A 72,089-nucleotide genomic window follows, 5' to 3' on the forward strand; every position below is an offset into this window, starting at 1 on the left:
ATCCTTTATTTGCTTGGCCCCACATCTAACGCTCTTCTACTGATTTCTATCTCAGAAGAATGTCCATGTCTGTCCTTCGAGACTCTCCCTCAATTCTTTCTTTGGGGACCCTGTATACTAGGACCTAACTGTCAATTCCACTGTCTCTAAGACCCAAATGCTAATCAGAGACATCTTTCTTGTCCCCGCTGTCATGAAGGCTCCACACCACCTGAAGCTGGGCTACCTCCCTGCTGAATGGTCTTGAGCAACTCTGTGAGTGTCTCTGAACCTCAGTTTCATCATCACTAACATCAAGGTGATAATGCCTACATAGCATCATCTATGCAAATGTATGCAAAAAACCCTTGTATATTGCCTGGGACGTTTCTAAATCCCCTTGCTCCTTTCTATTGTTTTTACCCTCTCCTCAAATTCTTCTTCCAAAAGTAGTAGCTGTCAATGTTTTGCAGACTGATAGTCCCAAGTCCCTCCTTCCTGCTTTGTGTTCTTTCTCTGTATATTGTCTTAAAAAAATTTTTTTTATTGAAGTATAATTGACACATAATATTATAATATTTTCATGTGTGCATATTGTCTTAATATAATGATTCCCAGACCTCTTGATTTAGTGGACTTGTAAAATTTAAAGAACGTTTTGAGGGCTGATCTAAATTTGCAAACATTTTATTTAGCCAAGTACATAGAAAAAAATCTACCATCTACTGTCATCATCGTTTCATAAAAAATATGATATTTTAACACCCAAAAGGTGGGGAGGATGTAGTTTTGAAATAAAGGACAGTCTTTAAATGTAATAAATCTAGTATGACAGAATGAAAGCAAAGGTGCCGACCCAGTTCTGTGAGGAAGGAGCCTGTTGTCGTGGGACAGTAAAAGACCGGGGCTCTGTGTCCCGTGCAGTCGGCGTGGGGTGGTGGGCAGTGCCCGTAAGGCGGCTCTCTCTCAAAATACCTACACACGCCCACAGACTGGAGAAGCTTGAGAGGGTGTGGGGAGGCATATGGAGAAGGTAGCCAACCACTGGCAAGAAACAAAAAGACACAGAGAGGGTGAAGGAGCAGGAGAGATAAGGAAGCAGGCTGAGTTTAAGAGGCAGAAACTTGAGGAGAGAAGCTGTGGGGTAGAAGAATGAGAGATGGGGAAAGTGGACTTTCAAAAGTTTTACTATTTTTTACCCCAGAAGCAGAAGTAAAAAAAGTAAATTATTTTTCAACTATTTAGGGTAAGGGACTGATTCTTTTTTTTTTTTAATGAATCTTTGAGTAGAAGCAAGCTTCTTCGGCTTTGTGCAGTTCACATTCTCTTTGTGTAAGTATCACTATGTTGCCACCATGCTTCTCATTTGCCATGGATGGAGCTGGGCACGGGCGTGCAGGAAAACTGCTTTAGGGTGGCTGCCTGTGGGTGGACACAGATGTCGGCCACATTCCCTCAAGCCTTAGTCCTCACCTGCTCTCTCCAGTTTCCCTGGTGGACCCCTGCGTGGCTCTCTTGCTCTTGGTGTCTGTAAAGAAACTTTCTTCTTGCCACCAGGGTCACCCTTGACTACAGAGTTGTACCTCCAACCAGGGCCAGGTGGGGGCAGACTTTCTCTTTCACTGTACAGATTTTTTTTAACATTAGTTTCAGGTGTACAACATTGGAATTCAATATTTGTATATACTGTGAAATCATCACCACCATAAATCATAACATCCATCACTACACACAGTTACAATATGTATTTTTTATGTGATAAGAACTTTTAAGATTTATTGTCTTAGCAACTTTCAAATATGCAATACAGTATTATTAAGTGTAGTCCCCATGGAAGTTTGCACCTTTTGAGCCCCTTCACCCTTACAAATTTTGTATTAGGTTCTGCAAAGGGCTGCTGGGATTTTCAGGTTTTAAGTCTCCGGAGAGTGGTCCAGGTCACACTTGAAAAATACCACTTAGGAGTTCTTGTGGCTCCTAAGTGTTTGGAACCTTGCAGAATCGAACTCACTCCTAACTCCTGTCTGCCTGCATTTTCTTCTCATCCGCCATAAACTTTTCAAATGCTGGTAACTGAGTTGGGCTTTGCTAGGAAACAGGCTCTGGGTGGAATCTGGGTGCAGGAGGTTTCCCTGGGTGGACACTCAGGATCAGTCCCTGTGGGGGACGTGTGTGTTTCAGTCCTAAAGAGGGCATCTAGGCAGCATGCACCACAGTTTCCACTACAGTGTCTGCCCCCACTTCCTTTCAGAGGGCTAGGGCATTTGCAAGGCAGAATCAGAGCTTCTAGAACTGACCACAGACCCCAAAGTCCTTGTTACTGTTTTGTTTTTAAAGAAGTCTAGTCAGACTTATGCAAAAAGGACTTTAGGAAGTCTCAGGGAATACCTGAGAGGTCCTTGGGTGGGTTTACCATCCCCCTCTGTCCATCTTGATACTTATCAAGACCTCTGTAAAAGGTGTGGCGTGCCTGTGGCTTCCAGTTAGAGACCATCTTTTGTGTTGCTATAGATAAGGAGACTGAGCCCCAGTAAGGTTGAACAACTTGCCTAAAGTTGCAAAAGTAGTGTGAGAATCAGAATAGTAACTTTGAAATCATGTTGTTTTCACTTCTCCATCCGTTTCTTCCTCATCTCTCTTCTTCACTTCAATCCCGATAAAGTGAACACTGATGATATGTCTCTGAAACTGCTTTTGCTCAAGTGACTGGTGGTCTTACTTTGGCAAATCCAAAGGAGAGTTTTCAGTCCTGTTCTTGCTTGATTTCTCTACAGTAGTTAGCTGTCGACCAGTTCCTTCAAAAGCATTTTCTTCCTTTGGCTTCTGTGATGCTACACTCTCCTGGTTTTCTCCTTCCTTTCAGACTCACTGTCTCATCTCCTTTCTAGCTCATCTTTCTCTGTCTGTCCTTAAGTAGTTCTGTTCCCTGAAGTTTCGTTTTATCTTTTCATGCTCTGTCTTGTCTCCAGATGATCTTATTTGCTCTCATGAAGTTAGTTACCTTTTATAGGCTAATGACTCCTAAACTGATATTTCGATCCAAGATTCTGTTTTTGAACCTTGTATCCAGCCAGCTGCCTGCTCAGTATCTCTACTTCCGTGTCCTACTGGGTCCACTAGTCAACAGTTATGTTGTTCAGCAATCTTTGGTTGCAAATTCGTGTTGAACAGACATTACGTTTGAACTTGCTTAGGCCCAAATGGAGAATTCATTGGATTGTGCGACTAAGTCCTGGGTGCCTGGAATCAGGGACTCTAGTGCATTGGATCAATCACTTGTCCTGGCTTCTCTTGGTATATTGGCTTTATTCTAGTCAGGTGTCCTGGCCTTTTCAGTGTGACTGCTGGCAGCTTTTAGGCTCCTATCTTAGAGCATCATACCAGGAGAGGAAAAGAGCTCTTCTCTTCAGTTCCATTTCAAAAATATCTGGGAGGAATGTTTTCGGCAACACTAATCTCCTTTGTGTGTCTATGGATTTTGCTTATTATGAATATTTCATGTAAATGAAATCACACCTATTTGTGACCTTTTGTGCCTGGCTTATTTCACTTAGCATAATACTTGCAAGATTCATCCTTGTTGTGGCATGTATCCGTATTTCATATCTTTTCACGGCTCAATAATATTACATTTTGTGGATATACCACATTTTGCTTATCCATTCATCAACTGAAGGGCACTTGGGTTGTTTTCCCTTTTTGGCTACTATGAGTAATGCTACTATGAACATTTGTGTATGCCAGACACAAAAGGTCACATACATATGTGATTTCATTTATACGAAATATTCAGAATAGGCAAAATCCATAGACACAGAAAGCAGATTGGTGTTGCCAGGGGCTAGGGGGAAAGGGGAATGGGGAACAGCTGTTTAATGCATATGGGGTTTCCTCTGGGGGTAATGAAATGTTCTGGACTTAGACAGTGGTGATGGTTGCACAACATTGTGAATATACTGAAAGCCCTTGACTTGTATGGTTTAAAATGGTTAAAGTGGTGAATTAAAGAGAAAAAGAGGAGAGGGGACAGGGAAAATGAACTGAGAAATCTTCCCTGTCCATCTCAAGCTGAAACTGTCTCCGCTTAAATTCAGCTTCTCTTGTGACCCTCAAATTTGTTTCTCTTCCTGTATCCCCGGCATAGAGACTACTACAGCCATGCATCTAGTTGCCCAGGTCAGAAAACCATGCTGTCCTTGATTTCTCCTGCTTTCTCATCTCCTACAGCTAAACAATCATGAAGTGGTATATATTCTCCTCTCCTCAACCTAAATATATTCTCCTCATCCTAAATATATCTCAACCCATCCTTTCCTGCATCACATTATTGTTAGCATTACCAGTAATTTATTGAAAGTTTCCTATGTACCAGTCACTGGGCAAAGTGCTTTAATTCAGGCCACTCTTGTTTTCCACACAGATTTCACACTTGTCTCCTAACTGCAAATAGGTCCTCATTTTCAGCTTATTCTATTCTATTCTATTCTATTCTGTTCTGTTCTGTTCTATTCTATTCTATTCTATTCTATCCTTTTCTATTTTTCTTACCTATAGAATGATATTTCCAAATTGTTAGTCTGCTTATGTGACTCCCATTCTTAAAATCTTTTGTTAGTTTACCAAGAGTGAAACTCCTTAATAAAGTTTCCAAGGCCTTCTTTTTTTTTTTTTGGTGAAGAAGATTGGCTCTGAGCTAACATCTGTGCCAATCTTCCTCTATTGTATGTGGGATCCCATCACAGCATGGCTTGATGGGCAGTGTGTAGGTCCTTGCCTGGGATCTGAACCCATGAACCCGGGGCTGCCAAAGTGGAGCACATGCACTTAACCACTATGCCACGAGGCCGGCCCCTTAAGGCCTTATTTTTTTTATTTGCCATCTTTTTAGCTCTCAGGTTTCACTTCTCCCCATTCTCTCCGGCTCCTCTCTTCAGGCATCCTGAATCACTCACCATTTGTCAAAGGCTCGCGCTTTTGTGCATGATGCTCCTTCTGCCTGAGACATTCCTCCTGTCGACTCCCTCTTCACCTGGGTCTTTCCTGTTGAAACTCACGTCTCAGTTGAGCTGGCACATCCTTGACCCTCTAAGACCAGGTTAGAAAGCCCTCTTATGGGCTCCCACAGAACCTCATACTTAATCCTATTGTTGCACTTACTGCACTCTGTTGCAGAGGCCAGCTCAATCAACTGCAAGCTCCTTGGGACTTGTATCCTTTCCCAGCGCAACATGGGTTCACATAAATTCTGATTGAATGTGTCATCAAGCTGTAAATTAACCTCTAGGAAGCTGACCCTGACACTGTGTGTGAGAGGAGGATATTATCAGAGTAAGGGATCAGCGCAGAGCTTTATCACCCTGGTGTGCATCCACGTTTTAGAGGGAACAAAGATGAGTGTTTATGGATAGGTCTCCCAATGCCTATCGTGACTCATGCCACTAATAAGAATCCTACAGAAAGTGGATGAAGATTAATGATAATGCTGAAAGTTTTATTTAAAAGAATGGCTTGAGAATCCTTGCCCACTGATTATAGTCTAGGCCTTTTTATAGCCTACCTTTAGTTTTTCAAAAGAAGCCATTTCAAAAATACTGCTTCCTCCTCCTCTTCATCACTAATAGCTCCACATCACACATCTCTATTATTTCCCCTTCACTGAAAGTTAGTCAGTCTAAAGGCATCCATTTCATGGACAATTATTACATATTATACTGATGCAGAGCACATTTAATGACAAGAAATAAAAAGGATTGACTGTTACTGCAGACTTGTCACATTTGATAGTCTAGAGAATTTTATTTCCCTGTTGTGTAAAGCAGACAGTGTAATGTCTGAAATGTGAGCCACCACACTCATTATATACCCAATTCTTCCAACCATTAGCTTCCTCTGTTGACTTTTGAGGGCACATCAAGGTATAGAAGAGGTTTCTTGAGAAAAAAAAAAAACCCTCCAGCTATTTATTTTTACTTTGGTAATAGAAACAACAAACCCTCTAACTGTAATAGATAATGAGGAAAATTCTCTGGCAGGAAAAAAGAAACTTATGTTGAATGTTCATGCCTGCTTATCTTAACCCCTTCCATACACCATCCATTGAAGGGAGATGAGGCATTGACACTTCTGCTCCTGGCTTCCTGTAGCCCAAGGAGGCTGAGGAAGAGAGAGAGTAGAAGAGCTTCTATTTCAGTAGAAAGCAGCAGCTTCCGCCTTGTCCTAGGAAGGTGCACTTGCTAATATTATCACTGGTATTCCGCTTGTCCTGGTGACCTTCGGTCAGTACAGTCAGAAGTGCTGGCCCAGCTTCTAGTAATGAAAGAGAGGCAGCTCTAGCTGATGGTGCTGGCCAATGGCCAGGCAGGTGTATCTTCAGCTACAGAGAATAAGAATTCTTGGGCTCCTTCCTGAGGAAGAGTGTGGTAGAGTGGAAAGATGACAGGCTTCAGAGACTGCCAGACCTGGCCTTGCTTTGCATCTCTCAGTTCCTTCCTGTGTAACGGTTACCAGAAATTCCTGAGTCTCAATTTCATCACCCTTAAAATGGGCTCAATAATTTCTGCCATGAAGTTTTATTGAGAGGAACAAATAATAATAAAAATAACTAGCTAAAATATATTGAGATCTTGCCCTAGGACATTTCTGTGCTGGGTCTTTTATGAACGCATGTGATATAAACAAATGCAATAGCCTTTCATCCTTCTGACCAGTTTTGACGTTGTCTGTTGTTATCTCCATGTTACAAGTGAAGAGACAGGTTTAGAGGGGTTCCGTAACTTACTTTACATCAAACAGCTAGTAAGAGCCAGAACCTGGGGGAACCCAGGTCTATATGTCCCAAAGTTGTGGCCGTAACATTGACACTTCTTCTCAAGCTTAAGGTCTGTACTAACACCTTTAATGGGTCAGAGGTGGGGGGAGAGGATTCTCAGATCCCTATTATGCATACAAATTATTTTTGTTAGATGTTGCTAAATTTCTGTAAGCTGAAAATGAAGTATATGTTTGATAGTATCTGAGAGAGATTGTTGCTTTAGTCTTTCCCACGTGAATATGGTGCCGATTACTAGAGGTCTGAGAGCTTTGAGATCAGCATGACCCTTCTACCACGTGCTCTGTGATATTCAATTCTCCCTCCACTTTTCTCCACGTGAGCTGCCACAAAGCTTTTTGCCTGGCAGCTCTTGATGTCATTTGGCTAAAAAGCAGGATTTCTATATTAAGTTCACTTCTGTTGATTTTACGTTAGCCCTTGATACAGAGCAATTTGGTACTTACACGTTCATGAAAACAAGTGCTAAGGCAGGTGCTTTACAAATGGTCTCAGATTTTAGTGAGGGACAGACCTCTTAAAGAAAAAACAGTGTTTCTTGGCCCTATTAGGTTAAAAGGTTGTTATCCCTATCATTGAAAATATGCTTTTATTACTATTAGTTTAATGGAGGCACAAAATTTAAATATTCTGCTAGGAATTCTGATGCTGTCAAGAATACAATTGATCAAGGATGTGGATAAAAGTGAACCCTTGTACACTGATGGTGGGAATGTAAACTGGTTCAGCCACTATGGAAAACAGTATGGAGGTTCCTCAAAAAATTAAAAAAGAACTACCATACCATCTAGCAATTCAACATCTGGGTATATCTCCAAAGGAAATGAAATCACTATCTTGAAGAGGTATCTGCACCCACGTGTTCACTGAGGCATTATTCACAATAGCCAAGACATGGAAACAACCTAAGTGTCTGCCAATGGATGAATTTATAAAGAAAATGTGGTATATACGTACAATAGAATATAATTCAGCCTTAAAAAAGAAGAGAATCCTGCCATTTGTGACAACATGGATGAACTTTGAGGGCATTATGCTAAGTGAAATACATCAGACAGAGAATGACAAATACTGTATGATCTCACCTATATGTGAAATCTAAAAAATCCTAACCCACAGAAACAGAGTAGGTGGGTGGTTGCCAGAGGCTCAGGGGTGGGGGAAATGGGAGATGTTAGTCAAAGGGTTACAAAGTTCCAGTTATGAGATGAAGAAATTCTGGATGTCTAATGTACAACATGATGACTATAGTTAACAATATTGTACTGTGTACTTGAAAGTTGCTAGGAGAGTAGAACTTAAATCTTCTCACCTCACACAAAAAATGGTAACTGTGTGAGGTGATGGATGTGTTAACTAACTTTATTGTGGTAACCATTTCACAACATATATGTATTTCAAATCATCACATTGTATACCTTAAACTTACAGAATATTACTTGCCACTTATGTCTCAGTAAAGCCGGGAGAAGAAAAAAGAATCCAGCTGAGGACTCCCAGTGGTCCGTGGACTCTATATTGGGAAGCATTGATGTCTACAACATTGCCTCGGCAGTGAAAGTGCATAGTGAGTGTTGGCTCCGGCAAGTGTTGTGAAATAATTAAATGTTTATCGCATTATGTTTTAAAGTAAATCTTTTGAAAAGGAAATGTATGGTTCAAAATTTTTAAAATATAAAAAGGCATTTGATATTTAAATAAACAGATGTATACATTATGTAAAACTTGGTTAATATTTTTACTATTTTTTTATCTCTCTGCCAATCAAAACTGAATGATCTTAGAATGGTATGTAGAATATATGGATAACAATCATCTTGTATTTCTTGTGACAGTTGACTTCAAACGCCAGTGAGGCAAATTTTTAGAAGCACGGATAAATAAAACCAGCGTAATATACACCTCTGTATACCTACATGGATTCTCCCTTGATAACAGAGACTGAGTTTTGGATAGAAGACCCTCAATATTGATGAGAAAACATATGACGTGTTGGAAGGAATGGATCTTGAGCAAGTCACTGGCATGTCGCTTGCTGCATAGCATAACATTTCAAGATATTGAATCCAGGAATTAGATGTGTGTGACTGAGAAGGCTTCTGAGAGAACAGATGTGAAATGCTAAGCCAAATGAGTGTGTGAGTTTTTCACATCTGTCCCTTTAATTTTCTGTATTTTTGCTTCATTATCTGCATCGTTGGAATGTTGTATCTGTCATATGCCAACAGATGGCAATATTATAAGATCATTTTTTTAAGATGGTTAAAATGAACGACATTCTCTGCTGTTCCCAGATTAGTCAGATGGAAGAAACAAGACCTTTATCGGTTGTCTCTTTGGTCTGACAAAATCTTGCTTTTCTCAGTTTTTCATAAAATATTAGCAATGTTTTTTCACTTAATTGCTGCCTCTTCTTGACTAGTTTTCTTTTTTCCTTTGCTTAACTTTTAACTTCTTATCTAAATCTACCTCTGCTCTATTCCATGTACAAATCTTCATATATCTGCTAATAATCAAAGCAAAGTACATCACTATTGGTATAACAATTATTAACTAAGTAGCACTAGGCATATAAGATATTTAATTCAAATGGAATTTCTTTGTTTTTTTTGAGAACAAAATGTAAACAAACCACACTTATATTGTCTCCTTTTTTTAAGCCAATTTTTAAATTAGCAGAAGTGTTTTTATTTTGGAAACATGTGTTTGTTTAAAATTTGTAAACACCTCAAAAAAGTAAACATATTTTGGATACTAAGCTTCTCTTCTTACTAGGTTAAGAACCCAGTAAAATCTGGCCCCTGAGATAGAGCCTTTAAAGATGCTTAAGGAGCTTTGAGTTCTGGTTGTTTGGGCGCACTTTGAGCAAAGGGCTTAAAATGGGAAGGAAACGGGGTTGAAGGCGTTGAAACTGTGTTGTTGGCGGGAGGAGCATTCTCCTCCTGCATCAGCTTTAACCAGACTCAAGCCCTATGATCCCATAACTCCTCTTTATTTGTCACTTTCAAGGTCCCTTTCCTTCTGCCCAGCTACCCCCTGGGCCCTGGGAGTATCTCATCTGACATCTCTCTCTAGGGGATGTAATCCATGTCTATCTACAGATTTCAGACACCAACCAAACATCAGAGTTCAAAATATATCCCCGGGCCTGATGCCTCTTGGAAGGCCATTCCTACATTTCAGCTGCCTCCTGAACTCCTGGTGCCTGACAGATTCACCCTCTGACACCTAAAATGCAATAAGCCCAAGAGAGTTATTTCCCTCAGGAACCAGTTCTCATTTCACGTAATCCATTTCCCACAGTGTGCGGGCTAACAAACTTTTCCAAAGTGAGATCCTTAATATCTGAGTCGTGGGAAATACTCCACAAGAAAAGGTTTGAGAAATTCTGGATATTTGTTATCCCTTTGGAGATTCACAGTACTTATTAATGTAGTAAAAACTCAGAAGAGACTTGCAGAACAGAATAGTTTTAACTCAATTTAACCCAGCATTTACTTGCTTATTTGAACATGGAATCCCTTTTCTTAATGTAACCCCTATTGACATCCTGTAAAACTAGTGTCTGGTGGAAATCTTGAGAAACACAGCGTAGGAGCCATCTTTGATTTTTCCTTTCCTCCTTCTCTGCCGCTTTAAAGATTGAGGTATAATATGCATAGAGTATAGCACACAAATATTAAACATACAGGTTGATGTTACATGTAAGCATACCTGTGTAACTACCACCCAGATCAAAATATAGACCATACTCTGATTCTACTTATATGAAATTTAAAAATAGGCAAAACTAATCTATGGTGATGAAAGTTAGAATAATGTTTACCTTTGGGTGTGGGCATTAGAGAGCGGATGGGGACTCAAGATACAGCCTGAGAAAGGGTCTTCAAGAAAGTTATGGGGTCCTGGAAATATTCTTTGCCCTCCTCATGTGTGCTCTCACTCGCAGAATCTTTATGATCCTGTGGTCTGAGTGGCCCTCATTGCCTTCTTGCTTTTTGTTCCCACTGAGCACCCTTCTTCCCCTCTGGGGCAGCAGCCAAGCTGTTCCTGGGCCACCTTCCTGCACTGCTGATGCTGCTCATCTCTCTGCCATCAGGGATAATGTCACTTGCCACTAAAGTTGAGCTCAGAACCTCTTCTTTTGCATCCACCACATTCTGTGTTTTCTCCGTTTACTAACTTATTATGCTGTGCTGCAGCAACCTGATTCCACATCTGCCTCCCCACTGCTCTGTCATTTCCCTGAGGGCAGATGTTTTGATCACTGCTGTAGCTCAAGTACATGATGAAATATTTTTAAAAATCAATCCAAAGCATTCTAATAAATCTTCCTGCTTCCTGTCTCATCTCAACTTCTTGTCCACGCTGAGATCCAAGTCCTTTCTAAAACTCAGATCTTCTTATGTTTATTACTCTTCCTATCAGTAATCTTTGGTGGTTCCCCTGAGCTTTCAGAACGGAGGCTGGCACTCTTCAGCTGGCATTCAAGGCTTATGAGAGCTGGCTCCACTCTACCCCACCACTGTGTTCCCACCGCTCTCTCTCCACCACCCTCTGTTCAGGGACCAGGGCCCCTCACCGTCTTCAAACACATCAGGAACCTTTATGCTTCCAGACTTGTGTCTATGCTTTTTCTTCTGCTTTACATGCCTCCACTTAGGTTCTTCAAGGCCCAGTTCAAACATTCCTTCGTCCTACAAATATATTTTACTTTCTACTAGTTTCCAACAACTGTTACATGCACTGAGATACAGAGGTGAGCAAGATATAGAAGATCCCCACTCTCATGGAGCCAACACTTTAGAACAATGGAAGCAAGAGTAATAGTTAAATGCGCAAGAAAACTAATGATTTCTGAAAAATGTTATGATGCAAGTGATTTTATTCATTAAAGACTGATTTTTGTAGAGCATTCTTTAAAATAGTATGATCATTGGCGGTTGTTTTAACTGAAAGCATCTTCTTGGCTTTATTGAGCTTTTCAATGAAATTCTAGGAGCTTCCATATCAGTATCCTCTGTCTTTTACATGTTGATTCTTTCAATGGTTTAAAAAATATCCCACAGAAATTTTCTTAACAAAATTTTTATGAACTCTTAAGTATGGGAAAGCACAAATAAATCAGACTTCAGGTAAAAGAGGTTAGCTACACTTAATACTGCTATACAGAATTTTAGGATTGTCAATCATCCACCTTGAAGTAGGAAATCAAAGAAGTAGTGTGATATAGCAGACAGAGCAGTAGGTCAAGAATCTTTGGTCTTATTTTTATTCTGAACTCTTCTATTAGCTGACTGTGTGACCTTGGATAATTCACTTACTTCATTGTGCTCATCTGCAAAAGAAATATTTCAAGTTGAAAATGGCTAAGTTCTTTTCCAGTGTTCAAATTTTGTGATCAACTGCAGCAAGCAGGAATACATAGAACTATATCTTGCTTAAAGGAAACCTTATTTATGAAATTTTGGCTGTATTTATAAAAAAAGTTAAGGTTCCCAATTTCTTTGACCTACTGTTTTTCTAGTGTTATTGTACGAATATTCTCAACACTGCTGACTCCAACAACAAATTCTTAGACCTCATCTTATGTGACTCATCAGTGGCATTTGATCAGATGATCATTCCCCCTCCTTGTGGAATCCTTTGTCATATGATCTCTTTGTTCCCCTTCTACAGCACTGACTACTTTCTGTCTCCTTGCCTCTTCCTCTTTATCTTCTTTGCTTCTAAACAGTGGTGTGTCCAGGGCCAAACTCCAGTTTTCTTGCATCTACATTCATTCTAATGATCTTGTATTAGTTATCTAGTGCTGTGTAACAAATTATCCCCATATTAACAGCTTAAAACAATACACATCTATTACCTTACAGTTTCTGTGGGTCATGAATCTGGGCACAGCATAGCTGGGACCTCTAACTTAGGATTTCTCACAAGCTGCAATAAAGGTGTCAGTGGAGATTAGGGTCTCATCTGAAGGCCAGACTGGGGAAGGATGTGTATCCAAGCTCACATGGTTGTCGGCAGGATTCCTTCCTTCAGACTGTTAGAATCAGGGCCTCAATTCCTACCTGGCTGTTGGCTGGAGGTCACCCTGAGCTTTTTGCCATGTGACCCTCTCTAACATAGAAGATTACTTTATCCTCCTTTAAATAAGATATACTTCTACCTATTCTTGTTTGCTATAAGTTAATCATAAAACTAAGGATGTTTAATAGGCATCTCAAATTTAACCTAAAACTGAATTCCTAATTTTCAACCCACTCCCCTGACCCCATATATGCTCTTCCTGCAGTTTTTGCCCTCTCAGTAAATAATAACTGCATTTTTATAGTTTCACATGCCAAAAAAGTTGCAGCCGTCTATGACTTCTCTCTCTCTCTTTCAAACACCACATTAATCCATCGGCAAATTCTATTGACTCTACCTTCAAAAGACTTTATATCCAGAACTCAACCATCCTTTGCTATCTCCCCTACTGCCATCCTGGTCCAGGCCACCAATATCTCTTGCCTAGATTATTGTAATAAATCCCCAAGTTATTTCCCTATTTCTGCCATTGCTACTCTTCAGTCTATAATATCAACATAGCAGCCGGATTGATCCTGTTGAAATATAAGTCAAATCATGTCATCCTTCTGTTCTGAATTTCTCAGTGGTTCTTTATTTAACTCAGCAGAAGAGCTAGCATTCTTATAACTGTCTGTAAGGCTCTACATGAGCTGGCCCTCTGTTTCCATCTCTCCCTCCTATGCCTCTCACCATTTTTGCTCCAGCCATATTGGCCTTATTGCTGCTCCTTGAACACACTAGGCACGCATTTTAAAATGTACTCTGGATTTGTTTTAATTAGGTACGGTAAGACATGCAGACATGGAAAAGACTGTCACGAAGACAGAAGTTTTTACTCACAGTGCCCTAGAAGCAGGAGGCATGTCATGCCATGCAGGACTAAATGAGGAAGTGCCAGGGCCAGTCAAGAGGCAGAAGGAGTGAGGGAAAAGAATGGGCAAAAGCCTTTATTGTGGTTTCTGCAGGGAAAGACAAGACAAGGAAGGGTAAGTAGGTTTAGGATTGGCTAGTGTGAAAATGTCAGTGGCCCCTGATGTTTAGGGATTCTCTCTAGTCGTCTGATACCTGTTACTGGGTGATTGGAACAGGGAACTATTGGCCCTGAGTGTAAAAGCCCATTAAAGGAGGTGGCTGGGGCCATGAGTTTGGATTGGCTGGTTTGCATCTGGAAGACATGCCTCTGGGCTGAGTTGTTTGCTACCTCTAGGAATTAGCTAATCCTGTGAGGGTCAGTCTTTCCAGGATCAGCAAAGCCCTAGATGCCAGAGCATCAAGAATACAGAAAATAAGAAAATATGGTTAATACAGCATGCTCCTGATATACATACAATTGCATTTCTTGTTCTCTCTGGGGAGATGGTCATTTCCACAGGTATTGGCATAGATTGCTCCCTCATAGAGTCTTTACTCAATATTACCCTATTGTACAGGCCTTCCCTGACCTCCACCCCGTGTAATCTGGCTCTCCCTCACCATGGCTCCATCTTCTCCTTTCTCCTCTCTTGCTTTTTGCTTTTCTGTTCTCTTTAGCTCTTGTCACTTTTGACATATGTTTACTTATTTATTGTCTGTCTCCCCCAATTAGAATGTAAACTTTGTAAATATATAGACTTTATCTGATATATATATATGTAAACTTCATGAGTATAGAGACTTTAGCTGATATCAGACTTTATCTGATATATATATATCTATCTAGATGGAAAGAGACAGAGATTTAGTCTTCTATATTTATTATACGCACACACACATATATCCACCCTCAGTACCTGAAAAAATGAATAAATGAAATACTTAATTTAAGATACTAATTGCTTTTTCTTTTGAACAAATGGGTCAGTAATAATGTTACACTAGGCAGCATGACATGGCCGTTAAAATGTTTTAATTCACATGGCATATCCAGCAAGACAAAGCAGCTGACACTTTCCCCCACATATCACACTCCCATAAACACATGTATGTAAGAGAGGTAAGCCCAGCTTCCGAGAGAACGACATTTGGGGAGATAAACCAGTGGGGAGCTTCCACTGCTCTGAAGGTAAGCAGCGAGAGGGGACATCTGTAGAAGGAACAAGGCTCCATCAGAGTTGAAGACTTGGTTGTCCCATGCTTTCTGTTTGGATAATGCCCTGAAGCCCCTTCTGTGTTCCCTAGAGAGAACCCTTAGCAGAAATTTAGCTCAATCAATCACATTATGGTCAGAAAGGGACCAATAACATTATGTCTATCATCACACATATATGTCCCCAGAGGATGACTATGTGTGACCTGAGAGTATCCTGCTCTCCAATCAGAAATGGGAGACTAGAAGAGGTGAATGGTCATCCCTTTTCCTTTTTGTTTATTGGACATGAAGGAAGGAACCCTCTTTTTCTTTAATAAGAAGTGGAGTTAAGAATGCTCAGTTTGGTTAGTACAAGGAGTTGGGTGATAGATGATTAAAGTAGTGTATTTTTAATTACTCTGGCTCATCCAGATGTCATTGCATAATAAAATGTGTGCAGCTTTAGGCCATAAATCTGTCCCTTGGAAATTGTGTGTAGAAATCAGATTCCAAGTACATTAAGAATTATATAGAAAAAACACCTAACACTTTAATAGTATTTTACATCCTGGAAAATTTCCAAGCATTCTTACATGTGTGACTTCATTCATTTATCCAACATATATTTATTGATTACCGACTGTATGTTAGGCTCTGTGCCAGGCACCATGAATAAAATGATGAACGAGAAAGACAAGTATGAGGCTTATCATCTAGGAAGGGAGATGATAAAAGATACCACCAATAGACAAGAGTGATGACCTAGTAATACAACGGTTGACGAGAAGTGGAGTTTGAATCTCAGTATAAGAGCAATGAAAGGAAGTCATTGAAATGTTTTCAGTAAGAAAGTGACATGATCTAATTTGTGACTCTTCATCCTCTTTCCAGACAAGTGTTCTCTCATACAATACGTTTGTTTTTATGTTTAGTTTTTTATTTCCTTTCTTTTCATAATTATTTAGTTAGATTATGGCCACCACAGCAAAAACAGTTGCTAGATTTAACAAAAATCAATATTCACCAATTTACACTTTCTACTCTCCCCATAGCAGCAAAAGAATCTTTGTGTAAGAGCTACATCTGAGTTTGAATCCCAACTCCAGCGCTAATAATTTGTAAAAATTTGAAAAATTTATGCATCTTTTCTATCTCTCTGTTTCCTCATCTGTAAAATAAAAAGAGTTGTATCAGAACACCTACAAACTATCTTTCAGTTTGTGAGTTTTGCAGTCTTTCTCCAGGAGGCACTGGGACACTCCACACATATTTATATTCTTTATAAATATGTAGATATCTGCTTAAGACGGCATCCATTTTTACCTGATAGTCTCTATTATCGGGTCATGCCACTCATATGAATTTATCTGCTGACAGACACACCTGCATATGCTTACCTCCAAAGGACAACATATTCCTGTGCTCATCTATGTGATTAGAGGCATAAATACTGAGAAGATGTAAAAAAGCTGTTCCATTCTGTAACATGATCAAGTTTTATGACATCAGCAGAATTGGCTGTTGGCCAAGTCTTATAATTAATTTGCTTGTTGGTAATCCAGAGGCATACAACAACTTGTATTATTAAATGGTGTCACGTTAGGTTTAACGGCTGTGAGAGTGGGGTTACCTCTAAGATCAAGCCTTGAATCTTTGACACCCACAGTCACCACCAGGGTCTGACTTGAGGTGAACCTAATCTCCTGCCACTTTGGCTTCGTGTTGGCTAGACCATAAGGTATAGCACCTATTACTTTCCCCTTGGCGTGTGGTCCTTCAGATAGTTCAGGTTTTGATATGCTGTCTGCTTCCTTCCTGTCTCTCCCCCAATAGATGTGGACCAATTCGGCTTGATCATAAATCCATTTTCCTTTTAAAAACATTTTTGCAAAAGGTTCTTATGCATGGTTAAAGCTGAAAATTGGCACTTGGGCACAGCAGGGGACACATTTGCTGCTTTGAATTTAGGTTTTCATTTTATCCGGTAACACACTCCCCCTCTCTCCTCCAAAGCAGCTTGGAGGATGTTCCCTAGAGTCTGTGTTTATTGCAAAAATATAGCGCCCTGGGCCAGATTTTAATTCTATTAACTCTGCTATGCAATGGATGTTCAAAAAAGAAATGTTGATTAAGTTTATATATAAAAGCTAGAAATGTGGAGTCAAATATTTTCTAAGATATAACTGCTTCTCTAGATGTCATTTCTCTAGGGCTTTAACTATTAATTTAGATCCAAGGCCTACTTCTTATTTTCCATTTGCCCATGTGGTTTGTTTATAAACAGTTTGTTTATGGAAGCTAAATGTCCTGTTTTTAAATAAGATCGTGGTATTATTACCGCTTATGGCAATCTGCAGCCTAATTTAATAATTCGCCTGGTACAGTTTCTCTAATTGAATTGTGTGAGTTATAGACAGTGAAGAGGGATTCAAAGCTACCTGTTGTCCCAGAGCCCTGCTCCTTCCCTCTGAGCAGGAGGCTGAAGTTTACAGAGGGATTGCTTGGTAAACAAGAATTTAAAGAAACACACGCTGAGACCAATGGAGACTGTTGAAAGCTTGGATAATGTAATAATGTCACCCATAGCTTTGGGTGTACAAACTGCAGATTTATGCAAGTAATTAATAGTGTCTTGCCAAGAGAGTTGGTAGGCTTTTCAAAAGGAATCTTTCTTTGTGTCTTTTGATATTTAAAGAGCTGTAATTACAATGGCAGAGCTTTGAATTCTCTTTTTTCCCCCGTCCTCTTATACACATTAATTTATGGACCAATCCAGTATTACAGACAAGCTAATGAAAGAACCACATACTCCCTTTATAATTTTTTTTACAGTTTCACTTGTGTGGATGAATGTAAAGTAGTTAATGCTATAAATAAGTATAATGATGTATCTCTTCTCTCAATTGCCAGTTGTTGATGCTGTAGTCTCACACAATAGAAGAAAAGATTAAATTTGAATCTCTACCCATCTCGTTTTCTTCTTCTCTCTTGTGTACCAGTTAAGAAATTCAAATGTTTCTGCCATTATGAGGTGTTTAAAAAAAAAGACTCAAACTGGATTTTTTCCTCTTTTCTTTATTTTTAGTGTTAGGGAAGACTCAGAAAAAAAATTACATAACTTCTGCAGTCAGCTAAGGCTTTGCCAGTTTCAAGATTTAGCTCCTCAGTAATAATTTGGTCCTTTTATTTAGGATAACTTTATTGAGGTATAATTGACAAAATAAAACTTGTGTATCTTTAAGGTGTACAAGGTGATGGTTTGATATCCGTATACATTGTGAAATGATTACCACATCAAGTTAATTAACACATCCATCACCTCACATAGTTACCCTTCTTTTGATGTGTATGTGGTGAGAACACCCATCCCCCAGCCCCTGGTATTTACCATTCTACTCTCTGGTTCTGTGAGTTCAACTTTTTTAGATTCCACATATAAGAGAGATCATGCAGCAATTATCTTTCTCTGTCTGCCTTATTTCACTTAGCATAATAATCTCTTTCACTCCAGTCTACCTTGGGAAGAAGCCGCCTGTAATGGGAGCATGCAGATCCCTGGTCTTCAGTATGCCGTACCATGTGGGGTACATTGACAGCAAACCTTCAGATGTTCATAAAAAGAGTTGAGCTTCTTATGGGCGTAACTTGACCAGAAAACACAAATGTATTCTCTGAGGTTTTTGAATGCCCCTTTTAAGAGTTTGAAACAATGTTTACTTTTCCTACCATTGAGCCATTTTTGTATGTTACTTAATTAAAGGTATAAAGCTCATTAGGACATTTTACCTAAACAGCCTTTGGAGTACAAGGTTAAGGTCAGAACTCATGGCATTCAAATAACTGGGGACCAAAATATGAGCCACAGTCATATTATATTTATAGAAACACTAAAGCCATGACACTTCAAATCCTGTCTCCATGAAGCAATTCATATGAATTTTCCAAACGAAATACACATTGTGCTGTACTCAGTTCTTGGGACTTAATTACATGTTTCGTAAAGCCAGCATCACGCATGCTAATTCTCTTCATCTATCTATTGTATGCATTTCCTCCATGAACTTAGACATTGAAGGGGTCTCTGCATCATCTAATCCAAATTTTGTTTATTTCTCTGATGATAAGACTGAGTTCCAGAAAAAGGAAGCCGCATGCTAGGGTCCAACAGATAGCTAATGGCAGAGCCAGGATTTAGGTCTCTATTGTTCAGACAGCACGTCCTTCTGTCGTCTAATCATTCGTTTTAATGACGTCTGTCAGTTCAGCATGGTCAGAGTGGAAACAGTCACTTTGCTGATTTCTCAGTTTGTTGATCCTTTTAAAGTGTAATTTCCTTGAGGGCAAAGGTCTTGTATAAGCAAATTAAGCAAATTTAATTTGCTTCTTATGGTACCTGAGGAACTTCATAAAAAATAATGAGAGTGTATAATGTACACTGCACTCCAGCAGCAACACAGCATGATTTTTTAAAACCAACTTTGAGTACCATAATCTTGACACTGCAAATGTTTTGGCGAATCATCTGGTTCAGCTTAACAATTCCAGAAGGGAGTCATTAAATCTGAACCATATTAACGACAACGAGAAGACTTTTTGAGAAAAATAGAACCACACAATAGATAAAATTTAATAAATATTTGATTTAAGCATAATTTTGTAGACAATAAATTACAAATAATACATAGCAGATAGGCTAAGGGCATTAGCTCTGTCTTGGTTCTATCAAGACCATGTGTTTCGCTGTCTTTTGGGATGTTGTTTACTGATCAGTTATGGTACTTCAAATTTATGTTAATTGGCTTTGGAAAGTTCCTCCTCTATATGAAAACTTTTCTACTGATTGTAAACACTTGCCAGATACTTTATCTACATTTGTTTAAGGTTCAAACTCTAAGTACTGCGTGATTATTAACTACATTTCTGTACTAATAGTCACTGTTATTTCTAATCTGCTGCTCCACAGATCAACATGGGAGGAAGAAGATGGACTGTGATCCAGTTCTCCCCCTTTGTGGGGAGGTGGGGGTGCATGCTCTTAAAGAAAAAAAATTACTCGTGACACTTGGTAAAGGCAGTAAGGAAGACTATTCAAAGGGGACTACTACAGTGGGATTTTGCAATAGGGGAGAGCGATCAGGCTCAACTCCAAATACAGGAAGGAAAAGTGGGAATTGATAGCCAAGAAGCAGGGTGGGGGTCAGTGGATGGAAAATTACCAAGAGGAAACATCAGGAGTAAGGGGGGATTCTGGCTAAACTCACCTAATAGGATTCTTGCTGAAAGCAGGTCAACGTCATCAGATATTACCTAGGGGATGGTGGAGAATGAGGAATCTGATTAGATATCAAGGATGATCAGATATGGAGGATGGGAGATGGTGGTGGTTCTGCTGAAACTGACTTAGCAGAATTCTTGCTAAAATCAGACAATTCAGAGACAAAAACAAGAGGTCCCAAAATTGTGACCTAGTTGAAGGAGAGCTCAGAAGAGGCTGACTAGAGTTTGGCCAAGGAGAGAATCTTTGTCAATGCCCAAGAAGAGAGAAGACAGGTGATGACATATAATATCCTGGTAAGAATGCTAATAAACAACGTAATTAATGGTGTTTTATAGGAGGGGGGTCTTTATCTATGGAGCATTTTAGTGAGATGTCTCTGATTTAGAATGCTGATGGCAAAGAAACCTAGGATCCATGGATTTACGGAACATGGCTTCTTAGGAAATGTCACAGATCTACCTTTCTGGATATTATTCAGAGATAATATCCTGGAATGCTCCCTTCCAGGAGAGAAAACCATACTTTACCTGGAGAACTCACTCATGGCTCTGAGCCAGAAGGTGAAAATGATGTAAAAAGTAAGGACCTGGAGAGCTGTACTTGAGATATCGGACCTCACCTTGCTGTGTCTGTGCGTCTTAGCTGCTTGTATCCCTGAAATTATTAGTAAAGCTTGATACTGGATAAGTTCCTTGATTCATGTGAGTGACTTGGCCACCTGATCCTTCGGGTTAACTCATCTATGATACAGGAAAACAAGGTTTGCTTTCCCTCAGTGTTCTTTCTCAGTCAAGCCCACTTGTAGTAGAGACACCAGGGTTTTTTCCCTGGATCATTACTCCCTAGGCCCTGTGGTGGAGAAGACCGGTCTATGTGACTCTCTTCTTTTTTAAGTGGTAGAAGAGACCAGCTTCTAGATTGAACATTACCTGGAAAGTTCTCTTCAGTTCTGAAGAAAACAGCAATTCTTTGGGATTCCCACTTCTGAATTCTCCAAAAACGCTCCTCTTACTGCAGGCACCCAGATTTTTAATAGCTTACAACTTTATGATTACTATGTTTGTGAGCCATAGGTAGATGGCAAATAGTAGTAGCAGTGTTGGGTTCTCCTTGGCATAACTGACATTGTCTATTCTTTCTATTGTTCTTGAAAGAACAATGCTTTCTCTAGTCCTGGACTGAGCAATAGACAAAGTCAGATAAAAGTCTCATTCTACTTCTAATTGCCTTTCTGAACTTGAATGTGTAATTTATTTCCTAGTCTTCACTCTTAAGAAATGGACTTAAATATTTTTATTTTGTGATAAAAGTTCTCAAACTATTTGTGTTTTTGCCCGTGTGTATGTGCATGTGTGTATGTGAGAGAGACAGACAGTGAATTCTGTTGCCCTTGGTTCCATAATATCAGGCAGTAAATGTAACAAGCAAATACTTTGTAACTGATTTTTAGATAATAGCACAGCATACTTTATGAGTTTTTAAACTCCAATATTCAATATACACTCAATAAAATAACAATAATTCTATTAGATTGATTGGCAGACAGATTCTTGGAACAGGGTCTCTAAGTAAACCAAATCCATATTAACTGTATCAATCTTCATGACTGCCCTTTATTACATTATAGTTTTAGAGCAAGTGGCCTTATATTTCCATATCTTTTTGTTCAATGGAAAATAAACTTTTTAAAGCTGGAAAAGGCTTGTACCTGTTATATGAAATTCTGTCCAAGGTCAGAAAAAATCAATTCACTGACCTCTATAGATGTAGAAAATTAAACTGAAGTAAGTTAAAAAAAATATATATTCACCATTTTTATCTCTTGTCTTTATCTTATATCTATCTTTTTTCCCTAACGTGTAGCTGAAAGAAGAGTCTTTGGAATATGTATAAGTGACAAGAATCAAGGATTAAAACTTTGAAAGCATCTGGTTTTAAGAAAATAAAATTGCCCCTAAAGTTGTTTAACGCATACCATGTTAGCTGTTTAAAGACTATATTTGATCAATAATTATTTATTGAGCACCACTGGGTACTGTCATTGGTACTAGGGATATACCAGTAAGCAAGACAGATAATCCCTGTCCTCATGAAGCTTGCATTCTAGTGGGCAAGAAAGAAAATAAACTCAGTACATAACTTATAAAATATATTGGAAACTGATAAGCGTTAAGGAGAAAAAAGAAAGTGAAGAAGACTAGGGAGTTGTGGGAGTTGGATGCTGTTGCAATTTTAAATGGACTGATCAGGACTCTCACGGTGAAATCTGAGCAGAGCAGGCGAGGGAGCGCATCCTGTCAATATCCAGGGGAAGAGCAGAAGGAGCAGATTGTGAAAAGCTTCCTGCTTCAGGAGCTTGTCTTGAGTGTTGGAGACTCAGCCCAGGGGCCAGTACAGGTAAGAGAAGAATAAGAAGGAAAGAGAGTAGTAGAAGATAACATGAGAGAAGTAACGTAGTGTGTGTGTGTGTTTGCCCGTGCACGTGTGTGCGTGTGCACGTACATGCAGATCATGTGAGGCCTTACAGATCATTGTAGGGTGTGGCTTACTCTGAGTAAACTGGGAAGTCATTGGAGGGTTTTAAGCCAAAGTGTAATATAATCCAACGAGTGAAGTTGGAGTATTCAGTCCTGGAGTAGGATAGGAACTTCACAGGTAGATACTTGAGACACAGATTAGCAAGACTAGACAAGATGGAAAGGATCATTTTGGCTGCAGTGTTGAGAATAGGTAGAAGCAGAGGGACCAGAAGATATTGCAATAATTCAGGCAGAGTCGATTGGTGGCTTGGACCAGGATGGGCATGATTGACATGGTGAGATATGGTTAAATTTTGTGTTGACTGAGAAGGTAAATAGAATTTGCTTACAGATTGAATATGGAATGTTAGAAAAAGAAAGGAATGAGAGATAATTTTAAGGTCTTTACTTTTTATCTGGAACGATAGAATTGCCAATAACTAAGACGGGGATGATTCTAGAAGAAGGAGGTTTTGAGGCTCAGTTCTGTGTGTGTTAGATTTCAGATATCTATTTCGTTATTCATATGAAGATAGCAAGTAGGTAGTTAGATATATGAGTCGGAAGTTTAAGGGAGCGCTCTGGGCTGGAGAAGTAGATTGGGATCTCCAGTGAAGAGATGGCATTTAAAGCCGTGAGCTTGGATGGGATCAATGAGGGAACAAGTGGAAAAGAGAAGAAGCCCAGGAGAGAGTCCTGAGGAACTTCGATGTTAATAAGTAGAGAGGATGAGAAAGGACTAGCAAAAGGCACTGCAGGGGCACCCCGTGGGTAGCAGGAACGATGAAGTGAGTGTGGTGTCTGGAGGGCAGGTGAAGACAGTGTTTCAAGGAGGAGAGTGATCACCTGTGCCCAAGCTGTCGATTGTTTTGGAATATGATCTATTGCGATTCTATCTTGAGCATGTAGAGATTCTCCAATATTTGCCACTTGCTATGTTAAAAATAGGAAAATTACTATAACATAACATTATTTGAAATCAAGCATTTTTCCTCTCAGAAGGGAGTGGGATTTTTTTTTCTTTATTATTCTTTGGGAGAAATATCAGAGTGAACTTACATTAGTTTGTAACTTTTACATGATGGAATATATGGTGTAGTTTGGTGTGATTTGGGAAAAACAGTACTAATAGAATAAATACTGATTTATTTGACTTGGGTCACAATGCAGTATTTAAAGTTCAATATTAGACTATGATCATAGCCTTTAAAATCTGACAAAAATACAAGTGGTTTCTCTTCATCTACATGCTAGATGTATAAGATGCTTGCTATTTATACATATCCACTTATGCTCTTCTGGTTCTCTGAGGCTATTTTTTGTACCTTGTTGTACATTTTGGAAAAGAATCATTCATTTGCAAGTGTGTGAAATTCACAAAGCAAATGGAACCTTGTCCTAGATGATCTCTAAGGCTTCACCCAGTTCAAAGATTCTAAGACTAATGCTTATACAGTGGTCTGTACTAAGCCAAGTTGGATGGGGGTTGGGAATTATCAGTCCTTCACATAAGCTGGATTAACCTCACTGCCATTTCTCTAAGGGAAAAGGCATCTCAGCTTTTTAGAGCATATAGGTCATCAGTAAAAGTTAAATTATAAAAGTCTCCAAGTCACAATCATTCCATAGAGTAATAGAATTGAATGTGATTTAGGCTTAAGAGTGAGGGAAATAAATTTTTCGTTAACAGCCATGAAAATCAGCACTATTTCATACAGTTTAAATAGACTACTATTCTTGGTTCAATGTAGGCATTCATTCAGTTCAGTTTCCTTGAGTTCAGAGGTAATAAAAAGATACACATTTTTCTTCAAATTCAATCAATTTTGGAAAGGCCTATAATTTTTAAAGCTATTTTTTGTTTAAATTGCATAACTACTAACTTTTCACTGCCAATTTCAAAGAGAGGTTCTACAACCCAAATCCTTCCACATCTGTTTTAAGGCTCCACAGAGAAGGCATGATAGGATATAATGCTAGAGAGGTCTTTTCCTTTTCACTTCTTTTCTAATGTTTCAGAGAGATTTTAAAATTGGGCAGAATCTTGGAGAATTTTAGATCAAAAGTTTCCTCCTCAATAACCACTCCTTTTTATTAGTATATTGTAAACTGCAGCCTTTTGGGGGAATGTTCCAGAAGCTTGACTAATTAAAGAAATTTCTTCACAGTTGAAACTCTTAGTGGATTCAGAAACTCTCGGTGGATTCTCAATTTATCAAAATTGAGAATAAAAGCTGGTTTTATGGTTAAGATGGTGTAAAGTAAATTTGAAGTAATCGCTGTTGGAGTAGGATAGGAACTGCACAAGTGGTCACCTGAGACGCAGATTAGCATGACCAAATTAGTTACCCTCTGAGTTTCCAGAAGGCAATGCAAAGGCTTCTTTTCCACTTTAGGTTTTGGAAGCAGGGTGTTTGTTCTGCACGTAACAAGATGACACAAAGTGAGGTATCTGCTCAATAAGACAGGAAGTTATTTGAGTGTGTGAATTAAGAAGCAAGAGTTGAGCTAGGAAATGTTCCCTAACCATAAGTGTCTCTGAAGGGCCTCAGCTGTTTAGGCCCTGAGCCCATGCAAGTTCTTTTTTCTCTAGTTGCATAATCTTCACTCTTTCAAGTCAGGCAAGACACTGCCTTGTGTTTGGGTTTTGGCTTATCCGTGTATGTGTTGTTGAAAAATGTGTTGTTGAATGTTCAATTCTTTGGCTTTGGAGTGTGGGATTCCTTCTGGAGAGCCCAGCCTGGTGAAAGGAGCCCAGGACCTGGGGGATGTGGATTCCCGGAGCTGTGGAGGCCTCAGAGGTTTCGTATAGAATCACGCTGCCCCTTTCCTGAGAGGCTGCTTTGATCTGCAGCCAGAGGCATTGTTCAGCCTGTACTGATGCTCCCACACAAAAAAATACTTTCAGTGGGCTCATAATTTTTCTTCCGAAGATCCTCTGATCAAAATCCAGCAGAGCCCCCGGCAGAGGCAGGCTCGGGAGCGGAAGATGGCTGCCAGAGAGAGCAGGTGAAGACCCAGTGCGCATCTTTCGCCTGGCTGTGGCCTCCAGGACCAACCCCGCCTCCTCCTGGGATGAGCTGACAGTACTTGGGTGGAGAGAGGGTCTGGGTCAGAGCCATGCCATCACCTTCACGTTTGTGAGTTACTTCTTTACCCACAGTCAGGACGAAACTATTTGAAAATTTAAAAAACCGTTTTTGGGGAAGAATTTAAAAAAAGGAGAATAGCAAAATGAAACTATCCCTGAAATCCACCAGTATTAACCGTTTGATGTATTTCTTTGAAGTCTTTTCAAATGTTGGTGCATAGTTAACTTTCCTCCTCCCACCTCTCTCTCAGAAGCCGCCTCCTTCACAGGAAACATGGGACAATCAGGCCTCGATTTGCCCCATGTCAGTCTACATGCTCCCCTACATCTGTGTGAACATCCCTTCCTCCAGTCTCAGATGATTTAGGTCTTTTTCTCAGGACTACTTCCCCGCTGTACACCCTAGGCCACCCCTCGTTGTTCCCATATGCCGCTCTGCTATTCGATCTCCCATTCGCCTGGGTGTTCAGCATCCCTCTCGTTGTGGCCCATCATTGTTGGTTAGAAACATGGGCAAGGACAGTCTCATCCACCTTGAGAACAGCTTCTGTTTTGCCCTCTGGTGCTCACCATAAGCATCCTCTTCCCATCATAACAAACCTAGAATCTCTGACTCTGTTTTCTCACCTCTCCTTCACTCCTTTCTTCTTTTAGTGACTAGTTTTATTTTTTAATTAAAGAAGAAATGTATACATGTGGTAAAAAATGCAAACAACACAGGGGGTATGAATGAAACTAATTTTTCCTTTCGCTTCACATCCCTAGTGTTCTGGTCCCTCCCACAAGAGGCAGCTTTATTTTGAAGATCTTGTTCTCCCAGAAGTATTCCGTGCTTTGGCAAAGATATGCCCCCTGTTTCCTCCACCTCCATTATCCGGGTTAAAAAAGAAAACACAATGGAAACATGCTAAACTCACCCTTCTGTACCTGGTTGCACCTGGGATTTGGAGCCGGGGTTCAAGTGTGTTCCCTTCTCGGCCTCCCTGCCTCCAGGAGTGGTTTTGGGACTTGGATTCTCTGGCATCCCCGGCACCCTCCTGGCCTCCCTTTCTAGCCCTCTGCCCCCAGAGACTGGGCGCACGTTCTGTCTAGCAGTGATTGGGTGACCTTGATGTGGCTGAATGTGCCCTAGGCTGGCAATGCCACAGCACATGTGGCAAGTGATTAGGTAGAGGGGAGCCTCTCTCCCACCCTTCATCTAGGTACCACGGGTGTCCCCATGTGGAGGTTGAATCCCTTGGGGGTTGTTGGTCTGCCACAGTTTGGGATGGGCCTGTGGAAAGAGATCTTTGTCCAGAGTCTGGGGGTAGGGGAAACACAGTAGTTGGTGGGTCCCATACACACATGTGCTTAGTCATGGGGTGGGGTCCCTGGGCCCTGTGAGGTTCTGTGCTTCTCCAAAGAGTATCCCCATGCCCCCAGGGAATGTGACATTAAATAGCGAATAAAAAACACCATGACAGGCCAAGAGGAAGACTGTGGAAGAACATTTTAGCATCTTTAGTAGTCCTTTTTCTGCTTTTTGAACAAGGAGTCCCATGTTTGCATTTTGCACTTGGCCCTGCAAGCCATATAGCTGGCTTTGATTGCAGCCACCATAAATTCATGGTTACCAGCCTCAGCTGGGTTCTCAACACAGCCAGCCAGCCAAACCTATGTGTTTCTCTAGCCAGCTTCCCCATTGTTCACAATGGCTAAACATTTTCTGCTCTTCCCAAATGTATGCACCTTATGCCCTCACCTTCAAACAGCTCTTACTTTAGAGGAAAAAAAATTGAAGTCACCAGATGAGAAACTCCTCATGATCCTAACCTGTGTTTCGTCCAGGCCTTCTTTCTCTCTTCTTACCTGGGACAAAGTGTCCTTCTTATCTCCGGTTTATCCCTTGCCTGCACCCTGGATTCCACCTTCCTGCCTTCCCAGAACTGAGCCTGATGATCCTCCCTTTCTCGAGAGGTTGCACAGAGCTGCTGGAGGAGCCCAAATTCTGCACACATTGCCTGGGACTGGATCCCAGTTTTGTCATTTTGTGCTTGTGTGACCTTGAGCAAATCTCTTAACTTCATGAGTGGTTAGAAGGCTTGGCACATAATAAGTGCTATAGAAGTGTTTATTTAATAAAATCAAAGAAAAAAGTCCTTAATTCATCTTCAAACTTTTTTCTCCTTATAAGGTTCCTCCTAACATACTCAGTTCTCTCCCACCCTAAAAATGACCGTTCCTTGACCCCCAAATTCATTCCAGCATCAGCTCCATTTCTGTCCTTCCAGAGCTTCATTTCCTTGGTATTATCTATTCACACAGTCTCCACTTCCTCAGCACTCACACACTCCTCAGCTCACAGCAATATGATGTTTATCCTACTATATACTGAAATTGATCTTGCCTTGAAAATCTGCGCCTTTATGTCACCAGACCCAATACACACACACACACACACATATATATATATTTTAATCTTGTTTGATCTTTCCTCTGTATTTGTGATTTTTGGCCACTTCTTTCTCTTGTTTTCCATGATGATGTCTTCTCATATTTCCTCCTTGTTCTCTAGAAGCTCCTTTTCAATCTCCTTTGCAGGGTCCTCTTTCTCTGATCATCACTTAAGTGTAGGTTTTCCTCAAGGTTCTCTCCCACTTGACATGCTCCTTGAGTGATTTCACCCACCCCCATGATTTTGATTACCATATTTAGGCTTATGATGCCCACATATGTGTTGATAACCTAGATTTCTCTCCCGAATCCCAGATTAATTTATCCAACTGCTTCGTGGACATTACCACTTGGATGACCCAGAAATATCTCAAAGTCAGCATGTCTAAAATTGAATTCATCATTTCCTCTCCATCTATTCCAACTTGCTCAACATCTTGTGTTCTGTTCAATTATTTCTCTTACCTGCAGGATAAACTCCATTCTCTTTTATATCTTCCATGATCAGGCTCAGGGTTGCCACTTCAATATTTGATTCTCAGGTCCCATCTTGATCTCTGGACTACAGCCAAAATGAACAGATGTGGTGCTCTGAATACATAAAGCTCATGCATCCCTGCCCTGTTCCCAGAGTCACTTCCCTTCCTGGCTTCAAGGTGAATACCTAGTTATCTTCAGATCCTCTGCAAACTTTTTTAACTGTCCACAAATTCAGATGAGCAAGTGTTGTCACTTAAAATTTTTCTACACCTCAAGCCAATTTCTGTCTCTATGCCCCTATTTTATGAGGCTGGTGGAAAGCCTAATCACAGTCGTTTTTGGAATTCCCTTCCTTCTCTGGAGTTAAGTCACCATTTTAGGATATTACCTGGTTACCTCAGGTTGCTGAAAAGAACCTATGTCCTTTTCCTTGTAGCCCCAGCATCTCTGGGAGCTCTCTGATACTTCTATGCCATACTTGGAGCATAGAAGTTTTGGTTGAGTTCTCAGTCCTTCCTGACTATAGACTTATAACCAATCATTTATCTCTTGAGGGCTTCCCGGCATCTCTTTAGCAGTATGACCCTGAAAGTGGGCTGCATTCCTGCTGCCCTGGAGTCTGGAGATGGTTCTTCTCTTCTCTTCTCAGCTAGGTGACACCTCTTTCTAGGACGGGGTGGGGATGGGGTGAGAAGTCCTAGTCTGGTTCATATTTATCTGTATTCTAGAATCCTCTTTTCCCATTTACCTCCTCTGAAAAATCCTCTCTTTTATTCTAAGGCGTGCGTTAAAACTCAGATGCCTACAGGGTAGGGTTGGTAACTTAAAGAGTGACCAAGAGTGTATAAGAGATAATGAGGCGTGGTGGGGACTGCGTCCATTTAAAGACGGAGCCCTGACTCAGCTTCAGCTCATTGATACCATGAAACACATGGGCCAAAAGTTTGTAGAAGTTCCAGATTTTCAAGAGAAGCTGGAAAATTAAAATCTTATATGAAATTGCCAATTTTTTTAATGCTGGAAACTAATTCTAAATTTATAAAAAAGTTATTTGAACCAAACAAAGTATGTTTGTAGGCTATCTATACCCCATGGATTGCTGGTTTGTGATCTCCATCCTAAGGGCTTAGGGTTTTGAACAATAAAAGGCTTAAAGATGATAAGGTACTTCTTACCAGGAAAAGGTGAGAGGGAAATATCAGGGAGCAAAAAGTCCCCAAGTATTAATATTTGAAAATGTTATCTTGCCATACCTTTCTTGACCCTCTTCATCCCTGCCCCCCCAAATAGAAGGGATTAACCACCTCCTTTGGGTCCACATGGCTCTCTGGACAGAGAATTAGCAGAGCATCCAGTACTGCTCTATGCCAGGAGTAGCTTTATGTTTTCGTTCAGTTTGCTTATGTATCTCACTCACCGTGTGTCTTAGTCCACTCAGGCTGCTGTAAAAAAAAAAAATACTATAGACTGGGTGGCTTATAAACACCAGAAATTTATTTCTCACAGTTCTGGAGGCTGGGAATTCCAAGATCAAGGTGCCTGCAGATTCAGTGTCTGGTGAGGGCCCATTTCCTGGTTCAAAGACATGGTCCTTTCACTGCGTCCTCAATGGTAGAAAGGGTAAGGGAGCTCTCCGAGGTCTCTTTTATAAGGGCACTAATCCTGTTCATGAGGGCTCCACCCTCCCATCACCTCCCAAAGGCCCCACCTCCAAATACCGTCACATTGGAGATTAGGTTCCAACAAATGAATTTTGGGGGCACACAAACATTCAGCCTCTAGCACCATGTTGAATACCTTGAGGTGGGAGCTCCACTATTAGTTTTTATTTTTCTAGTGCATATGGCATATAATACATGCTCTGAGCAGTGATTTGAAGGCAGAAAGTGAGAGGGACTCTCTAGACAAAGGGAAAGCACATGTAAGGATACAAAGTCATGAACCACCAGAGGGTATTTGTTTTTAAGTCTTGAGTGCTTCAGTTTTCTAGAAGTATCAAATAATAGCAGAGAATGACTAATGGTGAGGAAGACAAAGACATGCAAGGCGTTACATACTGTTTTAACGGCTTATATTTAATCATTAGGTGATAAGAACCCATGAAGTTATATATTTATTTATTTATTTATTTATTTGGTGAGGAAGATTGGCCCTGAGCTAACATCTATTGCCAGTCTTCCTCTTTTTGCTTGAGGAAGGTTGTCCGTGAGCTAACATCTGTGCCAATCTTGCTCTATTTTGTATGTGGCGTGCCGCCATAGCATGGCTTGATGAGTGGTGTGTAGGTCTGCGCCCAGGATCTGAGTGCGCAAACCCTGGGCCACCGAAGTGTAGCGTGTGAACTTAACTGCTATGCCACCGGGCTGGCCCCTGAAGGTATTTTTTTTTAAAAAGGGAGTAAAGTAATCTCATTAATATTAAAACATGGATTAAAGGGGTATATCTAGTGGTCATTTGCTTCTGTGGCAGCCAACATTGTAAATGCCCTCCTACATTTTGGTAATTTCCCACACTGTAAATTTTAGCTTCCAAAACTTCAATTCAGGAAACCCACATTCCTGGGCTCCCTTGGAGCCAGAGCACGGGCGTGTTACCTTCATTCCACTATCCACACACAATTGTATTTAGAACTGGGGAATGTGAAGTGTTGGGGAAACTGCTCTTGTAACAAGGTCAGAGACAGACACACGTGGCTTTTTGGAAGCAGCAGTGGCACAGTCCCTGCCCTCAGTATTGATCCTGCCAGGTGCCAGGCGGCATTGGTGCTTTTACTTGGAGCAGCCCCGGTGGCATGTGGGGTCTTGTTCCTGGATGCGCAGCTCAGAGATGGATCTCCGGCCTTTCTGGAGTTTCTGTGAGCTACCCAGTGTGTGGAGATTCTGTTACTTGCAACTAAGAACACTGATCAATACAAGATGCTATGAATGAGTATATTGCCATCATTCCAATGAGAGCTGACTAGGGTTTGCCTCAGAGGGAAAGCTTAGAGATGGATGCAGAGTACTGATTTGAAAGATGTAGGAAAATTCTCTCATATAGATATCACTGATTAGATACGAAGGAGGAGGTTGGGAGAATGAGAGGGACAAGTCAGAACAAAAGTTGAGGAAGAAAGAAAGAAAATGGAAGGGCTTCATGCTGTATGGCCTCAGGTTTCCACAAAACTGGATGAGGTCATTTGCTGTAAGCTGCTGGCATAGGAATGGGCTTGGGGCTAGAGGACCTTTTAAAAGGCCCAAAACATTAAGACGTTTACAAAGCTTAGCAGCCTGGAAATGGAAAGTGAGGAAGTAAATGATTGGCTGGTTCCGGATTTTTAGGGAAGTGAGTAAATCCAAAAGGGAGTCAATAGACTAAAGGAATGAGAAAGAATCAAGAGGCCTGTGCAGATTTCTCTTATATTCAAGTTCATGTCTGTATCCCCAGACACTCCATAACTATTTGATGAAGGAATGAATGAATCAGATCTTACCAGAGGTAAACAGAAAGCTACAGAGAAGTGCAGAATTTAAGATCTTGCAGCTAATGCTAGAACTTTGTTTTCTCTCATTTACATACTAAATAGAGGGCTGCAGATGGCTTCATGTTATTACAGCTGCTGAATTGACTGACTTTGGCTGTAGAATTCTATTGCCCCTGCTACAGAAAATGACCTTGAAGCATTGAAGAATTCTCTGGGCTCGTGTCAGAAGACAATAGCAAAAGCGGGATTAATTTAAATGATGGTTGTATATTTGAAGGTCTGTCAGGTAATTCCAAGGGCAGCTAGAAATCTTTTTAAAAGTCTGAATGTAGACTTAAAACTCAATAGATCCCTTATTCTCACTTCCACGTTGTCATTTTATTACTTAAGCATTACCAGCTTCTTTTCTATTTTGATTAGGTTGCTTAACATTTTGTGGTCTGCCTTCTTTCCCCTCTGCTTTCCACACTTCCATGTTTTAATAAAGAGAGATGAAAGAAAGAGTGACTTTTCTACCTATTAAAATAATTTTACCTTTGCATCAGCATGTTTCTCGCTTTTCATAATTTGTGAAAGTGTAACTATTTTAACCGAAGTGCACAGCAGCATGTCTGGAAGTCTGTCTGGGGTTACAGAATCCCTCTTCACACTTAGGAGATCCCAAAAGACCAATGAAAAGTGCTGAATGATTTGAACGAGAGCTTGTGAGAAAGGTTAAATGGGTTGGAATTATTCATCCTGTATAATAAGGGACTTTGCTAAAAATAATATTAATTTGTCTTAGACAATGTGATCTGGTGAAAGGAGAAACTAACATCTTAAAAAAATTTCGTTCTCTGTGAATCTTAAAGAGACATATTTCTCTTAGCTGAAATAAGGGAAGTTCTCCTGGATGTGTCTGATTTTAGGGCTAGAACAGGGTCCAACCAGGAGAGGGAAACCACACAGATTTTAACAGGGAAAGCTTAATGTAGGGAATTATTGATTATAACAATAACTGGGGTTATCAGGGATTGGCTAGTAAAGGGAACTTCAAAGACTACAGGAATGGCAGGTGTAAGGAGCAGCCACTACTCTGAGGGCTGAGGAAGGGTACCCAGGGAAGAGGGGCTCTCCCTGACTGCCAGGGGGGATCCAGTCCTTGTTGGGGAATGCATGGCTGTGTTTAGTCAACAGCAGAGAAGTCGCTGTGCTGCTTCTCTGGTAGAAGCTGCTGGAAATCCACCATCTAGGATACCAGGGAAGTCTGTTGATGGGAAGGTATCTCACTGGAGGCACTCTGCTACAAAACCTCCTAGAGAGGGGTTGCCAAAGGAAGCTGCTGGCCCCTGGGTCCAGCTGGTTTGGTGCTCCTGTTATGCCCTGCAGGAGCTGGCCACTGGCAGAGCTGTGAGTGTTGCATGAGTTGTGCCCTGGAAGATCCTATCAGCTCTACAATAGCTGGGTGCTGGAGAAGTCACCCAAGCTTTAGGAGCCTTCTGAGAAAGCAAATCTGAACTACGAAAGAAAACTCCTTCCTCCTGAAATGTCTGTCCAGCGCCCTCTACTGGCAAAGCTTAATATCATGCCACCTGGCAAAGAAAAAATAATTGAAAGGATCCAGACCCATTTTTGCCCAGCAGGCAATGAAGGGTGATTTTGCTGATGAGGCAGACAATAAATTGATAAGTGGCACAGGGACAGTTCTGATGTAGTGACAGTAAGTTGTAAGGTGGGCTAAGAGAAAAATTCTGACTTTGGTTCTGGTTGTGTGACCTCTCAGGATCCACTGGGGAGATAGATCCCATTGGATTCCTAACCATTTGCCTCTGTTCTGTGAGTTCTCTATTGAGCTTACGTTGTCTTTGAAATAGCCTGTGAGCTTGTTGGACTAGATATTGGCCCTTTGCTCTGTGTTTGATGGGTTTTGGTGTTTTAGGGAAATCATTCCAACCCCTGGTACTTGGGTACTTAGATTTTAAAATTTTGTTTACATAGTAAGCCTCAGCTGGGGAATGACACATTTCTTTCTTCCCAAACTTATTTACGCCTAAAAAGTTATTTCCATTATCTTCATAAGTGAAAGAGTAATAGGCGTGGTAAAGTCACTCAATAAGTCTTATAAATACTTTTTGGTGTAAGTCCCAGAAATTGAGAATAAGGATGATTGGGTAAAGAAACATATTGCAAGTCAGATGGTTTTTTAATTCTTTGCTTTCTATAGATTTGAAAGAGACCCTTAGTGGCTTTTTAGTAGATGGATCATTAAAAAAAAGACTGCAAATGATATATCACTTCACGATATTTTGGAGAATAACTTAGAAGGAGTTTAAAGATTTCAGTTGCACTGCTATAACAAAACACCTTCCATCCCCATTTACTTATTTATGTGGACAAAGTTTCTCAGTGCTTACATTTTTGAAAACGAAAAATAGAAATATAATATTTGTTGAACATATCCCATCCTCCTGGTAAGTAATATTCATCCACAAACACGTGGACTAATTGAAAACATAAAACAGCCTCAAGTATCTCATTAGATGTTTTTCTAATGAGAAGTTACTTTGGTAGGCAGAAGTCTTAAGATGTCTCCTCAAGATGCCTGGTCTCTGATTAATCAATCAAGCAGTAATCTAGGTACTGCTGTGAAGGGACTTTGCAGAATTAAATTTACTACTCAGTTGACCTTGAAATAGGGAGGTTGTCCTGGATTATCTCGTGGACCAATGTAATTACATGAACCCTTAAAAGCAGAAGAGAAAGGTAGAAACGTGAGTCAGAGAGATGCGGCAGAACAGGAGGCAGAAGAGTGAGGATACGTGGTACCATCGCTGGGTTTGAGATGTAGGGGGCTAATTTTAAGGACCAGAGAGAAGCCTCTAGGAGCTCAGAGTGGTCCCCAGCCAAGAGCCAGCAAAGAAATAGGACCTCAACTCTATACCTGCATCAACCGAATTCTGCCAACAACCTGAATGAGCCAGGACATGGCTTCTCTCCAGAGCCTCCAGAAGGGAACGCAGCCTGCTGATTCCTTGATTTCCACCTCGTAAGACTCGGAGCAAAGGAACCACCCAAGCCATCTATACCTGGACTTCTGACCCCCAGAACAGTGAGATAAGAAATGTGTTGTTTTAAGTTGCTAAATGTGTGGTAATTTGTTATGGTAGCAATAGGAAACAGATAGGAACTTGTTATGTTTAATGATATTTAATCAACATATTGATGTATTTTAAGTTGTTTTAATCAATTGCAATCACTAGTAATATTTAAGTTGATAACATTCTGAAAGAAAAATATCTTTAACACTTAGAACTATATGGTCACAGGAAATAATCAAGCTTAGTTTCAGTTTACATACTTTTTTCCCCAATTTTCTTTGGTTTTTGAAGATTGGCCCTGAGCTAACATCTGTTGCCAATCTTCCTCTTTTTGTTTTTTTCTCCCCAAAGCCCCAGGACATAGCTGTGTATCCTAGTTGTAAGCTACTTTACTTCTATGTGGGATGCCACCACAGCATGGCTTGATGAGTGGCGTGTGGGTCCACTCCCAGGATCCGAACCTGCAAACCCCGGGTCACCAAAGTGGAGCATGTGAACCCAACCACTCAGCCATGGGGCCGGCCTACCCCCAATTTACTTGTGATAGAATAATAAAAAATATCATTAAGGATAAAATACATCACATTAGGATAAAATTCTATAAGAGCAGTGGACTGGACATAAGTATATACAGAAGAAAGGAACAATATAAAAATTTTCACTGTTATAGGAGAGCTTGTTAGTGTGTATTTTAGAAATGGATGAAGATGGATATCAAAATCATATAATATTATATCCCATTGGATATATTTAAAAGAGTGATCTCATAGTTTTATTTAAAAATCATTATTTATACCATGCTGAAAATAATACATTTTGCAACTATTTGAACTATGATGAAAAAATTTTGGTATCAACTTAAAAATATGCAAGTGGGCACATACTCTTAAAATTCCTTCAATGGCTAGGCCAACAAGAAGATTTGAAGACCACTGGCTTGTAGGACTCCATTTTCTCAGTTTACACATAGCATTACCTTCCAGTTGGGGCAAATTTGGGAAAGCACATGAAGCTTAGAAGATTTAATCGTTCGTTAACTAATTTATCCATTAAAGACCAATTGAACCTCTATAGAGGACTCACATCATATGTTTAACTTACGTGCATCCCACTATATTCACTCAGCAAATTAAAATGGGGAGAATTAGGGGAGAGAAATAACAGCTTGAATTGACTAGACAGTTCCACCTGGTTTCAACTCATTGCCGGAATGTCCTGAGGGAGAGTGAGAAGGCAGCCCTCGTCCTGGTATCTCTCATGGTGTGAGTACCTCTTCATGCTGAGTTTTATTCTAGTGTTTAAACGTACATGCTGTTCTCACATCATGATCCTAAACACAAGCCAAACTTGCTCACCTGGTGCTCAAATGAAGAACCAGCACTTATTTTAGAACTTAACTCTCATACACGATGCTGGGGGCCAGGCACTGTGCCCAGGGATGAGGGCACGGGAACCCTGCTCTGGAAGAGCACAGTCAGGCTGTTTCAGTACAAACACAGCAAGAGGTATGTCCATCCAGTGTTGGATCTTTGGTCCTGCAGGATTTAGCTGTCTGATAAGTCTGCCCTCGAAGGGTTTTACATTCTTTCATAAAATTCTTCATTTTCTGCCTGACCTTGGAAGCCTAGTTTTCTGTCAGTTGTCTTATCTCTGTTAATGGCTGGTCCCTCTGCTTGGTCATTAATGCTAGATACATAGAGTCTGAGCCTCCTCTCTCTCTAGTCCCCCTCAAACCATGGTCAAATCCTGTCAACTCTTCTCCCCCAAATTTTAAATTGTGTCCCTTCTCTCTGTTTGCAAGCCCAGCTGCAATTCAAGTGTTCACCATGGACTGTGCCCTGATCTTCACATTGTCTCCTCTGATTCAACCTGTGGAACTCAGCACTCCAGGACAATATTTTTAAAAGCAAATCTGTTTATGTCTCTTTTCTAGTTGAAACTCTTTTTCATGACAATCCCAATCTTTCCTACTGCCTCTCCTTCAGCCATGTTGTTGCTCAAACAAGCCTTCATGTTCTTTGCCTTCACAGGCCGTATCTTCCGTAGCAGAGGCCTCTCACCTGACTTCTTGTCCATCTGGGCAATTCATCTTACACTTTAAGAATCATTGTGTACATGGTCTAATTGCCAACACTACCTACGTCTCGCTTCCCGCCCCGCTCCCCGCTTAGTGCATTATTTTCCCAGGAGTGTGCTAGGCACTTTCCATGAACAGACTTTGTTTAAATTATGCAACAATCCAATGAGATAGTTATTATTATTTCTCTTTTCCGGATTAGGAAGCTGAACTCAGAGATATTAAATTACTTGCCTCAGCTAGTAAGTGGGTGGGCCAGGATTCAGAGCCTCAGGGATCTGATCCCAGGGCTCATTCCGGAACCACTGTGTTTTGGAATCAAATGGGCCACCAGTTTACGTTGCAGTCCTGCTCCACATGTGTGTTGGGAGAAGGAGAACAGTTACTCAATCTCTCCACAATACCTCTTCTGTAAAATGAGGATAGTAATACCTATTAACAGCATTCTTGTGAAAATTAGCAACATATTGAAAGGAAACTGTGGAGTCCTTAATAAATGAGGCCCAGTTCCTTCAAGCTGACCTTGAAGGGAGAAGAGCCTTACACTGGGGAGAGGGGCCTCGGTCCTGCAACCCCAACTCTTGTCTCCAGGCTCCCCTCATCTTGGGAACCCCCTGCAAGCCTCTAGCAAGGGAGCCCACTCTCCTGGTTTTAAGACTTTAGCATAAAGAAGTGATTTTCCCTTTAGTACACCATAACACAGTTACTCTAAGGCTGGCAAACTTTGCTAAAGGCTAGGAAACAATGAAAATAAAGCTAACCCGAAGAGTAACATAAAGCTGGATAATTTGGTTCAGGAAATATAGGTTGCTCAGACACATTCCAGGCCTACTAACTAGTGTATGATCTTGGCTGATTTCTGAGGTTTGAGCTACTCATCTGTAGACTTAGAAACAATGATGTCTATTTGGTTGAACTGTTGTGAGAATTGATTTATTCGTTAAACACGCATTCATTGAGCCCCAAGCTAGGCATTCAATGATAACTAATATTTAAACAGTTTTTGCTAAGTGGCATGCAGTCTTCAAAGTGCTAATATACACTAGCTCACTTAATCTTTACAGCAAAGTTGGGGGGGAGGGGTGTTGTTTTTATCCCCATTTTACAGATGGCAAGAGTAAGGCACAAAAAAGTTAGGAAACTTGCACAGGTCACACAGTTGGTGACTGACATCTCCAGGACTGGGAGCCAGGCAGCCTGGTGCTGGGAGCTGGGTGCTCAGCTCCTGTGCAGCATTGCCTCGTGGTGTGAGTGGGGATCTTATTGTCATGGAGCTTATGATGTAGGGTAGTACATATGCCAGGAAAGAAAGAAATGCATAATTAACATAAAAATAAGAGCTATGAAGGAAATGAATAGGGCATGAGGCAGAGAACAATGGGGAAGGGGTGTTGGAGATCCTTCAGAGAGGGTGATCAGGGAAGTTTTCTTTGAGGAAAGTGACGCTTAAGCTTGGATTAAATGAGATAACATGTTTGCTAGAGGCGAGGCTGGGCACCCTGACTATAAATACTCCCCTTCCTTTCCTTTTCTGTATTGAAATAAAATTTGGCAAACATTTTCTTGACCCTGCAAGACCTCTCAATGCTTTTGGCCACCCCAAGCGGTAGACTTCCAGGGAGTGTGTGCAGACCTCACTGGGCAGGGGACCTCGTCTCATTCAGATGAAAGCTATGGAAAGTAACGAAGACACTGATGATTGAACAATTGGCATATAGATGCTTAAACATCACTTGGTTTTCACATGAGCTCTTTTATTAGATAATTGAGAAAACCTGGCTGTTCCTAGGTGTTGTCCCTCTTGTACCTTTAGCAATTTGTTAGATTTCAAAAGCATCAATTTAGTTATGTTGTTCACAATGGCTTTGAAAAGGTGTTAAGACTTCTGGAAATTCATTGAAGGTTAGCAGTATCTTTGCCTATGCTTTTTATCTCGAAATAATAGCTGATTTCTTTGGCAAACCCATCATTTCTAATTTAATGGGTAGTGCTTTGGTAATTGAACTAGCTTTTTGAAAGCTACAATGGCAGCTGAGGACATCATAATAGAGGACTAAAATGAGATAAGTGGGGAAAGAGACACATTACCTCTTTTTGCTCACCTGGTTGTTATTATTGTTAATAATAATAAAATTCAAGAAATTGATATAACTGTCTTTTTTATCATCGTTTAAACTATCCTTGGGAATGTCATATAAAATAGCAGTTGTAACAGTGCAATGTAAATTATAGTACCGTAAAAAAATTGGCAATAGTGGGTTCTGCCTGACAATTGCTGCCTGATATTTTGAAAGCAAAATAGTCACTTAAATATTTTTAGGCCATTTCATGAAAAAAAAAAGGGAAATCATACTTTTAGGTAAGCTTTACCCTTCTCCTCCTCTGATTGTGATTTATTTCTATGTAAGGAATGATGGTTATGGTGTGGCAGGCAGACTTGAAGATGGCCCCTGTGATCTCTGCCTTCTGGTGTTCATGCCTGTGTCAGCTTCTCCTCCTGAGTGCAAGATAGGTTTAATGACTCACTTCTAACAAACAGGAAATGCAGAAATAATGGGATGCCACTTCTGGGATTAGGTTGTAAAAGATTGTGACTTCCATCTTGGGTCCTCTCTCTTGATCACTCTTAGATCTCTCACCTGGGGGAAACCAGCTGCCATGTTGTGAGCAGCCCTGAGGAGCCACAATGAGGAGGGATGAGGCTTGCTAACAACCACGTGAATGAACCAGAAAGCAGATCTCCTCCCCGCCTCTCTCCCCACCCGGCTGGACTTCCAGATGAGACCACAGTCCTGGCCGGTAGCTTGACTGTCTCCTCATGAGAGACTGTCAGCCAGAGGCACTCCGCTAAGTGACACTCAGATTTCTGCTGCATAGAAACTGTGAGATAATAAATGTTTTTTGGTTTAAACTGTGAAATTTTAGGGTCTATTTGTTATGCAGCAAAGGATAACTAATACAGATGGGGAGTACAATGGGAATGATAAATTCTAGAGTGGGCCCTAGATCTCTGAAAACAGGGAATTTTAATGACACAATCCCTAGGCTCCACTGTGGCTGGTGCTGATTGCACCTGCCAGGGTTTGTCCAACCTCTTGGTTCTGAGTTTTTTCATTTCCCTAGACTCAGGCTAACCCTCTTGTCTTGGAAGTTCTTCACTGAAAGCAATGGAAATAGAATCTAGCCAACTAAAGCAAAAGGAAATTTATTGAAAAGATATCCAGGATGTCGTGGATGTGGAGGGGGGTGGCTGCTATAGAATCAACAGGAGGCTTTGAGGCCAGGTTTGGGAATAGGCAGAGAGCCATAGAGTTCTAGGAACTAGGAAGAAGGATGGCAACCTCTTGGCAGCAACTTGGTTCGGCACATATCCACTAAATATAAGGCCTCTGATTTACTTTCTGTCCTTGCCTGCTCACTGAAGATTCAAAACCCCAAGAGAGAGCATTCAATTGGCCACACTTAGTTGCATCCCCAACTCCTGGCTGCATTGGTGCTGGGAAAGGAAGGATGGGGCCCTTTGGCTTTCTTAATGGAGGGCAGGCACCACGGATTTACCTTTGTGGCAGGGGCTGTACCTGTTTCCCCATTGTCTGCTTTCCTCTTCTTTTTCAGTAATAAAAGTTTTAGCTGGGCTAAAGACTACATTTTCTCCAGCCTCCCTCACACAGAAGTACGTATCTTAATTCTAGTCAATGGGATCATATAAACAAGACTGGTTTGTGCAACTTCTGGATTGTACCTTTAAAAGGAAAGGTACTCATGCTCCCTTTTCCTCATTTCTTCTTTTTATAGCTGAAGGTAAAGATTGTGGAAAGTCATCTTTCACCTCGTGGACAAGGGCCATACCCTAGGGATGGCAAAGCAGAAAAATGGAAGGAGCCTGTGTGCTCAACACTATTGAGCTGCCACTTGGGCCTGGGCTGCCATCTTGAATGTTATAAGTGAGAAATAACTTCTATGTTATATATGCTATAACTTAGATATTATATAGTGTAAAGTAATATAAATAACGTATATAACTTCGATGTTGTATAAGAAATAACTTAAATGTTATAAGATAGAAATAAACTTCTCTCTTGTTTAAAGAAGCATCCAGTGAAGCAGTCTAGTCTGTGCTCTGAAGCTACAGCCATTGAGGGAAAGGTGGAGCCCTGAAAAAGAAGTCAAGTGCCACCAGGATGGGGAAACAGGTGCTGGGCAGCCAAAATGGCAAATGTCCTCTACAGCTAATACCATTACACTGCTTTTGAGGTACATACTATTTTGTGAATTAAAGATTTCTTTAATTTTTGATGATGGCACTAACATATTCCCCAATTAGTGTTCCTACTCTGGACCTATTCCCTGGCAGCTGGTTTCATGTTTATCAGTTCTCTGTCTGCACTAAAGTTTTCATATCTTTTATCCTTTCACCATCCATGGATACTTTTTTATGCAAAACGTGCATCACGGAAGTTTTTAGCTGGAAGGGACTTTAGTGAGCAAACCAGGCGATCCCAAACCTGCCTGTAGCACGCACAGTCTTCAGGGAAGCTTGTTGAACGTATGGACTCCTGCCCTAGCCCCACCTCCACACTTGCCCACTCAATGACCATAGTGGGAGTTTGAGTTTGAGTTGCTTTTTGTGGGGGTCCTCCAGTTCTCCAGGAGGGTAAAGAAGTCCTCGTTGCTCATACATGCCTCATCAAGGAGTCTCTTGGAGGAGATTGTGCTGTTTTTCTCCATAATCAGTGGTGCTGCCCTCAGATATTAATTGTCTTCATGTGGATCCATACGGCTTGCCATTCCACTTGCTCAGGCCAGTCTGACTCCTTCTGTGGTGAGGAGATTCCAAGGAGGGCATCACCCCCTGACATTGCCTAGCTTGTAAGGCCCTCAGGCTTATTATCAAGTCCTTGCCTGGTCCTCCCAGGAGGATTTAGTATTTTGGTCATGCTCCCCTGGAGCTGCCTGGGTCTTCTGGCCTCTTGCAAGCTGTAATCCTCCATTCTCCAGTGTTCTGCATCTAATGACTGCCCCAGGGTGGGTTCACGTGCCTCCCTTGGTACACAAAAGTTTCTGTACCCTCCCCATCTGAGGAGATCCACGTTGCTTGTCTTCAAACCGTAACACACAAAGGCTGGTAGCTTACTCCTGGAGGTAAGGAGATCAGAGAGCACAGACTGAAATGCCCTCAGGGACCAGTTGGGTGGTAACACAGAGGTGAACACAGTGGGGAGTGCCTGGTGAACTGCAGAGCACATGCTCAAGCTAAGGGGCAGTTGCTACTCGTGTGTCGCTAATCTTGTTTGGAAATAAATGCCCACTGTTGCTCAATCTTCTGATTTTTTCAAAAGAAGCTGAAAATTTGGATTTTTTTTTTAAAAAGTGAAATATCCTATTTTTCAATATTGGCAACTAATGTATTAAAAAAAATCACAGCCTGGACTTTACATTTGAAAGCCAGATTTGCACTGTGGGTCAGTGGTTTATAAATTCTGGCTAGAATTTAGGAGTACAGGTCTGGCTAACTCTCCTGGTGGAGAAAGGGCAAAAAATACCCTTTTGATTTTATTCCAAGGATTTTAAAGCAAGGAGAGAAAACAAGTAAGAAGACATTCATTACTTTCTCAATAAATCACCCTTTGACATCAATTACATGTGCAGGGATTAAGTGATAAATTGAATAATGACAATACACCAAGCGTAGTATGTGGCACATGCTGAGTGATTCAACAATATTTAATGCTGAGCTTATATCTTTGAGTCTATTTCTGCTCTAGCACCAAACTCTTTATGATTGTGGCTTTATATAGGATATTTGACAAGACAAATCTTAGATATGGCACAAGATATTATTGAAGTAAATAATTTTAATTTACTCATATATGTGTATGATGAAATCAGAATCATCCAGCTTTTTTTGCGGAAGGGATCTTAGAGTTTATCGAGCACTTCGCAAATGAGGAAACTGAGTCCCAGAAAGATTAAGTGGCTTGCTTAAAGTCTTTCAACGAGTTGGTGGTTGTGTCAGATTAGAAGTGTTGTGTTTTGACTTCTTGTCTGGGTCTTTTGTGTACACTGTGCTTCTGCGATGCCCAGAGTCCTTTTGGTGTACCTGATATTTTCACCCTCCAAGCTACTCCTCAGGATCAAGGCGTTAGGTACAGAGGGTTCTGCATGCATGCTACCTTGGCAGAGTAACATGCTAACATGTTAGCTCATATTAAGTTTCTTGAGTTACACTGGGGTGTGGACAGTGGGTGCCAGGCCTAGATGAGCTGTGCCGGGGTCCACTGTGGTGGCAGAGATCCTCCGGCTTGCTGATGGATATGCTATTGGGAGGACTGGAAGACAAACTTCACTAATTTCCTGACTTATCCTCTCATCTGCTTTGTCGCAATAGTAGATACAAATAGATAAGGAGAAAAAGATGGATATTAGACACAACTTGCTAAATGTTTAAACAAAAGGATCAACACAAACATAATTAAATATCAATAGCAAGCATAGACTATATTTCTGTTTAAATAGATCAAAGCTAATTCAAACTTGATTTTTTAAAAAGTATTTGCTCCCCCTTCCATCAAGTCAAGTAAAATTCTATGTCTCTGTGCATCATAGGCTTCCCGTGTGAGTTTAATTTACCTTTCCTCATTGGAGCGCATTAGAAACTCATGGCTGCAGCTGGGACTCATGAACTAATGTAACCTATTAAGCGTTTATAAAGAGGAGGGAGGTTATTGTAAATACTGCCTAGATTTTTGAGTCCACTCTCTCTGGGTACTTTTGGGGGAATCTATGTACCATCTTTCTTTCTTTCTTTCTTTCTTTTTCCATCTTTCTTCCTCTCTAGCTCACAATAATATTATCATCATAATATAAAAATTCACAAACTTAGGTGAGGAATCAACGTAAACTAATTTTTCTAGAATTAAAGCTAAATTTAAATTGTGTGTGCTAATCTGTTGGGGTTTATAAAAATTTAATTTCAACCTATTTGGACTTCTCCTTTTCCCTCTGGTTCCATTATATTTCTGGGAGACTTAAATGATGCCAAGGAACTGGGAGGAGGGAAGACATCTGGTCCTCAGCTGTCATCTGTCCACATTTGTATCCACCGAGGTGTCTGTTAACCTACCTGGTCCTTGCTGATAGTCCATGAAGGTCAAGGCTGAATCACCCTTTGTTCCTGCCCTACTGGCCTCTTCTGGCACAGACTTGTTGCTGTTCCATCAACACCCATCCAAGGGCACACAATCATCAACTCCCAAGCCACTCCACGGCTCAGGCTGGGTAGTGAGACCAGGCCACCCAGTCCCCACAAAATCATATGAGGTTCAAACATCTCCTTAACTAGAAAACACATAGGACAAGTGGAATGCAGTCGCAGGTATGATGTTTACTTCTCTCTGCCGCCTGAGTCCTTTATTTCAACCATGAGAATCCCTCCTGGGAGACTAGGACATGTAAGACTAGTGACATGTAAGAGAGTCAAGAATGTTGCCCCTGTACTGAGGCTTATCAAGTCAATCTTAGACAGCCAGGGGCAAATAACACCTATGCCCTGGATTAGGGGAACCTTATTTGGTGGGATACAAAGAGATAAATGTGATAGAATTGTATTTTTCAAATATTACTTAATGTCCTCACTTCTCCCATTATTCACCTAGACCATTCCAAGTTTATTTCCTTAGGGATATCAAAAGGAAATCAGAAGGAATCAGAAGAAAAAATAAAAGGAAATCATTTCTTAGTGTTTTGAGCGTCAAGAGCTAGACTGTCTTGTCCAATATGGTAGTCCCTAGCCCATAGCAATGTAGCTATTTTTAGTTGAAATTAATTAAAATTAAATAAAATGAAAAAGCCAGGTCCTCATTTGCACATTCTGGCTAGCTCAGAATTACAGATCATTTCTACCATGGCTGAAATTGGACAGCTCTGAGCTAGACCACAATACAGAACAAGTAAAAGCAAAGCTTTCAGCCTCTGGTACTTGAAGGGCTTTCCCTGGCTGGAGGAAGGGAAAGGGATGGAGGAGGCATTAGAAAGGAAAGGGGATGGTGAGTCATTGATCGAGGTGGAATTCATCTCAGAGGTTCTCAGTAGCCACTGGGAAGTGTGGTCCACTGCTGGCATCTGAGAGCTGTGTGGGAGCTGAGTCAATGTTCAAAAACCATCTGGTCTCCAATCAAGATTTCACCATCCATAGCCTTCCTTGAGGAGTTGTGTCAGGTGTTTTTCCCTTTGGCATGAGTCATAGGAGGATTGTTGGTCTATGACTGGCTTCAAGGCGCTGACAGGATTCATTTGAAGTGTGATGCTGTGGGTGTTAGAGATGATATAGAAGATTATAGTGTAAATTAAAAGGGTGGTAAGCAAGTTGCTTAGAGCTGTTTTTTAAAAAAGGCTGAACAATGGTCAACTCTAGAAGATTCATCAAGGTCACTATTAGGAATTCTCTTTCAGACGTTCCAAGAGGGTTTCATTTAGTTGGATAACCATGATTTTTTCTGAAGGTTGTGGGAATAGAAAGTAAAGATGCCAAGTGGTGGATTAATGTAATGCTGGAAGGAAGGATCTTATTCCGAAACTCTGCCCCCATCGATTCTCTGGAGTAGGAATGCTCCTGGACTTCAAGGCTAGCATCAAAATCGATCTCAGGTTATCCCTGGGAGACTTCTGCTTTCCTTAGCCCACACTTATCTGTCCCCATCTTCCTCCGTTCCAATAGGCCACAAGATAATCCTCCCATTAAAATGTATCTTCACACTTTCTCACAACCCAATTTTAAGGAATGTTAGATTATAATCTCCATGAAGCCAGGGGCTGATCCTTGTTCCACTTGTCCCCCTGCCATTCAGCTCAATGCCATACACTACGTCTGGGGGATGAGAGGGCAGGTGAAAATAGTGCAGAAAGGATGCAGATGGGAAAGAGCTAATTATCAGCCTGAACCAGTTTACTAAGGACAAAACAAACAAGCAATAAACTGAGAACTAAAGATATTGCCTAAAGAACCATTTGCAGATGAATGGAAAAAGGTTGAGTATAACAGTTTTTGAATGATTTCAGATTGAAATTATTTGTGGCGTTGGCTTCTCATTGACCTTTGTTAAATCTGACCCCAAATGCATTGTGAGGTGAATTTTATCTTTGACTATGGTCCTCCTCTGCATGATATCATTTTGAAAGTAATGCTCTTTTATTTACAAACTTGTCTCCTTCAAGCTCCTCAACTTTGACCCAAGGATGTCACTGCAGTGACTGTTAAAGAGCACAGGTCTGGGCATTTATCAGCAACATATAATTTCTGCACTCAACACAGCCCTCTGTATGTCAAAACCTCATCAGAGGGAGTTAGTATTTCTAGAGACTATTATGAAGGCTATCAAGCCATCTAGGCCTCTTAAATGTATAAACTCAAAAACCTATCCTAAATGTTTAATTGACCTATTTTTGGTTGCAAGCAACAGAAAACAACTCTGGCTAACAGTGAAAAGCAGGTTTAATTTAAATAATACATCACACAATTAGAGAAGCAAGTGAAAACCAAGCCCCAGGAAGGGCAGGAACCATGGAGGTTCATGGGTCATCAGCAGCGGAAGAGTGGGGATTTCTCTCTAGTGTACTTCTCTTTGATGCTCAGTTCGTGTGCCCCAAAGACTTTGTATTTCTTTTCAAGGTTGAAATTCCTGGGGGATAATTTTTTGGGCTTGATTGAATCAAGTATCTGTATCCTTGGGCCAGTCAACCATGGTCAGTGAACAGGGAAAGGAGTATATAGATGGGCCTGGTCAATGATGGACTGTGGGCCACCACCTGATTGTTGTCTAGCACACTGATAGCAATGTGGTGGTTTTTCTCTTTGCTTCCCCAGATCTGTTTTCCCTCCTTCCTTCTTGCTCTGTGGCACAGGAAGCCCACCATTACAGACTGCATTGCCTCCTTGTCTTTGCTGATTCTTCTAACACCAATAGGAAAATAGGAAGGTGGGAGAAGAGAGACATCGGGATGTTTCTTTCCCACTTCCTCTGGCTTTAGGGCTGCTTCCTGGGAGCAGGCACTTTCCTCTCTAACCAGAGGTCTCATTGGGCATCTCTAACTCTACAGCTCCACTGGGAAAATCACGGCCCTTCAGCTCTCGGAGTTTTAACGACTTCCTAATGTTGCTATGTTCTGGGTGCTACAACACCTCTTATATGTGTCCCTATACCTGCCCACATCCTTATAAGTAGCTTCTTCTTTAAAGTCTGTTTATTTAAACCATTTGAGTGAATTCTAATTTATTCCAGAAACCTGACATTACAACCCAACTAAGCCATACCAAAAGAGAGATGTATGCTTGGCTGGCACTATATTGACTTTCGTAGAATTATAGCGTTTTGGTGTGAGAACATTAAGCCATTAAGGGAAATCCATAAGGAGCATTATTAAATACTGAACTATTTTTCCATAAGAATGTTATTGGAACGTGTAGAGAATGTGATTTTGCCTGATTAGGATCCCCTTAAGGGACCACCCATCACCAATTGTGAGTCCATGTGGATTGGATGGCCCTGATTCCACCCCATCCTCAGGAGATATGAGGACATTACCTTGACCACAGTGATTGTTTCAGAGGTAGGCATGTGACCAAAACTGAGACAACCAGAATCAGTCCCAGGGCTTCTGCTGTATCAGTTGGGAAAGAGGACTCTATTCCTCTTGCAGTTGCTAATCTGGGAGAATATAAATCTGGAACTGCCAGTGGCCATTGTTATTTCTAAGCGTGGAGAGTCTTCTTGAAAATAAAGCCACACAAAGGAAGACAGAACTGAAATACGGGAAGAGAGTCTTCACAGCATCGCTTGAACACCTGAATCTGGCAATGCCTGAAATCAGAGATCAACCTCTAGGATTTTTAGTTACATTACTTAGTAAATTCTCTTTCCTGCTTTAGCCAGTTTGAATTGGGCTTTCTATTTTTGCAACTGAAAGGGTTCTGACCAATACAAAATATTAATGATTATCTATTTTTTGAGAGTTCTCAAGAGAAAATTTTGGGGGGGAGGGTCTCAGATCCAGGCATGGTTTTTCCCCTTCTGAGAAATGCTTTGTTTTGTGAACACTGTGTATCACGTAAGCAGTTCTGCTTTGGGCAGAAAGTTCAGAACCAAATTTTGGATTCACTTCCAGCCAGTGGATAGGGCTTTATCACATTTTTTTAAAAAATATATTAACATTATTATGGCTCTATCTTATTTTTCCTACTTTATTATTCTTTTGCTCTGATTCTATCACCTATTTTTATTATTATCTTGTTTTGTTTTATCTCTGTAAGCATGTCTAATTTATTTTTTAGCAAAGGCAATATATATATAAATAAATAGGCCAAATGAGGGGAAAATTCTGCAAGGTTCTGTTTACATTTCTATTGTCAACTAAGAACATCTGTTTCTGCTGAGAAGATATCTCCTTAGTGTATTAAAACATCACCGGCTGCCTGTAAGAGATAATGTGTATAATCTTGTATTTCTTAGTAGACTTGTGGCTTTACTTAATCTCTTTGCCAAAAAATTATTGTTTTGAGGGGAGAGCACAGGGTCTTATTTAAGTGGTTATATAATTTCCCTTCACAACAGAAATTTAGACATGATACAAATGCATGGATTGACCAGAAGCGGACCACCATGTAAGGGACGTCAGCCTAAATTACTGGTTTTGGCATTTATCCTGTAATATTTTAAAGTTTTTTACATGTTGTTTCATAAATGTAAGGTTCTGTGGTCAAGGGATGTCTTCTCCACACTCGCTCTTTCTTCCTAAGGTTTCTCTGGCATTTCTACAGTCCAGCTCCCTATCGTCTTGTTCCTCGGTTTCTGTAAAGCTCCACTGAATTGGCCACTGTTGCTTGCCTCTACCTTCTGCAGGGTGCTGCACACACTGCTTCCAGAGCAATATTTCTTAAGCACTTGGACAGGCCTGCTATGGCTGGTTCCAGTCTCTACCGCAGTTCTCTAACTCACTATGACTTCGGAATCACTTACAACGGGGTCTCCTGATCTGTCTCCCCACTTCTATCATTCTCAGTACCCGATTCTCCTTCTCAGTCACACCTGTCTCCTGGCTGCATTCAGAACAGAATTTTGCTCATGCTTTTCTCCCTTTCGAAGATCACCTTGAGAAAGTCCTTTCTCTTTCTCTATTCATCCATAGCCTACACTTTTCAAGTTTAAACTCAGTGAAATTCTTCCCAAGCGTTACACTCTGCAGAGGTCTTTCCTGTCTACAAGGCTTCCTGGAGTATGCATTCTGATTCTAGCATCACATTATGTGCAATTGCATGTATTTCTCTAAATAATAATTACATATATGTGCTTCTTTTATGTAAATATTTTGTTTATTAAGAATAAATGAAACCCAATTGAGGAAGAGTATTAGGTCTTTATTTCTTATTTCCAAAATATTTGGCACAGTGTTACATGCATAGGATGTATTTAACGAAAGGGAACTAAATGGACTATGAATTAGGAGATCTGAAATTAAGTTACAAATTTGTTTTTGGTTAGCTATCTGACTTTGATCTATTCAAGATTTTATCTTTTGAGTCCTATAATTTCTTGTTTAAAATAGAGAAAAAAATGAATGTCAAGGACTTACTGAAGAGAAAAATCAGGGGCAGCCAAAGGAATGAATGAACAAATAAGGGTGCCCTTTTCTTCTTCATCTTAGTAATGATTGAAAGGGAGCTTGTGTAATCCACATACCTACATTAAAACTCTCAGGCTCCCTTACAGTTAAATGTGCTCGCAAAACCGAGTTCTGGCCGATGGAATGTGAGGGGCTTGCGTGTTTCACTGCCAGGCCTGGCTGTTACAAATTCTCTCATATTTTCTTTGCTCTCTTTTCCTGCGTGCTGCTGAAAGGGAGAGAACCTTGTGCACTGGTGTGGGTGGGGCGAGGTCGAAGATGCTCTCCTCTTCTTCTTGGGCACACAGCTGAACTATATTTCCTAGACTTCGGTGCAGTTATGTGTGGCTGTAAGATTGAGTTCTGGCCAATGAAATGTGGGCAGCAGTCATGTGCCCAAATTCCAGCCCTGGTCTATCAAATCCTCCCACTCTCTTTTGTCACTGAATGGAAAGAGACTCCAGGGACCTAGAGGAGGGTGGATCCACAGGATGGAAGAAGCCTAGATCCCAAGGAACATCATGGAACAAAACACCCTCACCCCTTCCCGCTGTGAGGTAAATCAGGAACTGAGATTTCAGCGTTTCTTTATTTTTTATAACAGCTAGCATTATTTACCCTAAGCAATTCATGTTTTATGGGCTAACTAGAAGGATAAGCTCCTTAGGTAATTTTCAGCCCCAGCCAGCAGAGACAATTTGTTCTCCCTAAACGGTTACTTCCCTGAATGTTTGTCCAACAATCAGCAGATTTGGGTCCCCCAAAGTATGGGATATCCTAACCTGGAAGCTCCGTGAAGACAGGGATCATGTCTGTCTTACTGCCACTATATCCTCAGCACTCAGCATAGTGCATGTCACGTATTAGGTGCTCAGGAAAGACCTTCAGAATGAAGCAGTCACTTCAAGTGACCGTGATGTAGGTGTGTGTTTTCCTGGCCCACTTTGTGTCTGTGTCGTGTCGTATATAGTCAGGGAATCAGACTTGATTTAAAGATCACTATATAAGATATTGGTTTTTAAATAACTACATGACCCTCATTTTGCTCATCAAAGACTGAACTTGTAGCACAGTTAGCTGAGAAGCTTCACACGGGTTCTTGGTTCACTGAGCTATGTTACTTGTGGTTTCCATGGAAGTGACAGTAGAAATGGCTCTGTATCTGAGTTGGAGCAGCCAGCTGAGCTCTGAGAAGAGCTGCTTTTTCTCTTGATACCCAGAGCCAGTCATCAGCCTGGAAAGCATTGCAGTACGCCACGACCTCTGGCCAGGTCCCCAAAACTACAGTCATTCAGATGATTGAGGGAATCTGGTATTTTGGCTAACAGTTCTGTAACTAATTGAAAAAAATTTACAGAAACTAAATTACTTAGATTGGATATCTTATTTGGTCTCCAGTTAATTGGCTCAAATCTTAACACTTTGATTTAATTTGGATTCATTTATCTGGTGTAGTAGTTGCTGTATGACTTTTAAATATGAATTTGTCTAGATTGTTAAAAATTCCCTGATCTTTTATATAGGGAAAGAGAAAACCTGAATACTGTGTATCTTAAGAGTAGTCAATGGGAAATATGTTTTCAAGTGTTTCATGATAAATTGGGAATATGTGTAAGTATTTTTATTAAACTTTGTAACCATGTTCAGACTCAGCTAATAACTAGCTGGGAGAGTTGACCAAGCTGCCTAATCTCTTGTTACCTTTGTTTCCTGATTTTTTACATAAAGTTTCGACGAAGTGGGGTAATGAAGACAGAAATCTACTCTGACAGAAGTGGTTATAAGGTTCCTGACAGAGAGGGGATGTTTACTAAAGCATATTAACATGTAAATGTAACTAACACTTATTGAGCAACTACTGTGAATGGTCATAAATTGGACTGTTCTGGAAAAACGAATATTCTGCTGTATTCATTATTGACTTATAGTCCATATATGGCTTATCAATTTTCAAACAGTTTGATCCAATATGGTAGATTCTAAAGTTATTCTACACATAATTTAGTCTTTGATGATACAGAAGTCCCTATTTGATTGTGTAATGTGCAAAGTATATTATGAAAATCAATTTACAGAGTACACTACTATAAACATTAAAAATGGGAACGATTGGGTAGATATCCCTCCTAACTCTTTAAAATTATTAATTTAACTTAATTTTAAAAATTACTATTTGGCATTTCTATCTTTTTTTTTTTTTAAAGATTTTATTTTTTTCCCTTTTTCTCGCCAAAGCCCCCCGGTACATAGTTGTAGATTCTTCGTTGTGGGTCCTTCTGGTTGTGGCATGTGGGATGCTGCCTCAGCGTGGTTTGATGAGCTGTGCCATGTTCACGCCCAGGATTCGAACCAACGAAACACTGGGCCGCCTGCAGTGGAGCACGCGAACTTAACCACTCGGCCACCGGGCCAGCCCCTTGGCATTTCTATCTTTACCTTAAAAAAGGGGCTCAGGAAAATCATTCTGATTGTTTGACTGTTCTATTGGCTTAACTAAAGCCAATAACTAAAAAAGAAATTAATGAATTATAAAAATTCATATGATAATATTAATAGGTAAATCTGATTTGTGAGGAAGAGATTCTAAAGGTTTACTGGTGTACTTGGAGGGGAAAAACTTGCTCTGATCTAATGTCAAAGTGTGTGTATGTGAATTAGAACTGGAAAGTATCTAGTCTACATTCACAGAGAGTAAACATTTATGTTAATTGAAGCAGGAAAAATCATTAAGGGCAGAATATGATCATATTATTATATTTTAAAAACAGGAAACAAGATATTTTGAATGGATTTAAGGTTTCTTATAGAATATGGAAATTCAGATAGGAGCACAGTAAAGTTCATTGATATTTCTCGTGTCAGTTATCTTACCCTTCATGTGATGCCAGTTTGCTTTTTTTTATTTCCGTGTTAGCGATTATTTTTTATATTCAAATCACAGTACTCAGGATATTACAGCTTTTGATATTTGAATTTAATATCCTTATAGGACAACTGCTGAATCTATTAGTTAGCCATCTGGTTTAGGGGAGCTTGCCTGCTATTTCTTTAGGCTTTCGAATTCTTGAAATGTTTTGTACTTACGATCATTTGCATTTTAAATGTATGCATGCATGTTCATGTATATACTGACATCTTGCTATAATATTTCACTCTTTTAGAGTTGAATGAAATGAAAGAATGACTTCCAAGATTTAGTAACTGAAATGCCACAGTGATCTCATTACAAAGTTTGTCTGCAGGTGTATCAGTTTCCTATGGCTGCTGTAACAAATTGCCACAAACTCAGTGACTTATAATTCTGGAGGGCAGAAGTCTGAAATTAGTTTCATTGGATTGAAATCAAGGTGTTGGCAGGGCCATGCTCCCACTGGAGGCTCTGGGGAAACTCCTTTGCCTTGTCTTTTCTAGTTGCATTCTTTGCATTGCTTGGCTCATGGCCCCTTCCTGCATCTCCAAAGCCAACAGCTTAGCATCTTGCTTCAGTCTTCATATTGCGCTCTGTCTTACAGTAGTAAATCTGCCTCTGCGTCTGTCTCATAAGGAACCTTGTAATTCTATTTAGGACCCACTCAGATAACCCAGGATATTCTCTCCAACTCAAAATTAACTTAATCATCTCTGCAAAGACCCTTGTGCCATACAAGATAACATCCACAGATTCCAGGGATGAGGACCTGTATATATTTGGGGGCCATTATTCAGCGGTGCAGGAAAGGGTTAACTCAGCAGGTTTGAGTTGCTCAAACTATGTACATTCCCAAGGTCTTCAGAACTGGTCCTTGGCCTGGCCCCTGGGAGATGACCTCTGAGTCCTTGAAATGTCCTACTTGGATAAGTTTCTTTGTATACCTGAGGCCTTGGGCCACACCAGATAGCTCATGCTCACCATGGGATTTATAGTAAACACCTGTTTTTGTATGCTTGAGGCTTTGGGCCACACTGGCAGTTTGACCTCTTGGAGGAGGAGGGCTGGAGACTGAGTAGCTAGGATCAGTCACACAGGCGCTGCATGCCTATGTGACTGACCCCTAATAAAACCCCTGGACACCAAGACTCAGGTGAGATTATCTGGTTAGCAACACTTAGCATGTGTTGTCACACCTTGTTATCAAGAGCATTATGCACTGTCCGTGTGTGAATCCACAGGGAGATGACAACTGAAAGCTTGTGCCTGGGTTTTCCTGGACTCTGCCCTCTGTGCCTTTTCTCCTTGCTGATTTTAATCAGTATCTTTTCACTGTAGTAAACTGTAACTGTAAATAACAGCCTTTCTGAGTCCTTCTAGCAGATTATGGCGCCTTGGGGAGATGTTGGGGACTCCCGACACATCAGCCAGCCACACAAAGTTAGTCCAATAACATAGAATTCAGGTTGATGTTAGAATGAAGGGTGTCTGTGTGTCTTCAATATATTGTTCAAATACGAAATATATAATACAGAAAAGACCATCTTTGGTAAAATATTAATCTTGATTAAAAATCAAAATATTTCTAGTAAATATTAACAAATTACTGAGAGCCATGGAAACCAGAGGCTATATCATTATTGCCTTGGAAAGAATGGAAAGACAGTGAAGATATTATATTACAGCTGTGTATATAAATTTATAAGCCCAAACTCCACATAAATACACAGAAATACCTTGCATGTCTCACAAGCTTAAAAATAAAATACATTCCTAAAAGCTCTTGAGAAATAACAGAAAATGACCAGCCTTTTATTTATTGTGCTGTCATTGCCAATTCACCCAAATCTAGTACGAGTAAGAAATAGATGTGTATTAGACTATATTTTTCTTTGTGATAGCAGCAACATCCAAGAAGATAAAAAAAATTATGTCAGAAAATTATTTCCTTTCTTTTGGAAGGAAATGGTATTTAGAAAAGTGCTTGAGATAATAAGCAAGACCCTAATGGGGTCTGAATTTTGGTGGAACGTTATTGAATATAGAAAAGGGAACAGCTAGTGTTACTCTGGAGGGAAAATGGAGCAAGCAAGATGGACGTTTCATCAAACATTTCTCATTTTAACACTCCCTACTCCCAAATCTTCAGTGAAATTACTTCAATAGTTGTGTGTGTGTGTGTGTGTATGTTTAGTGGGAATCAATGAATGGCTGGACTTTATATCTTATGAAATTAGGCAGAGCTAAGACAAACCATGTGATTGTTAGAACAAGGAGACAAATAGAAGCCTTAGAAAATAATCCCAACCGTATTAGTCAAGATTCTCCAGAGAAATGAACCAACAGAATATAGATATAGATATAGATACAGATATTGATACAGATATACATACAGATAAGAGGAGATTTATAAAAGGAATTGGCTTCCCTGCTTATGGAGGCCAAGAGGTCCCATGATTGTTGTCTGCAAGTTGGAGAAGCCAGGAAAGTCGGTGGTACAGTTTAGTGCAAGTCTCAAGGCCTGAGAAATGGGGGGGGGGGGGGGGCTGCTGGTATAAACCCAGGAATCAAAAACCTGGAAACTATGAGCTCCGATGTCTGAGGGAAGAAATAGATGGATGTCCCAGCTCAAGAAGAAAGAGAGAGAGAGAATTTGCCCTTCCTTTACCTTTTTGCACCATTTCGGCTCTCAACGGATGGATGATCCCCAGCCACACTGCTGAGGGTAGATCTTTATTCAGTCTGCTGATTCAAATGCTAACCTTTTCCCAAAACACCCTCACAAATACATCCGGAAATAATGTTTTACTTGCCATCTGGGCATCCCTTAGCCCAGACAAGTCGACACATAAAATTAACTACCATACCAAGGAACACAGAGACTCTCAATCGTCACAAAAATATAGAAATAGGACCTGTATCAAGTTTTTTAGATCTTTTGGAGGATAGGAGGCCTTGGCTCTTATCTGGGATACCTTTTACTTCATGGAATTATTGGACTAGATGAACCAGATGAACTCTAGATTGAATGAGAAATGCATCCTTTCTAGGACTGTCAAATTGCTGGATGTGTGATGCAAGAGAATTGAGTCTGCCATGCCTGAGACAAGGTGCTCCTGGCAGTACCAATGCAGCTTGTTGGTAAGCTGTGGGACTCTTTATGAGTTCAGTTCTATAGATTTTATGGGGTAATCTGTTGGAATCTGGATGTTTCTGATAGAGATCTATGCATACTCAATGTTTCACAATGTTACTCATTGAAGCCCAAGAAATTTTCTTATGGAGAAATCATTGCAGAAGGATGCTAACAGCTGCTATTTGACTTAGCCTCGACTGACACTCAATTTTATGCAATAAAAAAAGAGTCTCTCTTAGAAGGACCGTGGATTCAGGGCCAGGTTAATTGGTATCAAATTATGGTAATTCTATGTTGTACAAGTCCAGGGGGTAACTCTGAACTCTGGTTCTGTCATTTGAGAAACTTAACTTCTCTGTGCCCAGGTTTCCTCACTTGGAAAATGGAGATGATACCAATAAACACCCAATGGGGTTATTATGAGGTTTAAATGATACAATTCAATTAAAGTACAATTAATTCTTCTTGATATATAGCAAGGTCTTATTAGTAACTGCTTCAGGTAATGAAACAGAATTTCCTGAAGACCAGACTGCTCATAAATAATTAGGACTCTGTTCCAGAAATTGGAGACATTTGGTGACAGGTCAGATAGTAGACGGTAGTTTGAATTGTTAAAAGATGCCACTGAAATGATGCGGCATGGGAGGCCTTGAAGCTGGAGAAGTAGCAACAATTAAAACTTGTTGGGTCTGATATTAGGGATTGTACATGGCTTCGTGTTTGCTTGGATCTGTTTCTATGGTAGAATGCCTGATAATATCCAATTATTTGGTAAACTAGAAGTTTCTGGGATATTTTTTTGGTCAATTTGTGACCACATACTAGGAGAAAAGGCTTCTTCATACCTGTGAACATTTGGGATATCTTTGCAGCAAACTGTACCAGACATTACTCTGGAATGTCATTTGGAAAACTCAGGCTCTGCTAGAACATGCTACTGTGGGTGTGACAAGGTTATAGAAACATTTACTAGAGAAGAAGCTCCAGTAAATTTATGGGAAACCTTAAATTTTTGCTATTAGTGAATCTACTAATAAGGTGGTAAAAAAGAGGCAACTAAACTCTCAGGGAACAAGACGGAGTAGTAGGATTGTGATGTGATTCCCCAGACTAGACCTGGGAAACTGGAGGTGCACCTCAGGGTGAGGTCTGAGCAGGGTTCCTCTGAGCAGGACCCTTGTTGGAGACCAAACTCTTCAATTCACTTCCATTGAGGGGAGCCTGCTCACAGAAAGAAGAGCTGGGCCACTTGTAAACCTTCCACTGGTAGCTAGCAGAGTGCAGCATCTATAGGCCAGATGGAGGGAAAAAAGTGCCAAGGGGAGGAGATTCAGTTTAAAGCTGCCTTTGGTAAACCAGTTGACTGTTTTTACTTAGCTTGCATGATTATTTGGAGGGATTTTAATAGAGACACCTGAACTTTAGAAGTTTGGAACGATAACAGCTCTTCTGCCCCCAGGCCATCCCTTGGCACAGCCTCTGCTTAGAAGCCAGTGGATTTTAATGTGGAACCCAAGAGAAGGGTGAGGGGTTGGCTGTGCTTCATGCCCAGATTGATGGGGATGAGAAGCAGGAGAAAGAAGCCTACAGCAATCATGGGAACGTTCTTTATTTTGCGTGGCTGGTGAATTGGGATTTGGGTTTAGAATAAGCAGATTCCCAAGGGATGGGAATCCCACAGTCAATACTTCAGATCCCATAATAATGGTACATACAATAGCCTCTAATTTAAAAACCCACATTATGTGTATTTGAGATTCACTCTGTTTATGTTCGATTTAATCCTCACAACAAACAAATGAGAAAGTATTATTGTTTCCATCTTAAATGGTGAACCTGAGATCCTGGATGGCAGAGCCTGATCACACCAAAGTGAGACTAATTTGAATTCTGTGTCCCTCCCAGTATGACAAACTACTCAACAAGCATAGATTTTCAATCAGTGCAGATTTATGCTGAGTACTTCACCAAATTTTCCAGATTACAGTGATCACTGCCTCCAAGGTAGCATTACACTTTATTGGTGCTAGTGTTTTGGCATCTAGTTGTGAATTTGCCCTATAGCTCCTCTTACACTGCTATTCGGAGATGTATGTCTGTAAATCTTTCTCTTTAACAAAATAGCACTCTTCTTAAGAGTAGGATTTGTGTCTCATACATTTCTGTAAGTTTCACAGTGCCTAGCCCAATGCCATCTGCATAGTGTTATTACTAAATATTTCGTTATTTTTTTTCTATCGTAGTGTGAGATAAAACTGTTTTTGATGTTATCTTGTAAGTTATGTGTAGATAACAGACATAAAGTTTGTATCTTGCATGTGATTTTTCTCTAATTGCTTGGATAGTACTGGCATGTGGTAAATATTTATCTAATAAAAAGCCAGCACATATACACAAATATGAAATCCCTGATTTTGAAATTTCCATATCTCTCTTGGTGACATATTGTTTGGTAAAAGGTGGAAAGTAAAATATAGCAGTGATTGGTTACCATCAAGGGAAAAATTTATCTGAGTGGCCTTTGATTTTTGGTTTGTTAGATATTGACATCCTCAGGGGTACAAGCGAAGGATTCCACAGAGAATTCCAGAAGTTTCTCACTGTGTTTAAGACGTTATAGTAGAATCATCTGCTAACAGGATCCAATGACACTGAATGAGAACTCATGGTCTAAATTCATAGATTTTCTGTTTGAGCTACTCTTTTGGTCCTCATTTCTCGGGTAATAGTATTTATTTTTTCTCTTTTGTTGGGAGTGCTATTGTTGACTCTCTCCATAGTTAATAAATTTGAAGAACTTTCCTTCCTCCCTTCTTCCTTCCTTCTTCCCTTCCTTTTATTAGGTCAGGGAAAGAAGACAGAAAGAAGGATAATTTTTATATATAACAAGAATTTATTTTTTTTAAAGAAAATTGTTTACTTGAAAACATGGACATGAGTAAATGGCTTTCTCCCAACATCAGATATTGACCATTTCCACCATGACAAATAGATAACTAAAAAATTCTGCCTTTGAAAATATGTTTTTATGTATTTGACGTGGAAGAAAATATTGATTTTGTTAAACTTTCAAAAGAGTGTTTCACTTGAGAACAGTAGCGAAAGACTGTGGTAGAAAGGCAGAAGCATAGAAACTGTGATATCTTTTTTCTTCGTACCCATCATACTCTTAACAATTTTCTTTTTTTTCACACAACTCTACACCTTCTCACTTTCTCTCATATGGTCCCTCCAGACTTCTTAACACTTACAGAACACTTGCAAGACTAAAAATTTTCCTATTTAAACCATGCATTAAAAAAAAAAGAAAGATTTTCACAGGTAAGAATAAAAGCATTCTCATTAATTTTAATGAGTATTTAATATATCATAGACTTTTAGGGAGTTTTTTTTTTTTTAAAACAAAGACTCTTAATAATTCCTAAATGTCAGCCTGAGTACTTTTTCTGCTTTACCGAGTTTCTTAGAACTGTTTTAGAGAGTGAAAGAAGTGAAACATCTTTTTTATTCCTTCATTTCCTAAAAATAGGATGACCAACTGATCAATTAAAAAAGAAATCAAAAAGGAAAATAATCTATGAATAGTCAAGCAGAAATAAACCCACTAAAAACAAATTAAAGGAAATATCAAAAAAATCTTTTAGCAAATTTTGCACTAAAAAGAAGAATCAAAAAACAACAATAAGAAAGAAAAGAAAAAAAGAATAAAGGAGTCTGAGCCAGTAAGAAATTATTGCCTCTGTTAATATAGCACCAGTGATCTTATTACTTGGCTTTCTCCTTGCTCCTGAGACTTTGTTTTTAAAGGCAGTAGAAGTAGTTTCAAGGTATATGGCAGTCAAGTCTTAGCCGGGATCATAAACTCATTCCAAAGAGCCACTACGTGTGGTGGTGGCCATAATTGACGGTTACTTCTTGAAGTTCACCTAGGTACCTTTTCCTATCACGTCGACATCTTCCTTAAAAATATTTCTACGAAGAAAACTTGCAAAATACAGAAAAATAGAAAAGTATAAAGAAGTCTTCATATATCCATCCTCCAGATTTAATGATTTATTAACATTTATTAGTATTTTACTATATTCATTCCATGTTTTAGATTTATACAATCTTATTACTCCTCAGTTTTTTAATTTTTATTTTTCATTGGGGTATAATTTACATACAATAAAATTCTTCAACGTTAGATGAACAATTTTATGAGATTTGACAAATATATGTAGTCGTGTAAAAACCACCACAATCATAATATAGAAGAGTCCATCATCTTAAAATTTTCTTATGGCTATTTGCAGTCAATGCCTTTCCTCCACCAAAGCGCCAGTGAACCACTGAGCTCCTTTCTTTCTCTACAGTTTTGTCTTTTCTAGAATTTCATATAAATAGAATCATAAGGTAGGTGGTATTTTTTTTCTGGCTTCTTTCACTTAGCATAATGCTTCTGAGATTTATCCATGTTTTTGAACATATGAGTATTTTTTTCCTTTTTATTCCTGATTAGTGTTCCATTGTAATGGATATATTAAAGTTTTCCATCCTATAGCTGGTGAACATTTTGGTTATTTCCAGTTTTTTAGCTATTATACGTAAAGCTTTTATGAACATTTGAGTACATGTCTTTGTGTAGACATTTTTTTCATTTCTCTTGGCTAGAAATCTAGAAGTGGGATTTGGGACCATATGGTAAGTGTGTATTTAATTTTTAAAAACTACGAAACTATTCCAAGGTGGTTGTACCATTTGCATATCCATCAACCATAAAAGAGAGTTGTCATTGCTCCACATCCTCACCAGTACTTGACTGTGTCAGTCTTTTTAATTTTAGCCATTCTGATGAGTGTGTAGTGGTATCTTAATTTGCATTACTCTAATTATATTGAACATCTTTTTACCAGCTTGTCATTTGTATACTATGTTTTGTGAGGTGTCTGTCTAAATCTTTGCTCATTTAAAAAAATTGAGTTGTTTGTCCTCTTATTATTGAGTTTTAAGGGTTCTTTATATAATTCTGGAGATATGTCCTTTGTTGTATATTTATTTTGCAAATATTTTCTCTTAGTCTATGGCTTGTGTTTTCATTTTCTTAATTGTGAATTTTGAAGAGTAGAAGTTTTTAATTATGAATTCAGAATTATCAATTTGTTTTTATAGTTGATGCTTTCTTTTAGTAAAGAAATTTTGGCTAAGCCAAAATCAGCAAAATTTTCCCCCTGTGTGTTCTTTAAGAAGTTTTGCAATTTTCCATTTCAAGTTAACTTTTGTATATAATACTAGCTGAAGATCCAAGATCTTTTTTTATTTGAATATGGTTACCAAATTATTCTAGCACTGTTCATTGAAAAAACTATCATTTCCTCATAAAATTATTTTGGTATCTTTGTCAAAATTAATTCACTACCCACACATGGTACTATTCTGTTTCACTGATCTCCATGACTGTCCTTTATGCCAATACTACATCTGTTGTGATTATTGTAGTTCTGTAGCCAGTCTTGAAATAATGTAGTGTAAGTCAAGTGTAGTGTAAGTCAAAATCACTTGGCTACTCTAGGTCCTTTGCATTTCCATATAAATTTTCAGAATCAGCTTGTCAATTTCTACAAAAATTCTGCTGGGATTTTGATTGGTATTGTGCTGATCAATTTGGATAGATTTGACATTATGACATTGAGTCTTGTGAGTCATGAACAAGATATTTCTCTGCACTTATTTAGGGCTTCCTTAATTTTCTAAGCAATGTTTCATAGTGTACAGTGGACAGGTATAGCACATATTTTGCTAAATTTATACTCAAATATTTCATAATTTTTGATGCATTGCAAATAGCACTATTTTTAAATTTTAATTTCCAATGTATCATTGCTAGTATATAGAAACACAATATTTGTACAGTCATGCGCCATGTAACCACATTTCGGTCTGCACATATGATGGTGGTCCCATAAGATTAGTGCCCTATAGCCTAGGTTTGTGCTAGGCTGTACCATCTAGGTTTGTGTAAGTACACTCTATGATATTAGCGCAAAAACAAAATTGCCTAACGATGCATTTCCCAGAATGCATCCCCATTGTTCAGCAACGCATGACTGTATATTGTATTTTGTGACGTTGCTAAATGCCCTTATTAGTTACAGTAGCAGATTAATCTGGACTTTTTATGTAGACAATCATTTAATCTGTGAATAAAAATTTCATGTCTTTAATAGATGTAGACTTTTCAACTTAATTACTTTTTCTTGAGAAAGGCTTGCTAATTTGTTGTTTTCAAGAAGTGATCCATTTAATCTATTTTGATACATTTATTGGCATAAAATAGTTCATAATATTTCCTAATTATCCTTTTAATGGCTGTAGGGTCTGAAGTGATGTTTCCCTTCTCTATTGGTAATTTGTTTCCTCTCTTTTTTCTTGATCAGTTCAGCTAGAAATTTAGCAATTTTATTGATCTTTGAAAACAACCAGGTTTGGCTTCATTGATGTTTCTCTATTTTTTTGTATTCTATTTCATTGATTTGTGCTCTTATCCTTATTATTTGCTTCCTCTTACTTACTCTAGGTTTGATTTCTCACCTTTTCTAGTTTTTTTTAATGACGAAAGTTTAGATCATTGATTTGAGATCTCTGTGTCCTTCTAATATATGCATTTAATACTTTCTCTCTAAATAGCGCTTTTACTACATATCACAGCAAATTCTCATTTAGCTAAAATTTTTATGATTTGTTTTCTTGTTTCTGACCTATAGATTTTTTTACAATAGAGTTGTTTAACTTTCAGATATTTGAAGCTTTCCTAAAAGTTTTATTTTTGTTAAATTTAAGTCTCTTGTGGTCAGAAGAGAATTAGACTCTGTAAAGTTTAAATCTTTTGAGATCTGCTGAGACTTGTTTTAAGGCCCAGCATATGATCCATCTTGGAGAATGCTTTATGTGCACTTCAAAAGAATATGTATTATGCAGCTGTTCGGTGTAGTTTTCTAAAAGTGTCAATAGGGGCTGGCCCCATGGCCGAGTGGTCAAGTTTGCGTGCTCCGCTTCCACGGCCGGGGGTTTCGCTGGTTCAGATCCTGGGCACGGACATGACACTGCTCATCAGGCCACAGTGAGGTGGTGTCCCACATGCCACAACTAGAAGGACCCACAACTAAAAAAAATACATACAACTATGTACTAGGGGGGTTTGGGGGAGAAAAAGCAGAAAAAAAAAGTATCAATGAGGTGAAGATAGTCATTAGTGTCATTCCAATCTTTTATCAAAAATACTGATATTTTGTCTAGTTTCTAAATAAATTATTGAAAGGTGTTTTAAAGTTTTAATGGTGATTGTGGATTTGTCTATTTTCCCCCTTAGTTCTGTTACTTCTTTATATATTTTGAAGTTCTCTTATTAGGCACATAGATATTTATAATTGTTAATTCTTCCTGATATATTGAACCTTTTATCATTGTTGATAGCAGTACACCTTGTTTTGTTGTCTATTTTGTCTGATTTAATATAGCTACTGTGGCTTTTTTATGCTTTCTTTATGCATTGTATATCTTTTCCCAGGTTTTCACTTTTAATGAGTTTGTGTTTTTGTATTTCAGGTGCCTATTGTATAGAGAACTTGTAGCTCGATTTTGCCTTTTTATCTGGTTTGGCAATCTCTGCTTTTTGATTGGAGTATCTGGTCTATTTACATTTAATGTAATTATTGATGTAATGGCGTTAGGTCTGCCATTTTTGCTATTTGTTTTATATTGATCTTACTTGTATTTTGTTCTCTGTTCTTTCTTTTCTTTTTCCTTTTGGGGTAATCAGTTATTTTTTAGTATTCCATTTTAATTTTTTGGTTGGCTTTTTGCTATGTCTTTCTGTGTTACTTTTTTGTTACTTTTTTAGTGGTTGCTCTACGATTTACCATATGGACGTTAAAATTAGCCCCAATCAATTCAGAATTAATATTTGAATTACTTCAGATAAAATACAGCAATCTTGAAGCAGTTTATTTTTACTTGCCAATGTGTAGTGCTATTTTTTATCATATATAGCATGTATGTCATAAATCTATATATATGTTTATAAAAATAAAAATAAAAAACATACTTTTTTATATTTACCACATATTTACTTCTGGGGCTCTTCATCTTGTTGACCTGAGTAGTTGCTATTAGTATCATTCCTCTTCAGACTTCTCCTAGTTACTCTTTTCTTTTCTCTTAGGGATAAATCCACTCCATTTTTGTTTATTTGAAAATGTCTTTATTTTCTTTCAGTTTGAAGAACAGCTTTCCTGGATATAGAATTCTTCATTGGCATTTTTTTTCCTTCTGCACTTTGAACTTTTCATTTCAATTTCTTTTGGCTCCCATAGTTTCTGATAGGAAATTGGTCACTAATTTTAATGTGGCTTTCCTGTATGTAATATATGTTTCTTTGGCTGCTTTAAAGAATTTCTCTTTATCTTTGACTTTTTAGCAGTTTGAATATAAATGTCTAGGAGTGATTTTAACTTTCAATCTCTGATTTCAATCTCTGATTGAGATTCATTGAGGTTTTTGGATCAACAAATTTGTACAGTTTTCAGGCATTATTTAAAAATTTTTTCTTCCCCTTTCTCTCTCTCCTCTGGCATTCCTATTACACCTATATGGACTATTTGATATTGTTCCCAGAGTTTTCTGAAGTATTATTCAATATTTTTGTCTCTGTCTCTTTTCATCTAGAGCAATTTCTATGGCTTTATCTTCAAATACACTTATCTATTTTTTCATTTCCTGTCTGCTTTTAAGCCCATTTAGCCATTTTTAATTTCAGTTATTTACAGCTGTATAATATCCTTTTGAAAAAAAAAATTCTACTTTTGTGTTGAGATTTTCTGTCCATTATTGATAGCAAATTTTCTTTTAATTCTTCCAACATATTTTCTATTGATTCTTTGAACATATTTATAATAGCTTCTTTGATGTCTTTACCTACTAAATTCAACATCCAGCCCTAAATTAGAGTCAGATAGATTAACTGCCTCTTTTCCTGAGTATAGGCCACAGTTTTCTTTCTTTGCCTGTCTAGTAACTTTTGGTTGAGAACTAACCATTTTAGGTGAAAAGATGTAGTGAACTCTGGGTTCTGTCATATTCTCTTGTATATTATTGGGTTTTTGTTCTAGTAGGTGATTAACTTGCCTTTATCTCTTCCACAAACAGCTGCTATTTGTTTTTATGGATCCCAAATGTAGCTGTTTTACCTGTCCCTTGTAGCTAGCCCTATTGCTGCAAAATTTGGCAGCCATCCAAGGATTTTGGCAGAGGTGCAGCTCACCCTCTCTGTGGTGTCCTTACTTCTTTAATTTCTCCTATCCATGCCCCCCCACCAATTTCAACCTGCTTCAGGATTTATACTCTGATTCTTCTGGCCTATGCAGATTCAGCTTTCTTCAGCTGAGCCACTTGTGGTTGGGAAATGTCCTCAGTTAAGAAACGTAGCAAATTCAGAGTTTTGGTTCTGTAACTTTCAAAAATAATTTTTTCTCTAGTCTCTGACTACTTTTTCTACCATGACCTTATTCATAATTTAGTTACCAATCAGGAATTTGTACAGTTTTTGCTCTGAATTTTGGCCTTATTCCTTCTGATGATCTATTGCTGCTAAGCTTTCCCATTTAAGCTTCCAGTTACTTTGCAAGATTGAACTGAGTCTCTGGCACCTTTAGCTAATAAGGCTATTGATTTCGCCAGTGTGGTTCAGCAGCCATAGTCATCAAGGTTGGGCAGAGCCATGGGTCAAATAGGCAAGAACTCAAAATTCTCAACCTTTCCAGTGGCAGTTTTTAAAAATTATATCTTCCTCCTGCTTTTACTTGTGTTTAGATGCTTTCTAAGATATAAGAATCATCCTAATTTAAACTTTACCTAGTATTTTATAGTTGTTGTCTGTGAGGGTCTCATAATCATTTCATTTCTCCACCATTACAGGAAGCTGACCTACATCTTTTAAAAAATATTTTGAAATAAGTTATGGACATTATACCATTTCACATCTAAATGTTTCAAGTGCAGCCTGAAAGTATAAGGAAATTTCTTACTGTATCCACCACATTATCATATTTGGCAAAATTAATAGTCCTTATTATCTTTTAATATCTGGTTCATATTCAAGTTTACCCAATTGTCCTCAGAATATCTTTCACAGTTGATTTTTTGAACCAAAATTCAAAAAGGTCCACAGACTCTAGTCATTATATCGTCTAAGTATCTTTTATTTGAAATTTTCTTCTCCCTACTCCTTTTTCAAATGACGTTGAGTTATTGAAAAAAAAGGTTAGTTATTCTGTGGAATGTTCCATATTCTGAATTTGTCTGGTGTTGTTTAACTTGCCCTTTTATCTCGTGTATTTCCTGTAAAATTGAAGTTAGAACTAGAGACTTGATTAGAATCAAGCTAAACCTTCTTGGCAAATGTACCTTAGGTGATGCTGTGTAGTACGTGACTCACACTATTAAGACATATGGAGTATCTAGTTACTCTGCTATTAGATGCGCTAGGGGGTTCAGGCGGTCTTCAGTCTCCTTGCTTCCAGAACCTTTCTTCAGGAGATTACTTGATTAGTCAACTTGGGAATCACTATCCAACCTAGATTCAATATATTCATTTTAGAATCATATTTCTACCCTCCAACTCTTAACTCATGCCATCACCAAGACGAGAAATGGTCCTTAAATTCCTTGTAGCTCTGACTGAATCCACCAAATGAAAAAAAACATCTGAATTGAAAAGAATCATCTCAATCAGTCATCTAAGGTGTATTTCTACATACTGCCAAGTATCCTTGGCTTTCTGTATATCTATCTCCTCAGTAGCTATGCTTTATAAGTCTCTGGCTTCTAAAAAAAGTCATTGTCATGCTGATAATTTTTCATTTATTTGTTTATTTGATTAATATAAACAGCTGCAGAGAAAATAATTAAGACAATTAAAAATACCCATTTAGGACTGAAGTTACTGAAATTGAGTCTGTTGACCTAGTGTTCATTATGTGTTGAATTCCTGAATCAGAGGAAACTTCTTTTTTATATTATGCAGCTCAAGTCAATTCCTATATATTAGATTATATCAATTTGATTGAATTTTCTTTTATATATCTCAACTGGCAGTTATTTCCATGGGCAAAATAAAGACCTTTGATTTATCATTTTATTTGATTAGGACATGCTGTATTTTTTTAACCTCTTTCTCTCTCTTTTCTAAGTCAAGATTTAATCATGTTAATTGGGACTAGTAGACCCTACAGCCACATTTTAAATCAAGCCAATGGTCTCATGTTTTGAAATGGCAGTGGACATTTTTGTGGGAAATCTTCCTTTATTACCATTTGCTATGGTGGAAGGAGGCAGAGCAATTACTATTGCAGAGTAATTTAATACTGTTTTATTAACATGGTCTTTCATCTTGGTAAGGAGTTCTGGGATTCATGAGGATGTCCATTTTTTGTGAAATACTATCCCATTTAAATAGATTAATTCACAATCTACAGTTATAAAAACATAAAAGAATAAAGATGAACTAAAATCTAAGTAGAGAATAAAATATAAGAATCAATTAACTTGCATTCTTTTAAAAAAATTATTATACTATTACCTCTAATAATTAGATACACTTTTCCTATTTCTTACCTGAGCTATTGTTCTTTTTTATGTCAGGTATTTGACATGTTAGACTACAGAAGAGGAATTAAAACTTGATTAATGGTCCCAAATAATTTAGAGGTTAAATCATTCAGATAAAATGAATTGTATAAATGGATGCTTGTTTTTAAGTAGTGGATGTTTCTTTGAGCAGACATTATTTGTGTTTAAATTATAGTTTACTTGCTCTGCCCAGTAAGTTTCCTGGAGAAATATCAATCTAGGCGTTTTAGAGAACTTTTATGAAAGGAAATTTTTTATGTGAGGCTTTCTGTGTAAAAACGCCATAGAAACAAACTTTTCTCATAATACTTCTTTCTTTTAATAGCAACCAGTCTTTCTCCCAAAGGGAAGTGGAAAATTAAATCACAGAGAGATGAAAGGATTATCTTTTAAAACCAGATAGTCTTTAATTCAATTAAATATCCATTTTATTCCTCATACCTGAGTACTCCTTTATTCCTCCAGATCAGAGAATTTGTGTTATTTTGTTTTCTGTGTGTATTCTGCATGTATTTGTATGTCCATATTTTCATATGCATGAAATAAATTTGTTCCGCGGCATTTAAGGCATAGAAAAAAACCACATCCATTTATTTTTTTGATTTTGAATAAAATTTGGCTCTGGCTCCATTTAACCATGATGTTTTCAATCCCCAGAATCATATTCTTCTCCCCAGCCTCTGAATTCCCATTAAAGGGAGGTAGATCTCAGCTTCAATTTAAGAGTACCACTTTAACACTTTCCTGGCTACCTGCAGTGGATTGTTAGCATGTAGGGTGGAGCAGTGGCTCTTATGACTATGGCCAATTCCACTTGACCTGCCACCCGTTACCACATGGGCATTCCGGCTTTGTTTCCTTTCCTCCATGTAGGAGTCCTAGCTTGTAGTGGTAACAATGGAGATGTGTCTCAGGAAACCTTTTTTTGTTGGATCAGGGGATCCTCTCTTCCAGAGCCCTTTTGTGTTTTCCAAGACCTCCAAGCTGTGTTTTAGATTTCACATCACTTGTGGTGGATTATTTTCATGGGTACCCTGATGTTGTGATTTATAATAAGAAATACATATTTGGTCATTGTTCCCATTTCTGGCAGAAAGCTCCTAAAATCCTTGGAATTTCCTGAGTGACAAAGGTGTATTTGTTATGTTAATGAAGCCACTTTTAGACCACCTCTAAGAATGGTGGCTGGTTGCTGGGAGAGCCATCCATGTGATGAGAGAGTTGAAACTTTCAGTCCCACCCCACCGAACTCTGCTTGTAGGGGAGAGAGGCTGGCTATTGAGTTCAATTGCCAAGGCCCAATGATTTAGTCAATCACACCTATGTAAGGAAGCTTCCGTAAAAACCCTAAGGGAAGGGTTTGGAGAGCTTCCAGGTGGTGAACATGTGGAAAGTTGGGGCAAGTGGCCTACTTGAAGAGGGCATGGAAGTTCTGTGCCCATTCCCCACACCTTGCCCTATGCATCTCTTCCGTCTGGCTTTTCTTGAGTTATATCCTTTTATAATAAACTGGTGATCTAGTGAGTAAACAGATTTCTGAGTTCTGTGAGCCACTCTAGGAAATTAATCAAAACCAAAGAGGGGGGCATGGGAACCTCTGATTTATAACCAGTCAGTCAGAAGTACAGGTAACAACCAGGGGATTTGACTGGCGTTCTGAGTTGGAGGGGGCTGTTGGACCCTCAAATTTGTAGCCAGTCAGTTGGAATCACAGGTAATAAGCTGGGCTTCTAATTGGCATCTGAAGAGGAGGATGGTCTTGTGGGACTGAGCCCTTATGTGCAGAATCTGATTCTATCTTTGGGTAGATGGTGTCAGAATTGAGTTGAATTGTAGGATACCCAGTTGGTGTCCCACAGAAGTGTGTGGTGGTATGCGAGGAAATCACCCTCCCCCTACATTGGAATTTGGCCTAGAACCCTTTTAGGTACCATGAAATATCTGCCAAGACAGTCCATCTTCTTCCCAAGCAAAGCAAGAAGGAGCACTTCTGTTTCCTTAGAGGTTGGTTGATGTCTGAAATACAGCCTTGCCATACCTGAGCAAAGCAAAGAGGTTTTTCACATTTCTAGAGATTTAAGTCCTCTCTGCCTGGTCATGGTGTCTGCATGTTATTGTCTGACCAAGGAATACATATAAGTGGCTGGAAATAGAGTCCAGTCCCTCCCCTCAGCAGCCAGTTATGAGTATTCTCCAAAGCTGCAAAATAGCCATGATCATTTTCTCAAAATCATTTCATTCCAACTCTAAATGGTATAATGCATGTTGTGGAATATTACGCTTAGAAAAATTCTTAGCAATCTGGAGGAGAGTCCCATCATATAATATAATATGTTTGCTCCAAACATGTTATATATATATATTTTTTTAAAAAAGCAAATCTGGCTTGATGTTTAGTCATCAGGTTTGTCATGAAATTTAATCTTGGTCATTTGGGGCCCACATTTTCCTACTCCCTCAGATGATACAGGATCCACAGAATGTGCTTAGTCTAGAGCATGGTTTCTCAATCCTGACACTATAGACATTTTGGTCCAGATAATTCTTTGTCATGAGGGACTGTCCTGTGCACTGTCCGGTGTTCAGCAGCATCCTCAGCCTCTGTCCACTAGATGCCAGGAACACCATTTGAGTGCTTATCTGGGAAAAGTAGAACAATTTCCCCCAATCTGAGACAACCCAAAATGTCTCCAGGCATTGCAAAATATCACATCGAGGGCTAATTGTACCTGGTTGAGAACCACTGTCTAGGACAATTAGAAAGAGGCATAGTTTCAGTTCTAGTTTTCATGGCTGCTACTCATCTTTCTCCCTGACAACGCCCGCTCATCATTGTCTGAAGGCTTGTGCCTACACTTCCCCTCTGCTGAGTCATAAGCATCTTTAAGGCTCCCAAGCTGTAGCACTCATTGCCTAGACTCTTCAGGTACACACACAATGATTCTTCTTAGAGTTATTATAAGCTCAGAAGGGCTGTGCACACAGGGCAGAGTCTTTCTTGGGAAACCCTGTCCTCCGCTGTTTGGAGATCCAGCTGTGCTTTCCTTATCTTAGAAAATCTTGTTCTATGCTGTTATGAAATTAGTTTTGAGAACAATTCTTGTTTATCTGGGAAAAGTAGAACCACCCTCCCAGGACACAAAGCCCTGGCTTTTCTATCAATATCCATTATAGGGAATGTCACCTACGTAACCTCTTTCTCTCACTTTTTAAAAATGGACGTTACTATTTTCTAATCCCCTCCTTATATTCTCTCCCCTTTTCTTCTCAATTCATTGTCTTTCGTTTGTGTTCCCCTTCTATTTCTTCTCCAAAGATAGCAGTTATGGGTACAGCAAATCTAGGTACATGAGAAAGAATGGGAACCTTATCTATCCCACCTCTCTGTTGATTCAGAGGAGGCAGAGATTGGGAGTTATGCCCATTTTCCTGGGAGGAAAAAAAGTTGTTTGTGTTTGGATGGGACCCCAAAACCATTTGTTATAAAGTACAAAATACAACATTTAAAAAATGTAAATAAAATGGTCTGCTTTTCTCTTTCTTTCCTTTCTTTGAATTCATTTTGCTTCTCTTCCTCACTTGTAGCAAACATTTGCCTGAATGTTGAAGTCAAGAGCTTTGGCTTCTCTCCATGGATGGGGAGTAGGCTGGGGAGAGCAATGCAAACCTTAGTGGAAATATTTTGCCATGTGTAGGGTGGCTACTATCATTTCTTAGAACATTAAAAAAAAAACCCTTTTGAATCAAAGTGAAGGCTGGGGTAAGATTGAGATTCATCCATATATTGGGATGGAAAAATTTCTGGCAGAGTTTCCAAGACTGGAAAATCACTAGTCTTCCTTTTCCTTATCCACAAAAGGTCAGAAAGCTTCTTTAGCCCTTGAATAATATGGTGACCATATTTTCAGATATTCCCAAAATCTGACTATCTTCCAGGCATTTCTGCACTAGTCCTCAAGCCCCCCAAAGAAACCCCCAGCCCTCTGAAAAGTGTAGATGAGATCATGCAAGCTTGCCTTCTGACTCTTTCCTCTCCTCTCCACCGTCACTGAGGGCGTCCTGCTTGCTGTAAGAGTGGACGTTTCAGGACTCATTTTCCAAGGTCATGCCCTGGTGATGAAGTCAATTCTCCAGGTTAGGTGAAAAAGATTATGGGCTCTGAGCCAAGCTCTACCTCAAAGTTGGCAAGTGGCCAGCCATTTGAAGTGGTCTTCATCGGGGGAGATGCCTCCTAGCTCATCTTCCATAGTTCTTGTGTTTTGTTCAGTTCATTTGGATCCTTCTTAGGCAGTAACCTGTCCTATCTCAGAAAAGTCGTAGGTATTTCTACCCTACTGTGACATCTGCTCTGAATTACGTGCCTTCAAGTATTTGAATCT

Source organism: Equus quagga, chromosome 16, assembly GCF_021613505.1.
Source record: "Equus quagga isolate Etosha38 chromosome 16, UCLA_HA_Equagga_1.0, whole genome shotgun sequence".
Lineage (NCBI taxonomy): Eukaryota > Metazoa > Chordata > Mammalia > Perissodactyla > Equidae > Equus > Equus quagga.